Source organism: Saccostrea echinata, unplaced genomic scaffold (assembly GCF_033153115.1).
Source record: "Saccostrea echinata isolate AGI-Se365-2 ecotype Australia unplaced genomic scaffold, CSIRO_AGI_Sech_v1 ptg000014l, whole genome shotgun sequence".
Taxonomy (NCBI): domain Eukaryota; kingdom Metazoa; phylum Mollusca; class Bivalvia; order Ostreida; family Ostreidae; genus Saccostrea; species Saccostrea echinata.
The window spans coordinates 19,058,635-19,130,723 of NW_026889763.1; the positions used below are offsets into that span (position 1 = coordinate 19,058,635).

At 33.4% G+C, this 72,089-nt stretch overlaps 1 long non-coding RNA gene across 1 annotated transcript; it reads right to left on the bottom strand.

Annotated features, from left to right (window-relative positions):
• Nucleotides 1-5,714: 5,714 nt before the first annotated feature.
• Nucleotides 5,715-26,306, bottom strand: LOC133186903 (uncharacterized). The gene is made up of 3 exons (XR_009721101.1): nucleotides 26,180-26,306; nucleotides 6,143-6,274; nucleotides 5,715-5,828 (listed from the first exon to the last, which is right to left on the bottom strand). It is a non-coding gene; the product is annotated as an uncharacterized LOC133186903 (long non-coding RNA).
• Nucleotides 26,307-72,089: the final 45,783 nt, after the last annotated feature.

Sequence of the window (72,089 nt, forward strand, 5' to 3'; positions counted from 1 at the left end):
GGTTCAAGGTAAAAATGTATTTAATATAAGCGTGTCAAAAAGTGATGCTTTCAAAATTTAAGACCGGAAAGATTCTGTTAGAATACCATCGGATAAGCATTGGATATTTTATTGACGACAAGAGTCTAATAGTGTGTAAAATTCGGAGGAATTGTAATTTTTGTGAGCATTGGAAGTACATTTTTAACACGATTCTAATGGTGTGAAAAATGCGAAGTGATTGATTCCGTGTGCATTGGACATAAATTCTTATAGTGTGAAAATTTGGAGAAATTATTTTTATGTGCATTTTAAAGACTTTTATCTCTTTTGTTTATTGCCTAATTATGTTTGCATGTACAGTTTAAATATCCAACCGATAGCTAGGCAGTTAGATATTTGAATATCCAAGTCATATGCCCCCCCCCCCCCCCCCCGGAGTTTGCAGAGTTATTAAATGTATATACTAAACCAAGTAAAAGTGTAAAGTTGGTATGAAAAGTCATATTTTAGAATTTGGAATATTTATTCAACCACTTTAGGCCCACAGTGGAGCGTAAAGATGAACAATGTCCGAAATCATAGTCATAAATAACAATAAACAGAACAAAACAAACATATATTATATACAAATGTATATTGAACAGAGAGTTAACTGGCAACTTTTAGGATGCATAAAATATATACAAATAGTATATGTACAGGGTGTCCCAAAATATATGATACCATTTGAAATACCTGGCACAAACACATCCCTTGGCCAATTTCTTTGATATATTATGTCTCAAAAATATTTGAATGAGTTCAATTTTATAGCAACAAAATATTCCCAAACAAATTTCACAGTTACGAAATTGCAACCTAACAAATTTATATAAAACTTTTGCAAAAAACTGCAATTTCAATCAAAATGGATTATGAAAAGAGCTAGCTATCCTCATTTTGAAACTGTAATTATCAATCATAGTCTTAGAATACTGATGCTTAACCCAAACCAGAATCCTTAACATTTATAAAAGGTTTACCTCTGATGAAAATCCAGAAGTTACTACCGAGACAGAGACTGTTGTCTCAAGTTAAGGAATTTTGTGCAATGTCTAGACATTATCATTACACAGAGAGAACGTCATTTAGAGGGCATCATTTAAAAACCATAGCATTTTTCAAAGTGAACTCATTTTGCTGTTTTCTGTTTAATGACTGTCAAATTAGGTGAATTAAATTGGACAGTATATGCAATGTTTATAATGCATTTGTTTTTCAATATTCATTAAATTAGGCTTTACAGAATCGTGAAATTGCATCATATATTCTGGGACACCCTGTATAATGACTGTAATATGCCTATATTGTACTATGTTGTTTTCTCATATTAAAATTTGCATAATAAAACAACAAACTCAGAATCTTCATCTGACATAATCCATATATACGTTGTTTTTCTCCTTCTTATTTTTTTTAATTTGTCTTTTATTTGCTTGTCAAGAATTTTCTAGGTTGGAATTTTTTTTTGACTGGGATGGAACCCCCCATCCCCTGGAAAAAATTCCCGGATCCACGCCTGCAACTGATGGCCAGTTGGGTCTTTAAATATCCAACTAGTGATGGTTGAATCGGTAAAATATACGTTGACTAATAACAATGGTCGACGTCATTGAATTTTTTTTTAAATACGAAGTGTTTATAATACTAATGACGCTCGTAAATTATCAAATATTTTTTTTAATTTAAAAATTATTCTCAACTATGGTCTATAAATCTTATGTAATAAATATCAAAATTTATTAGCAGAATAGCATAATAAAGAAAACATAGTGTGTGTCCAGGAATATGTGATAAAAATCAAAATCCATATTATTGACGTTATCATGGAGGAATCAAAATGGGCCGTGCGCCTTTCATATACATGTACAATCTATTTACAACTGTATGTATAACTTTCGTAAAATAATGTGTATTGTTTCAATTTTTACACATGTACTAATTTATCAATCAATGTAGGATAAATCCAGAGACTTCCGAGTATTCCTTTCCGAGGTCTCTGGTTTTATCTTTCATTTATAACCCCAACCGGAAGTCTCTGAATCCAATTCAAAGTCTTATTTTGTATCGAGGTAATTTTCGAGGAAGTACGAAAGCCTATTAGGATCAAACTACGTTAAAAAAATTTAAAAGGCGTTATAACGCGAAAAAAGGCGTAATAACTCCTTTTGAAAAGGGGTTATAACGCGGAAAAAGGCGTAATAACGCAAATAAAGGCGTAATTTCGCCTTTCCAAAAGTCATTATAACGCGAAAAAAGGCGTTATTACGCCTTTCCAAAAGGCGTTATTACGTCTTTCCAAAAGGCATTAATAAGCCTTTCCAAAAGGCGTTAATACGCCTTTCCAAAAGGCGTTATTATGCCTTTTGAAGAGCCATTATTATGTCTTTGACAGGCCCGTGATTTTGAAGGGGGGGGGGGGGGGGGGCAGCCTCCCATAAAATTGACACTGCCTAAAGGGGAATCTTTTTCTTACTTTTTGGTAAAACTTTTTTTAATTGCAACTTGTCCGAGTTTAACCATACTGCAATAAAATGTTAAGGGACCAAGTAATCAATAAATGATTTTTTATATTTAAACTATAGCAAGACTATTCTCCCAAAATTCCAAAAAAGGGGGGGGGGGGGACACCCCCACTCGCATTCGTACTACCGGCCTGTTTGTTTGAAAAAGAGTTATATCCAAAAATGGGAAGGCGTTATTTTAAAATAATAGATATATGAAAGATTGAACCAAAGCCACCTTTATTTATGCAATATTTAGATTATAGTTTCAATATTAAAAATTATATTATAAATTATAGTATTTCATATATTCCTGCACATCTCGCAGACAGCTGTTTGCATGCGTATTAAGAGAAGTCAACACTCTACTTTTGAAAATCCAGGATATAGGCAGAGCCAGCTTTGGGCTTTGCTAGCCATGTATTAAAAATTCATGTCAAATTTGAAATATTTTTCTCTCCTCTTGGAAAAAAAACAGGCAAACTATTTGCATAGATATAATGAGCAATTAGCCTTCAACCAAATTTCTGAAATCCTTGCACCTTGGTAAAGGTGTCTGGCTTCAGAGAAGGACTAAGTTGGTTTAAAACTGAAAATATTTTACACATTTAAAAATCTTTTTTCCTGGAAATCTAATTATAATCATCCCCAGGGTGGGCTAAGTAAGTCATGTATTGAAAAATAAGAGGTGTAATAACGCCTTTCGGAAAGGCGTAATAACGCCTTTTGGAAAGGCGTAATATCACCTTTTGGAAAGGCGTATTAACGCCTTTTGAAAAGGCGTAATAACGCTTTTTGGAAAGGCGTAATAAGGCCTTTTTAAAAAGCGTAATAAGGCCTTTAGGAAAGGCGTAATAACGCCTTTTTAGAAAGCGTAATTACGCCTTTTAGAAAGGCGTAATAACGCCTTTTGGAAAGGCGTAATAACGCCTTTTTAAAAAGCGTAATAACGCCTTTTGGAAAGGCGTAATAACGCCTTTTTAGAAGGCGTAATTACGCCTTTTTTCGCGTTATAACGCCTTTTGTAAAGGCGTAATTACGCCTTTTGCGTTATTACGCCTTTTTCCGCGTTTTAACGCCTTTTCAAAAGGCGTTATTATGCCTTTTTTCGCGTTATAACGCCTTTAATTTTTTTTTTTTACCGTAGTTTGATCCTAATAGGCTTTCGTAAGGAAGAAATGAGTAGTTTACAATAAAGAGGCTCGACCAGAGACGTCCGAAACGATTAATTTGACAAGAAAAAAGTCTTTCGAAGCGAACGATGTCATTTTAAAGTAGGTTAAGGTCAAGATCTAGTAAATGAGTTTAGACTGTCTTTTTGGTGCTAGATCCATTATGACGTCATAATAGAATTTAACCTAATTTTTCCCGTACTTTATGGTTGTAATAGTGAAATGGGGTTCGTTTAAGGAATAATAAATACAAACACTATGTTGTTGTTGTGGATAAGTGTATTATCAGTAGTATCAGTAGTATCAGTTTTATCACAGCTCTGAAATATATATAAACAATCATAAATATTTTATAACAAAACATACATGTAGATTACTTGCCAGATAGCACGGTCAAATGAAGAGTTATTTCCCTTTAATTGTGCTCATAGATAAAACATTAAGAGTTATCTTTCTTAATCAATAATATGTACAAAGTATGAACACTCTGGAATATATAGATAAAACAATGAGATCAAATGATACTGAACTCTTCCAGAATAATATAATTATATAGAAAATATTCAAAATATATATACATCATACCTATATGTGATATAGAGCCAACTCCAAATATATACAAAGCTGAACACAGCTACATGTACTCTATTCAGTGATCTGTGTATGAATAATATAAATATAACTTTACTGTATTGCACACTTATTCTCACAGATAAAAAATATACTTAATACTCTACAAAGTCATAAAATAATCACACAAACTGAACTTTCATACTTTATATTAGAATATTATTATTTGGTAATTTAGCAGATAAACAATTATATAGAAATAATGAAATCAGTAAAAGTAAACTTACATTCTGTCCTGTCTTGGTCATTGTCATAAATAAGTCATAAAATATCAAAAAGCCAATATGTCTACTCAGACCAAGATCTCCAACAAAGGTAATTAACTAAGTAAAAACCAAAAGAGAGGGAAACTAACCAACCAATGAAATCCAAGTTGGCCTGGACACTACACAAGATATATATAGAAAAGGGACAGGGGTTAAAATGACCACTGTGATGTCATACATCTATAAATAACTCATGAAACACAGATTGATGTAAATAATTCCATGTGGATTTATTCAATAAATGAAATGCTGTAAAGAAATAAATATGACAATTTAACTGAATTAATGTAATCCTGAAATATAATTATAATTAAAATATGAAATAAATCACCCTATCACAATAGAGTTATATAGAAAATGAAGCAATTTCATGAAATTTAATTTGAAATCATGTTTAAAGTAACCCCGATACCTATGTCAAATTTAATATCATTTTAAAGCAGTGGTCAAGAAGATATGAAAAACCGTTTCCTGGAAGACTGTAGGCATTCTGGATACATTTCCTTTCTCCGAGTTGGTAAAAACTCCAAAATTTATACCTGATTTCCTTCATTTTTCATTGAAAATATGAGTTTAAAATATGGTTTTTCCTTGAGTTTGCCTACAAATTATGTCCCGATACACCTTATTTTACCATGCTATATTTGTAAAGGATCATTAAAAGTACTTGTTTCTCAAGTTTGAAAAATCTCTAGGCACCTTTGATTTTCTAGATCTTGACCTTAATGATTGATATATCAACAAAATACGAGCTTGAAGCGGGGATGCCTGAAATTGAGTTAGGTACCTTGTGGTAAAAATAAGTAGGGGTTCCCCGTATACGAAACAAGTGCCTGTGGCCCCAACCCACTTTGTACCGTATAAATTGGGTAGCTATTAAATTCATTCCTTAAGTAAAGTTGAAAGCTATGTATGCTGTATCAATTAAACCTAAGTAAATAAAGTACTTCTTACAGATTTCGATAAACTCACAGAGAAAGCAATTCTTTATTTTTTTTAATGACCTTGCATGCAACACAAAAACATGACCTTACCGTTTCCTATTTGATATCTTTGTATTCCTCGAAGCCTTCCTGAACAAGATTCTGTGCCTTCACACTGGTCCTTGTGTGTATGGTGAATAAAGGATATCTTTACGGGTAATGTCATGTTTATTACACTGTAAGCAGGATCAGAAGCACCCCATGTGTCACGTGACATAATTGGTAGGCCAGGACAGTCACCGGTGTCTTGATCTGAATATTAAGTAACATGAGGCGATTTTTTTTAATAACATTGAAAATGTCGTTAATACTTAATTTGAATTTTCCAGTATGAATTTTAATTTTTTTAACAGTTTTTGATTTGTTTATCAACTGTAAAAGTTACATTTCCTGGGCATGCATAGAAACAAATTATCATGCCCGGTGAAGTTTTTTTTTTTTTTTTTTTTTTTTTTTTTTTTTTTTTTTGAAGAACAATACATTTAAGAGACATTTTTCTTTCTTTTTTTGTCAATTCATCAGTTATTTTTGCTGTAGACTAATAAAAGAAAATTATTAACTCATACCTCGATATTTTGATAGACAGCATTTCTTTATGTGGGATTCACTGCCACAATGACCAAAAATATAAGAACCCGTTAAGCACTGCTTTCTTTTATCCTGACAAATCCCACCGGCAGCTTTGCAGGATGATTTATCTGAGAAATATTTTTGTAAAATTCTTCATAACTATCAGTATTTCCATTATAAAATGAAATTTTTATAAAAAGCGCGAAATTCGAACGTTTCTTATAAATTTCAAGAAATCAGTTCCTATGCTTAATACATGTATATCAAAATGCTCAGTATATCAAAAATCCAAATTTTACCATTCACAAATGAAGAACTCTTAAAGGATTGATGATTTTTTTCTATATCATAAAAATGGCAATAGAGTAAAAAAAAAAAGATCTTTTCTTTTATATTCCTATGCAAAAGTTTACCCCCCCCCCCCTCCTTGTGGCCTCTTACTCAATTCTCTTGATTTGCACTTCCTGAGGAACCCTGCTTTTGTTCTTGAGAAAATTTTAAAGATTTTTTTCTTTTATATTATCATTTATGAACTATATGTATCTCCGATTGTGGTCAACCCCCTACCTCAGATACCATGATTAGAACAAACTAAAATCTACGCAACCTAAGGATGCTTGGATATTCACAACATTGGTTATATATGGTTATATATATGTTTTTAAAAAAAATATTTTCCTATAAGATCAAATGTAAATCTTTAATTTTTTTTATTTTGACTACACCGAACATATAAGGTCATGATTTGAACAAACCTGAATCCGCCCTACCCGAGGATGCTTATATGTTGATATCAATAATTGTGTCCCTATGCTGTTCCTGAGAAAAATATTTTAAAAGAGAGTTTGACCAATCGACCGGCGTAATCTTCCACAGAATTCATAACTTTTATGAAATTATGACTCCAGTTGAAAGATCGGGGTTCCCTAAATTTTGGCCCTTTAAAAAATAGATATAAGGTCACTATTGTCATCTCCCTCGGGTTTGTAATCCGGAAGTGAAGTCCTAGTGTAAGCTGCCATCGGTAAGCTGGTGGTCTGGCAAATGACCTGATGATGACACGATTTCTAAATATAGAGTTCATTGAAAGTTCGGTTGCCCCCCCCCCCCACACTTTTGGTTGCAGTATTGTCAAATAAGGGTAATATAAGGGGAATGCAGTGTTTAAAGTAAAAAAAATTGGTACTTAAAGAAGTTGGAACCTACACCCCCCCCCCCTCCACACACACACATACACACACACACACACACACCCACACACACGAAATAGGATTTTCGAGTTTGCACAATTTTCCTTTTTTTTTTACTTGTTTAGTTTTTTCAGGTAAGTCTTGAAAATTTTTTCCTCGGGTTGCCCCCCCCCCTCCCCCCACTTTCAAAAACGATGCTACGTCACTGTCTCTGATTTAAGTAACTCAGTTCTGCAGGCATTGGAATAAAAATCATTAAGAATCATTATGAGTATTTTCTCGGATGTTTTTTTTTTATTATTATTCATTTAAATTTACCCCTCCCGAAAAGTTTTAGGAAAAGACACAATTTTCTATACCTGGCTCAGATTTTAAGGATTAGTAAATAAAGCAACTGTTATCATTTTCTTTATGGAATTCTAATTTGCTTTTTAGTTAATAGGAAAAAGTATAAAAAAAAATCACTCCTCATATTCTTGAAATAAAGCCAAAATTATAAAATTTGTGCCTACAAAATTGATGTTGGCAGATTGGGGTTCTTTTCAGTATGCAAATACTTAATTTTTAAATGGTAACGTTTCAATTTTATTACCTTTCTATATATGCATGCTTTTTTTTCCAGGATCGTACACTTATACATGTAGTATACATTATATAGCGTTAAAACATGAATCTGCATGGGCAGCAGAAGGATATGATGCAGGAGTGTCTCAATTTTTCCCTTGATATTCCCGTTGGCTCGATGGCCAAGTCACTTCAGAGGATACGATTAAGAAAAATAAGGAAAATCTGTGGAAATTAATTGAGGTTCGGATTAATTTAAGTTAGAGCTTTTTAAAGAACTTCTTTGATGCTGTAGTAGGCGATTAAGAACTAAAGTCAAAAGGAACACTAAGGTTTTATCCATCTTCTTGCGGAATAATTGTTAACTAATTTTTACGAATATTTCTCAGTGGTTTGGTTTTTTTTTTTTTTACATTGTACAACAAATATTTTAAATGAATAAAGTATATTTACAACAGGTAAAATAATACAGGCACGTAGCATCAGGAGGGTCGCTTCCCCCTCCACTTTTTCCCCAATCATTGATAAAGTTCATTGAAAGGCGCGCCCTCGCTCCCTCTTCCATCTTTTGTTGCAGTATGGTCCGTCAAATCATCCCATGGGAATGTATTACAATATAAAATATGTTTGTCGGAAGAGTTGTTATCCCCCCCCCCTTTCCAAGAAAAGAAAATATTGAGATTGGACAGCCCCTTTTTTCCCTTTTCAGATTGTTCAGATAAGTCGTCGATTTCTCCCCCCCCCCCCTTTTTTTTTCAAAAGAGATACTACTGTATGTAACAGCTGAGAAAATTATGCAACATTCCACTGTTTATTCTGTGACATTCATGAAGCCAAAGAGATGACATTTCAGGCTTTCTGGAAAGCCAAACTTGTTAGTATTAACTATGTTTACATCACCAGTAATGAAGTGTACAGCAGGCCTACAGTTGTAGTTAAGAAGAACATGAACATGTTGGAGGATTTTGTTTCAGATGTTCGATATCTAGGCAGGGTGGAGTTCTTTGTAATTAAAAGTTTAGAAGAAATAGTCAATGTATATATCTAAGATATACAAGGTGTGGATTTTAGTTTGAAATATGGTGGAAATAAAAAGAATGGATCCTTTTGTGATTTAGAATAATATATACTGCTTCACTCCTTTTGATGGCAAATGATAATAATATTAACTGATCAATGACCTGCTTTTCTGAGAAGAAGATTTTTATGCCCCGTTTTGAAGATTCGGAGATATATAGTTTTTGCCCTGTCCGTCCGTCTAGCTGTCTGTTTGTCCGCAAAAACTTTATACTTGTCCATAATTTTTGATTGGTCGGAGCTATGGCTTTCATATTTCACATGTGTATTCCATTCGACAAGACCTTTCTTTGGGTACCACCATATTTGACTTTTTGACCTTGACCTTGGAGTTTTACCCAGTTACCCAGCTGGTGCACATCAACAAAATTTACCCTAGATGCAGGTGATTTAATCGAAATATTTACAAATCGGGGGCACATAAAAATTGAATGGAAATATGAAAAGGAAGAAGAATGTATAACGAATTTATTGATGTATGCATATTCCAAGTTTTCTTATTCTTTCGATAAATAATCAGGCGAAGTTTAAGCGAGGTGAGGCAGACGATGAGAAAAGAGTTGCAAGCCTTCTCTCTTTTTATGTATCAATCGAAAACGAGATATTTAAAAACAGCTTATAGAGACAAAAGAGTTACATTATTGATAACATACAGTGCATATTAGAATTCAAAAATAGGAAAAAGGTGACTCGACCCTAGATTTAAAAAGAAAAAAAAATGGAAAGGGGGGGGGGGGTCCATACCCCAAGTGCCTGTGGCCGGGAGATGTCAATTATCTTCTCCCTAGCGAGATACACATTATGATTTTACTAGAAAGTGACGTTAATGATAACCTTATAACAAAGCTTTATAATAAACCTGATGCAGCAATGTACCCTTATCACCTGCGTATTGGATTTATGTCTTTCAGTTGATTTGATACGCAAAATCATGTTCTACGTATGGACAACTTTTAAAACGAGGCAAGCAAGTTGATGAAACAAGGATATCAACAGTCTCATTTGAAGTCATCATTTCGTAAGTTTTATGGTCGATACAATGACCTTTTCAGTAAATACAAACTATCATTAAGTCAAATGCTGACTGATGTTTTTTAAACTAATTGTTAGGCCATTATTTACACACTGAATTGTGCGGGGTTTTTCCCTTCCTTTTTTTATCCCACCTCTGATGTTTTTGGAGGTCCATTGACCTTGACCTTGACGTTTGACATACTTTTGAAAAAAAAGCCTTTTCCATATCTATTCAATGGTTGCTGCTTGGGATTTCATATTTCACAGGTATATACCTCGAGACCTTACTTTGGGTACCATCATATTTGATTTGCATTTGAGAAAGTTTAGTCTTTGCTATAAGTTGCCGTACGAGGTCATCAGTGTTTCACAAACACATCTTGTTCATTAAAATATCCTCATGTATAACTTCAATTTTATTTGGCGGTCTCAACTTACCCCCGGAGGCCATGATTTGAATAAATTTGAATATGTACACTACCAGAGGATGCTATTATTATCATATCAAATTATGGTCTGTTACGTTGTTCTTGAGAGGAATTATGTTCTGTTGTTCTTGAAAGGAAGTTATTTTCATGATTTGCCCTTTTCCTGTGTTAAACTTTAACTCCTATTGTCGCCTCGCCTACGTTCACTGAATTTTATATGTGCATTATAAAAGAAAACTTCCATGCAAGTTTTGTATTTTCTAGAACAGTGTTTCTTGAATCGAAGATATTTTAATTAATCATCATACTTTGTTTATTGCAGTTAAGCGTGTCTTATATAGATAAACTTGCATGGAACTTGATAACATAGGGTTCCTTACACCATGCTTAGTTAATTGCTGGTCTACATTCAGATTGAGAACTAGTTTACAAAGTGTGATAAATATTTAGGATTTCATCTTTGAGATTCGAAATGCAACGAAATCATCAACATTTATGTCCTAATTACCTCCCCTTGAAAGAAAGCTTTGCTCTTCATTTGGCTACCGGTTCCAGAGGAAGTGGAAAATGTGAAAAGTTTATAGACGTCAAATCACACACGACATACGACAAACGGACGCCGGAAATCACTTGAGCCTTTAGCTCCGTTGAGGAAAAACGGCAGCAGAACGCATTGCGGTGGTTAAGTTTTCGAGGCTCTTTCGATCACTGTATGATCGATCAAAGCGTTTAAAACGAATGAGTTTTGCTTTCCAGAAAGCCTTAAATACCATTACTTTGTGTTAGTAATGTCACAGAAGAAAAAGTAGAAAATAAGTAAACGTTTTTGGTTATTTACTTGGGTGAAAAGTTTAATTTATTATACCTGCATTTTCTAAAGAAAATTCGGGTATATTGTTGTTACCTGGTCCGTCGGTCCTTTTGTCACTCTTAAGGTGCGGTCACACGATGCGATTTTTCATTCGATTTTCATTCGACTTGCTCAGGTAAGTCGATTGGAGTCGATTGGTGGGGTGGTCACACGATGCGATTTTACATTCGATTTTGACAAGAAATGGACAGGTACTTGTTTTTTTTAGTTTGAAGTTGTTCTGATTATTGTACTAAACTAAAAAACATTATGAAAATAATTTTCCCCTTCATTCAGTTTAATATTACATCATTTGCCCCATTATGACGTTGATGTTGACGTAATCTACAGGTTATGTCTGAAGAAAACATACCGCATGTAAAGAACTTGTCCGAAGTATCTGATGTTTTCCAGGGTTTTTAAACTGACTAATGAAGGAAAATACATGTATTTTTTTTTTCATTTCGGCATAAAAAGATTTAAAAAAAGAACCTGCACTAGACTTTCGCTAACAAGAAATGTAAAATAGCTACGTCGCAAAAGTTTAATTTTTTCCGTTGTCCAGCAGTTGACGAAACAATATTATTGAAAACATTTGAAATATCGCCTTTTTATTTTCACAAATTACTGTAAGTGAAATATTTACAGCCCATTGCATGATTACTATGTGTATATTTAAAATGCGTGACTGGGTACACTGTAAATCAAATTCACCAGACGCTCCAATAATTAAGTTAATTTAGAAGCGGATTATAAAACAGCGTAAACTGACCCAAACCAGGTTATACTCGAATAATTTGGCCAAGAATTAGAGTCATTCCTTATAATTTAATTTTAAAATCATTAAATAACTATGGGTGTAAAATTTCGTTACTTTTTATTAGTTCAAAGGATGACTGCACTTAACGCCTGTTTTTGGGTCTTTTTCGGTTGCCTCTGTTGCTTTTATATCTAAACCTTATCTCACTTTTGTATGTTTATGAAAGAATATTGTCAATTTGGAACCACATTTAAATCTTAAAATGATTTTAGGCTGTAATACAATAAAATGATTCAATGTTTTTTGTCCTTACTGCTTTCCAAATATAGTGAATTTACACTTACCTGCCCTTGATTGAACATTAGATATGCATGAGAGGTGGAGCTAACATTGTAAGAATGGGTCTAAAATTAGACTTGATAAATAACAATGACATGTTTGGAAAAGCGAACGTGATCACTCATTCCAATCTCCATCTCCATTCTGTATGGCACAAATACACTTCTGACAAAGGTTTCAAAACGAAACTAACAATATGAGCACGTCAATGTAATTAAAGCAGATTTTATATCAATGCCAGATGACTTAACGTGTTCGAACACAATGTCCTAGTTAGCACAAAACATGCTATCTTACAAGTCACGTGACGGAATTAAATATTCACAAAGTTACCTGAGGTAAGAAATCACGTGGTGAATTATAATATTCAACATGTCACAGTCCTTGGTAACAACAAGGAGAGCGAATGTAAGAAGAAGCAGTTTTTTCTCTTTTTAACTATGAGCGCATGTTTGTCTATTAATCTCCTTTTGACACATTGTTATTTATGCAAATATACAACTACTGTTAAACGTAGAACAATAGACAAACATGCGCTGACTATGTATAAAGTCAGTAGAAAAGTGGGCGTCCTCATTATCGAACGGAGATCCAAGAAATTGCGATGACCCCTGCCTTTGAAAACAGATTCGAACTTCGTAAATACACACTTTTATTAAACGTAATTACATAAAGTTGTAGATTGGATGTTGACCATTCTTGCAATGAAAAGAAAAATGCTTGTTTTGAAATTTTATTTTGTCGCAAATTCCGCATGTCCTAAAGTGCAGTCATCCTTTGCCGCTCAATAATACAACCATAGTAACGGAAGTAACGGAAGTGATGGGAATCGAGGGGAGGTAAAAACTGATACATAGGCATAGCAGCCATGTTGTTTGGTTACATGTGGTAAGATCGAATTATTGTTTGAAATTAAAGGTACATTTATTAAATCTGGAATTTTCCATGAATCCCGAGGACTGGAAATGAGAGGATTGTATGGATACAGATGATTCAGCTGCTTGTCAGGGGGGTGTGTCCCCATACCAGACCAGGTTATACAGAAATAATTTGTGTTCCTTTTTTGGATATTAACCAATCAGAGGCTAGTATACAAACAAAATTAAATTATTCAAAATTCTAATAAAAGTAACTTTTGGTAGGTAATTAAAGAATGTTACCTTCCTAAAAAAAAAAATAATAATGAAATAAATAAAAAGTAGACTTAAAAACTTCCCTGATGATATGTAAACTAAACATTAATATTTTTAAATAATTCAATGTTGAATCTTTTTTTTTTTTTGGGGGGGGGGGAGTCCAAGTCCAAGTACAATTTATTCATTCAAACCAAAGTATTGGTACATGAGTTACAAAATTAATAACATACAAACATATATACAGTAGTCAGAGGTATGTACTATGCTACATCACGTCGAAGTGAAAAGAAATTTAAGGAAGATAATTCAAAGAGAAAAGACAGCAACGTAATTTCTCCTAATAAACATGAATATTTTTTTTCAGTCTTTTTTTTTCGTTAGTAGTTCCGTATATAAGGAGAGTAGGGGCGTTTACAGAGGGTCTTATTGTTACAGTAGGAGTAAAAATTAAAAACCTAATCTAGTTAACCACTTTATTTAGTACTTTTATGTGTGAGTTCTAGAAAATTAAAATCTACCATTTTAAATTATTCTACACGTTTACATATATATACATGAAACAAGTTGAATCTATTGACGAACGCTTATAATTAGAATCCGTGCAAATACTTAAAAACTACTTGTTCATATCATTAATTGGATTAGGGTGTTTACGCGGCGTCAAGTCAAAAGTATCTCGCCGTGAACCCCTAGCATACTGAAGTACTGATATGGTGTGTACCGCAGATCTTAATTTACAGCAACATAAGCATATGAAAGATCTAATTTTAATTAGATTTATAAACATCCGTGCTGTTTTTAAAAGTAATAGCTAAAACTCCTTTTTCAAGATAAATGCGATGATTTGAATCAAGCTAAATCTATGATATTAAAAAAAATCTTTAATCGTAAGTTGGCATTCTATAAACACATGAATCTCCGTCCTCGCAAACTTCGATAATAAAATAATAGTTTATGACTTGTATGCTTTTATACAGTTATGGAGGGTATGAGGGAAATAGTTTTCTGCCGAGGGGAACCATAAATTTTGCTATTTCCCGAGTACCCATTCCATAACTGTTTTATTATGCCGAAACAATCATGGGAAACTCAGACATTTTTAAAACAATATAGAGGCATTTAAATAATCACAAATGCATGTGATTAAAAATATTGTAAGATAACTAATGCATCAATACCGAGGAAAATAACATTATTAAAAAATATAAAATATTTTCACTGACACTTCGAAGGATTATCGTTGTCTTCATTTTGCTAGAATTCCAGTAAGATTTTGACATCGCATATCGAAATGTTTTGACGTCATAGTTACATTGCTAATAACATTACGTCACAGACTCGAGATTCCTTGAGCGCTCCGCCCACTGTTCATTTTTAAAATTGGTTAAAATTATTAATAAATATTCATGAGGGAGTAGTTTCAGGGAGTAGCTCCGATTTTTCAGGGAGTAGTCCTCAGATGAAGGAAATAGTATCTTCTCACGGAAATAGACAGTTTTATATAGAGTAATAACAGTACAGGTATAATAAATATAATTAGCCATTTGTACCCAATAATTGCCCTTTACTGGATATCCTTATATTTTGTCATTTAATGATTTATACATTCATTATAGATGACAAAAATAACGACTATTCATTTCGCGTCGCGTGAAATGTCATTGATTGAAAATCTGACGCCATCCAATTTCCAATCGACTTTCAGATTTTGCTTTCGACTTTCGACTTGGGTGGTCACACGGTACGATTTTAGTCGAAAGCAAATCGAATGGAAAAATCGGATGGAAAATTGAATGAAAAATCGCATCGTGTGACCGCACCTTTACAGTTTACGCAGTACCAAACTAATCTTTTGTAATATTATAGGTGGTGTCCTGGAGATGTGCAATAAGGTTTTAAAATTTTAAATTTTACCCATTGGGGCCAAACAGGGGTCAAGAATGAGTTTTTTAATACAAAAAAGTGGTTCTCATAACTTATTTTACATTTTAGACATCATCATAGCATTATCATCTTTTGGAAGTTGATTGATGGTGTCCTGTAGATATGCAATAAGGTTTTAGAATTTTCTTTTTCGCCTTTGGGGACAAATGGGGTCGAAAATGACTTTTGCCTACAAAACTTTCAGAACTCCCCTTACATTCTGATTGGTGGATCTTATAGACGTGTAATAAATAGAATTTTCATGTTCACCTTAGGGCCCAATAGGGGTTAAAAAATACGAAGTTTTTCTACAGAAAATCGTGGTTCCCAGATCTCTTATAAGAATTATAGGCAGTAGCCAAATAATCTTTTGGACAATGATTGGTGGTGTCCTGTAGATGTTCAATAAGGTTTCGGAATTTTATTTTCACCTTTAGGGTCAAATGGGGGTCGAAAAATGACACTTTCCTACAAAAACTCTGGTTCACAGAACTCCACTTGCATTTTACGCAGTATCCAAATCAATTCTGGAAGATGACTGCCGTACATGTGCAATAAGGTTTCGGATTTAATTTTCACCCTTGGGGTTAAATTTGGGACCAAAAAAAAAAAAAACATTTATGACAATAACATGTTTGGCGCTGATTTCTAAATGTAAAACGCTAGCTGTGTTGGCTGCACATGCGCAAAGGGATAGCGTCAGTCGCCATTTTTCCATTGTAAAGAGAAGGTCTGGGGAAGTCTTAATTGTGTGTTTTTGTGTTTTATGCGACTGCGATCCGGGTATTCCTTAGATTCCCATGCATCGGACATGAGACGCAATTCAGTGATCAAAACGAATACTCCTATATAGATAATGTTGCAAGTGACTTTTCGCTAAAAAAAAATTTCTGTGTGCTCTCATCTGCATAGAAACAGCGCTGTGTATAGTACGCGTAAATAAATTCGAAACTTCACTGACATGCAACAGTAATTCATTTTACATTTATATATGACCTATTTTGGTCGAACATATTTTTATATCGGTTTCCTAAATCTAATGTGTTGTAACAAATTGTAAACATTGAACGATTTGATCACGTGACCCCCGCAATACCAGCTCCGAATATAATGACTACTCTTTGCATTGGTAGCTCACATGTAAGGCGTTTTAACCAATTTATCGGTTCTCAATGACCATCTCAGGACATTCTCAACATTGAACACCTCCCCCCTGTCACTTTTTTCAGTATCGGTGGAGCCAGAGTGGGAAATCCCAGTCATCTACAGGAATTCAGTAACGCAATTCATAGCCTGGTTCCCTGTCCCTGTTATGTTTCGTATACTCCGCGACACTAAGCCTTGGCAAGGATGAGCCAGGGAACCAGGCTACGCAATTCAGCACCATATGCCATGCAATGTCATTGTTCATTATAAAAAACGACACGTTACACGCAGGGTTGGCCGGGAAATACCAGTGGCAATTATAACCACCGGTATTTACTGTCCAGGGAAATACAAAATTCTCTAAACTGGTAAATATTGGGAAATACAAAGTTAAAGTATTTACTTCTTTAATTCATGCAGTCTTATACAAAATTCAGATATAAAATAAACATAAAACAGAGGATGAATAATACTGAATATGTCTCACACTGCAATTTAACATATTCAGAGTGTATCACTACTCCAGGTCCCCTACCCTTAAGCATTCTGAAACAGTACACATTTCCCTAACTGTATAATAATTAAAACATTAAAACTGAAGTTTTCCAATGCAAGTTTCTTTTCTGTTAGTTTATCAATTATAAATCCAAGAACAAAACAAACTTCTTTTTAATCCTTCTGTAAACACTGTACAATCAATCATGTTGTTCTAACAAATTGCTAGATGAACAGTTTTGTGCTTCTGTTTGAGATGTTATTACCTTTAGTAGAACTGAAAAGCCTCTTCTAGGTTTGATATTTACACCATACTCTACATTTAACAATTTTCTAAGATCCTTCTTCAGTTACACAAAAAACCCGATTGGGATCTTTGGGTTTATTTCATTGACCTTTATAGACTACACCTGACTCAAGCATGAAACAAATGACACTCGTGACTAGTATATGAATATACTGTGTTATGATTTTATAAAATTAATTATTTGGAAACCAGAAATTTTTAAATGAGGGACAGTGATACCAGGTAGATATATTGGCCAATAAGACGTATTTCATGTCTATACCCTGACAAATATGATTAAAATTGTGAAATATGTAGCTATTTTTTATTTTCCAGTAATTTCCGGGAAATACCAGTAATTCCCGGTAATTAACAGTATTTCCCACCGTCCTGGGAAATATGAGTATTTCTCGGTTTTTTGCCAACCCTGTGCACACGTGGGAACAACAATGCTGCACCACAGCAACACAGCCAGTCTTTGGCGATGCGCGAACTGGTGGAGAAGTGTACGGTTACCACAATACCTCTAGTTCAGGAAACAGTCATAAAATGCATTGAAAACTTTAGACAAACTGCCACATCATCTAATATTATGGACTCAACAGTCACCCAAACTTCAGTGTCCTTGACACCTGATCAACAACTAACAGTTCAACTTTGAACCAAGAAGCAGGGTCTTTCACAACAAGATCGTCAATCTTCTGACAACAACCCCCTCCCCAACATCCTCACAATCCCTACCCGCCCCAGGAATTGCTAAACCAGTGGGTCTCAGGGTTGATCCACAAATGAAAGCAAAAATATCTCCCAACGAATATGTTAAGTTAAGCATTCTGATTCCCAAAACCAATTTTGACCAGGAATCCAAATTTAAGACGATGGAACAAGATGGCAACTTAATTTCTGTTAAAACAACTGACACTGCTAAGATCAAAACCCTTGTTTATTGCATTTCATGTGTTTGTCGTGATCTATTGTCAAAAATACCCAGAGAAGGTTACTCATCTAATGACATATGTCCAGATTACAAGCGTATTGCCAAGTTTTATGGAGAGGATGTTGCGATTAACTATGATGAAAAAAATTCGTCAGTGGCGTCAACTCACACCAACCGCCTGTCCCTGGAATCAAAAAAATGCTGAGCTTTTTCAGGAAGCAATTATGGCTGGGGTAGATGTCAAAGCCAAATTTTGGAAACAACCCTTTCGTGCAAGCCCATGGAAGTATAAATACTGCTTCTCGTACAATAACAGAGGTTCCTGCACCAAGCCAAACTGCACATATGCACATATCTGCCAAAAATGTGCATGATGACACTCTAAAATGTAGTGCACAAATGCTCGCCCTACCTCGTCAAGCACCAGCCAATCTAAATCTCCGAAGAAAACAGGCTGCACAGCCAAAAAAAGATTGATTGCTCAATATTTACACCAATTAATGCGAATATCTTAGCAAATTATTTACAAGGATATGAACAAGAAACCACACAATTCCTAGTGGAGGGTTTTTACTGTGGTTTTAAAATTCCTTATGTAGGTCAGTGTAGGGCACTTTCGTTTGTCTAAGAACATTCCTTCTTTTAACAAAAACAAAGCTTTAGGCCAACAAAAATTCGAACAAGAGCTTCAGGCCGGCAGAATAGCAGGTCCCTAACCATTGCCTTCCTTTCAAAATTTACAAGTCTCACCTCTGGGCATAGTTCCTAAAAGGACTCCGGGGGAGTTCCGAATGATTCATCACCTTTCATACCCCAATGGGTCCTCCATCAATGATAATATACCACAAAAATTTTGTGCGGTTCATTATCAATCGATTGATGTTAAAGCAATAAGAATAATAAGACATATAGGGGTAGGAGCACTATTGCCTAAATCTGTCCTTGAAAATGCATACAAGCAGGTCCCAATTCACCCGGATTACTTCGAACTGTTAGGTTTTCAAATGGAGGGGTTGTGTTACTTTAATAAAACCTTGCCCGTCGGGCTCAGCTATTCATGCCATCTTTTTGAAAAAAAATTAGTTCCGCTCCTCAGTGGATACCACACACAAAAGTTTTGGTTTCCCAGTGTTTTATGGTTTGGATGATTTTTTTGTTTATTGGGGCCCCTAATTCTACAGAGTGTTATGATGCATTACTGTCCTTCTACACACTTGCTACTGAGATTGACCTTCCCATTAAATCTAAAAAAAAAAAAAAAAACATTTCTACCAATAAGTACAATAACTTTTTTGGGTTTTGAACTGGACTCTGTCAAATTTGAAATAAGATTACCTGAAGATAAACGATTAGATCTACAAATCAAATTAAACATTTTCAGAAAGAAATGTTCTGCTACTTTGCGTTAGTTGCAGTCATTAATTGGTCTGTTGAACTTTGCGTGTGCAGTTGTGCGCCCCCCCACCTCCCCCGTTAGAGCTTTCATGAGAAGAATAATTGATTTATAACTCTTGGGTTAACAAAACCCTACCATCATCGAAAGCTTAGTAGGGAAGCACGAGCAGACTTGCAAGCATGGACGACTTTTATTGAGTATTTCAATGGGAGAACCCTTTTTCACTCAAGAATAACTCATACATCTGAGTCCCCTCACCTCTATGCTGACGCTAGTAACTCTGGGTATGGTCGGGTCTTTGGTCTTAGGTGCTTTTATGGACCTTTTGCAGAAAAGTGGGTTGAATTTCACATTTCTGTAAGGGACTCCTTTCCAATTGTTTTAGCCATGAAAATATATGTAGCTAATACTTCCATTGTCATGCGCGGATCTAGAGGGGGTCGGGGGGTCAGGACCCCCCCCCCCCCCTTGGAATATACAGTTATAAAAAGGTTATACTGAAGCAAATCAAAAATGACTTTGGATCCCCCCCTAGAAAACGTTGACTCCCCCATCACCACCACGAAAAAGGTGTTTTTCACGTTTGGAAAATGGATATTACTTTCTTTTTTCTCTTCATTTTGCTTGTCAATAAATTTTTTTGGTTTATTACGTTGGGGATGGGAAGTTTTGTTTTTTTTTAATTTGCTTGTCAAGAAATGTTTTGACTGGGATGGACCCGCCATGGAAAAAAAATCCTGGATCCGCGCCTGATTGTGTTTCATTCTGATAACATTGCTGTGGTCCATGTCATCAACAAAAATACCTCAAAGGACCCTAATCTTGTGAAGCTAATGAGGCGTCTAATGGTCGCATCTCTGAAATATCAATTTCATTTTCATGCTGAACACATTCCTGGCCTCCTGAACACTGCTGTAGATTTTTTTTTCTCGATTTCAGCAGTTCATAGCACATTGCCCACATAGGGAAGACAAATCAACACCAGTTCCACTGGATCTGCTTCATCTCTGTATTCTACAGCAGATTTTTTAATTGCTGGATCGCTTTCCGAAGAATCCCGGTTTTTTGTACAAGAAAATTTTCAAAAGTTACCAGCAGTTTCTGTATGACAAAGTAGACAAAGGGGCAAAACCTTTTCCACCGTCTGGTTCTTTATATTGCACATTGTTTCACTACAGGTTTGGCCGCAACTACAGCCCGGACACACATATCAGTTTTAGGTGAAGTTAATAAAACTGGGAAGACGAACCAACATTACTTGCTAGTACAACACATATCCTTCCTTGCATCTCCTACAGGAAAATCAATGGAGTTGGCAGTCCCCCGCTCAAAGCATTCCATTAGGCCTACAACCCTTCATATCTTAGCAAACTTAGAAAATTTGCTTCTTTGTCCAGTTAGTGCTAAGCAAAAATTCATGCAGTTAAGACAATATAAATCTAAGGATGAACCTTTATTTTCTTTCACGGAAGGTTCACCAGTAACTCGCAAATTCTTTACAGATCTATTTCTTTTTGTGGGTTAGGTGCAAACTTATATCAATCACACAGTTTTCATATTGGGCTATAGCCGTTGCAAATTCAAGTGCAACCGATATCCATATTCAAAACATGGGAAGATGGAAGTCTACAGCCTTCAAGAAATATATTCGAGTTCCAGTGTTAACTTTATAAATAAATCACATCAAACGATACAAGCACCTGGCAATTATTGTATGACAGCAGTTATTCATGCCTTAGGCCAGGAAACAGGATTTCTCGTCGTTTTCATTTTTCAACAGATTATTGAGTATCGGACATGTATGTGTTTTGTATGTGTTATCGTGAGCATTTGTGAGTGACGGTACCTTTGTGGTACTGTGGAACCTTGGAGTCAGGGGCTCCTGGTTCATACTAAGTTTTGCTACGTCATTTGATGTTTTGTAAATATGTTTTAAAATTAATTAACTAGTAGAAACATTGTTAGCTAATTCTTCAAAGTTTTATGATCTGTATATTTTTCTGATTGTACAGTACAGTTGAATCTTGGAGTCAATGGCTCCTGGTTCAGGCATGATTTTGTTACATTGTTTTTATCAGTCGGTTGCATATACATATTTTATCTATTTTCTCAATTGATGAAAGGGTGATGGATGGAGCATATAACCACCGCTTCTTGTCTTGATATGTGGCGGGAACTTCCCCATCTTTGACATGTTGAAGAACTTAACATTAAAGAGTTTTGTATAATGTACTGTCAAACCATTTTAGTCATCATTATTGTACTATCTTTGTTGTTTTCGATAATATAGGCATTGTTCACAACTCTTTTGTATGATTTGAGTAATATTGTTACTTAGCTACATTGTTCTTTCTGTCATTTATTTTCTCAATAAATGACCATTCTAATTCCTACTGAATGTGTTGTGTTAATGCTTGGGTTGTGATAATGTAATATAAAGTCACATAACGCACCAAACAGAGCATCATCCTATCAGTTATCCATAAAGGAAGTTTTTAATTAAAAAATATGGCTCTCTGAACTCCTCATACAATTTTGGCAGTATTCTAGTCATATTTTGGAAGGATATTGGTGTTGACCTGTAGATGTGCAATAAGGTTTTGAGATTTTCATTTTCAACCTGGGGTTCAATTAGAATCAAAAAACGGCATTTATTCAACAGAACTCTAGTTTCTAGAACTCCTCTTACAATTTACGTACTAGCCAAATCATCTTTCGGATGATGATTGCTGGTGATTGTGCAATAAATTTTCAGAATTTTCATTTTCGCCTTAGGGACCAAACAGGAGACAAACAATAATATTTTTTCTACAAAAACCAGGTTTCCAAAACTTCTCTTACATTTTACACAATAGCGAAATTGTCTTTTGAAAGAGGTTGCTTTAGTACTGTAGATGTGCAAAAGGTTTCGGAATTTTTTTATCCTAGTGTTTATATGACCAAGGAGATACTTGCCCAATAGAACACTTAAAATATAATTAACAGAAGTCTCTGATGAGACTGTAGCAGTACTGGTGTGTTCTTTAAATAAGAACATATCCTTGCGAGTAATGTCTAGAAAGTATTTTTAGCAATTGTCTATTTTTTAGTACCCATGGCAACCATCATGTGTTGAAATCAAAAAACGATATACAAAATAATATATCTATTTGTACACCAAGACTTAAAATCAGACCATAGCTGTTTAAGGAGAAGCATATGAAAGAATTTCAAAGAAATTTCTATAGTAAGTAACCATGGAAACACAGTTTGTCAAAATCAAAATCTGCTGTACAAAATAACCTATATTAGTTTAGTTTACTTTTATTCCAAGTCTTACTGAAATCAGACCAAAGCTATTGGAGGAGTTTTTAAGTAAACTGCAATCCCCTTGCTATGGGCAATCTATGGGTGAATTTAGAGACTGACTGGTCCAAGTTGAGAGAAAATATGCTACAGACTAATGATATCGGACTGACATACTAATCACTGTAGGATACCCGCAGAGCAAGGCCCTAATTACACAGTGTAAAATCCTTTTAAATACAATTTAAGAAATTGTAATTCCCTTCTAATTTTTGGCCAAAGTAGATGTAAGACATGGAGAAAGAGGAGAGAGGGAGATTACCCCTGGTATATAGCCTTATGCAAAATTTTAAAAAATATTATGGCAAATGTTCGAAAGGAGACAAAATTTTTTAAAATCATTTTGAAAAGCAATTTTTTCATGCAATGTTATATATCATAGTGTGACTTTTATCCATGCTGAAAAAAACTGTCCATTTAAAAAAAATGGTTAAATAGCTAAATCACTAGTACTTTGGATAGGTAAATAAAGCAATACAGGTAAAGTTAACCATAGAACTTAGTCAACAGATTATGCAAAACGTTTTAACTGTAAACCATTCTTAAAACCTCTTCTGATTCAAGTTGGCTAAGAATATGACCAAGAAGTCCAAAACCTATAGACTAATATGTATTTTGTAAGTAAGTAATGATAACAAGTAGGATGTTGCATTAATATTCACAAATTTTAGTAGTTTTCAACATTTAAGAGGTGTAGAGATAATCCCCCTTTCTAGCTCCCCCCCCCCACCCCCGGTTCAAGTAAACCAATCAAAGCTTTGTTTTGACGAAAACAAATTGTATTGTGAATGTATATAGTTAGTAATGTACTTATTTCCAATTTTGGGCCCAGAAGGCATACAAAGACATAAGTAACAAAATAGAGAGTGAAATATGTAAAGGATAGTCGAACAATTAATAAACATTAATTATGATGATAAGAATACACATAATTTTCATACTAATTAACATGAAAAAGAAAGAAAAATACAATAATAATACATGTACTACAGACGAGTTTATTGTATACATGTATACGAAAATTTGCATAAAGTTATTGGGGGTGTTTCTGTGGACAATCAGTGACAAACGTAATAAGTAAAGTATATGTTAGCTTCATAAAATAATAATCCTATTAAAACATGTTATGAATTCCTACTGATGTTTACTATACACAACGTGCAATCCAAAAATAACACTGTAAGACCTATACTGGAAAGGTGACGCAAATTCAATGCAAGGAGCGGGCATTAAAAATTTTCCAAAGACGTTTGTATGTATTGCTACATAAGGAAGGGAAGTTGACACTTGAAAAGTTGAAGTCATCAGGTTTATCATAAAGCTTTGTTATAAGGTAATCATTAACGTCATTTTCTATTAAAATCATAATGTGTATCTCCCTAGGGAGAAGATAATTGACATCTCCTGGCCTCGGGAGATTGCACATTAAATTTGTAATCCCGAAGTGAAGTTCTAGTGTTAGTTGCCATTCGTAAGCTGATGGTCTGGTTTAAATCAAGAAATGCTATCAGAACTGCTAAAAAAAAGCGACCTGTCTTATTTTTTAAAGTTAAGAGAGGTAAGATCGTTTGGGTGGTATCGTGTCTTCAAAATACTAAGTAGTCTACTGCGAACGATGGTGGTCAATGCGCTGTTATCAAAATACACTATGATGGCATAAAGAATACATATCAGCCATGGCTTGGAACCAAGAATTTACAGAATAATTACATTTTACACAAATTCATCCTTAGCCATAAATTTTGAATGGTTGGTGCTAGGGCTTTCATATTTAAATGTCTATTCCTTGTGACAAGACCTTCCTTTGGATACCAGCAACTTTGACCCTTTGATCTTGACCTTGGAGTTTGACCCAGTTTTGCAAAATTTTAACCTTGGCCATGACTTTTGAATTGTTGGTGCTAGGGCTTTCATACTTCACATATTTAATCCTTGTGACAAGACCTTCCTTTGGATACCAACAACTTTGACCTTGACTAGGAGTTTGACCTACTTTAAAACAACTTTAACTTTGGCCTTAACTTTTGAATGGTTGGTGCTAGCGATTTCATTCTTCACATGTGTATTTCTTGTGACAAAACCTTCCTTTTGATACCAGCAACTTTGACCCTTTGACCTTGACCTAGGAGTTTGAACTACTTTTGAAAAAATTTGACCTTAGCCATAACTTTTGAATGTTTGGTGCTAGGCCTTTCATATTTCACAGGTATATTTCTCGAAACAAGACCTTTCTTTGGGTACCGTCAATTCTAATCTCCTGACGTGGAGTTTGACTTGCATTTGAGAAACTTTAACCTTCGCCATGAGTTGCTCTGCGGGAGCATCAGTGTTTCACAGAGAACAGAGATCGTTCTCAAACACATATTGAATAAAATGAATAAAGTATATTTTACACAGTTTAATAAAACAGGCACGTAACATCAGGAGGGCCCCCCTCCCCTCCAACTTTTTTCCAAACATAACATTTTACAGTTGGAAATGTTCGTTTAATGGTTGCCCCCCCCCCCTCCCCGTTCCATCCCAAATGTTTGTTACAGTCAAATCGTCCCATGGGAATGTATTAAACAATGTACTTGTCGTAAAAATACTACCCCTCCCTGTCCACGAAATTGTAATTTCGAGTATGGACACCCCCTTTCCCCTATCAAAGATTGTTCAGGTAAGTTGTCATTTTTTTTTCTGGCTGTCCCTTTTTTCAAAAACGATACTTTTACTACTGCATGTAGTAGCTGGGGGAAAAGAGTTATCTTCCGCTGTTTATTCTGTAACATAAATGAAGCCAAAGTGGTGACATTTCAGGCTTTCTGGACAGCTAAACTTACGATTATCGCATATGTTCCGTAAAACCAGCACTCAACTAACGGCTTTGATCGTCTCAGAAATGTGCAGATGTGCAAGAATGACCAAAAGGTCTTCGAACGTTAAACTAACGTTGTGCTGATTTTCGATACTATGTACAGTTTAACGATCGGGGATAATCGTATACAAACGAAAGCAGAAAGGTCAAGTACGTAATTGACACGCACAATTGTACATTACAAAACTGTTTCTCCACGTTAGGAAGAATAACACAATTAAAAGATATTTTGATTAATTAATTCCCTTTCATTTATTCTGTGAATCAATATGAAAAATGCATAAACTTACCAAGGAATTTCACACAGCATTTGTGTTTGGAATCCTCGTAACAATGATCTCGGGTGTAATGACCCCTCTGGCACGGTGTATTCTCATTTTGACAGTTCCCGCCTTTAGATTTGCAGGATGGGTCATCTGAAAATATTTCAGCAGAAAATCCTCATCTGGGTATTCTTCCACTACTGGAATCGGAATTAATGTAGCTATATTGAGGCCTCCGCGGCTGTAAAATTTATCTTTAACATTATATTATAAAGATCACGGTTTCTGTTCTTTTTCAAAGCTATTTGCAAAAGTACCAAGCACTCACAGCTAAAATATAATGGGACATTTGTTGGGATATTAGATGAGTTGGTTGTTAACTAAAAAGAGCTATAGCGCATTTGATAGGCATTTTCGCCTACTCTACTAGTGATTTCTTAAATACATTTTTTAACCAAAATTTTGTCCTACAGTCTTAGTTTATACATGCGTAAAACCAAATCACACAATAATGATATTTAAATGTTAATAGTTCCCTCATATGATAAATTTAAAAATTATCCAGTTTGAATAGAATATATATAAAATATTGAAGTATCCACCGAACGATGACAAACTGTTGCCAAAGACCACCCTTAACCAAAAAAAAACAACTTTTGAATAATTTTATTTGGATATGGATATGTCTGTACTTCATTCCCTTTAGATAATTTTGGTTAAAGGTGGTCTTCATATTGAAAATGATGAAAATACATATTAAATTTTTCTTCTCATATAATCTTAAGATTTAGCAATCTGTCTTAAATTTATTCACTTGACATCATTGACTCCGTTGGCGCAGCGGTATGATTGCTGGAATGTAAATATGGTGATTGTGAGTTCGAGCCCCACATTTTTCTATTTATGTTTTTTTTCTTTGTGTATCTTTTCTACGTTTTTCTTCATTATGTTTTATAATATACACAATTTCAGAAAGTTATAATATACACATTACACTTTGAAAGTTTCTCGGGAAAAGACAGTCCTTAACTATTTTATTAAAGTTTGCAAATTGTTTTATTTTTATTGATTTTCTGCGTAAATCTTTTGTCTCAGAATTAGAGTATTGAACAAGTAAAATGATTGTCATTTGACATACTTGCAACTATGAAAATATAACACTCGTCCTCAAATCATAGTACATAGTTTGCTCATGAATTGAAAAGGTACAGTATATCTATAAATAGAAACAGGTGATTTCCTTTTAAATTCTTGAGTCGGCCATGTCGTCGGTATGGCAGCTATGGCTCTTTGATTTTTTCTAGTTTTACAATAATCACTTGGTCCACATGTGAGGGTTGAACTGTTGAAATATGTTTTTATTTATGTAAAACACAATAAAAAGAAGAACTATCAGTAATTTCGTGAAAAAAGTAAATATTTATCATGGAACAGTTGTTTAACATAAATTAATAAATTTCAAATGTTCTAACATATAAGAAACCTGAATTCTAGTACATGTATTTGAACACATGTTTGTTATAATTTTTAATCATGTGGATTCATGCTATAAGAGCTAAATCTTAATGTTATATATTCACTAACACCACATATAGCGCATTATGTACAAGATTAAAAAGATATATTTGTCGTGTTAAATTCTGTGGTATGAAAGGTTTAACAAGAATATATATATATATATATATATATATATATATATATATATATATATATATATATATATATATATATATATATATGATATGGTTATAAAATCTAAGCACAATTAATGCACAAGTAGTTATGCAGCGGCGTGACTTTGACGCTGTATGATAGCTATTACCTTTACTTAGGGGGCCTCAAAAAGGAACTATCTAATGTCGGATTGAGTTCAAATTGGCGGCTTTCCAATACTTTCACTTTATTGCTTGAACTTTGTAAATGTGTAATATAAATAAAATGGTATGTATGTACGTAAAAACATCAAAATAAACTAAAAATCCCAACATTTTTAGAAACTATTATTAAACATCAAAAAGTGCTTAGTTAAGAGGTTTTTGAAAATGTCATTATTTATGACATTTGAATGAATATTGAACTTTAAATGCTGCAATTGAAGACATTTTATACATTACACATAACTGATATGAACGAGATACAAATCGGTACGTATGTTAATTCCTCCCAACAAATTAACAATTTCTCCGTTTATACTTGATCAAGACAAGAGGCAAACGGTGGGTGTGATCTGTCGACAGGGATTGCTTACTCCTCAGAGGCAGCTGATCCCCACATCTGATGTTTTCAGAGGTCTGTGTTGACTCTGCTCACAAATGTCTTGTTTCAATGGACTTTCTTCAGCATAAAACTGTTCGTTTTCTTCACATGTCATTCCGTTTCTGCAGAGAAATAGCATAGATTTGAATAAAACGGTATCAACAAAATCATGGCCCTAATTCCGGGGTTTTTTTAATACTGATTTGACGGATATGTACACTATTATTTTTCTAGACGAATTTGTGTTTTACTAACAAAATACTTGAGGAATGTGAACGTACCTAGCGATGAGAGACTTGAAGGCCGAGAAAATAGAAATGGCCTAAACATTTACCTGCTTTGGGGACCTCTGACAATCAAACAAATAAAGATTCAGGATAGGGTGCTAGAAGTTGATTGATATTTAGTAACAAGACCCCCAAAATTGTAAGCATAGCACTACTGCCAAACAGGGCAGACAAAATCTTACTTTATTCCCATGAAAGGACAACAATACTGAATTTAATTGGGGGGGGGGGGGTGTAGCAAGGAATGTGGGCTAATACTGCTATTCAATTCTTGTCCCTATTGTACAAAATCAACCAGCCTACATTTAAGACACTACGGACTGTATCACCAAAATTAAAAACCTCACTATGCCAACAAATATTGTGTGCCAAGCATGTGCATATAAACACGATATTAATCCTGTGCATGAAGCTTATACACAGGCAAATAAAACTAAATCAGAAATTTCATATCGCAACCTGATGATCTAAATGAATGTACTTACTGAAATGCGTCTATGAATTTGACAGCAAATATTACAAGCAAATTATAGAAGCAGGCTTGGGTGCCGTCCTAAGTCCACATCAGAATGTCTAAAATTACACAACATATTGTTACACAATTCATATGAAAATAACGAAACAGTATTCAATCTCGAAAGTCCAATGAAACGATACAAAATTGAAGCAGAGTAAACACGGACCTCAAAATAAGCAAAATTCTCTTTAGTGGCAGACACCGTGATGAGGATTTTGATAAAATCAAAGGAACCGAAATGGAAATAAAGGACGTCTTCAATATTTGCAATCAATTCACAAACAACTCAAATTTACATTTGAAATATTGTAATCTTCTATGGACTTTCTTGAATTAATTTCAGAACCTTAAAAAACCGGTCTGGAGATATTGCCGATTTAATGGTTTTCGAAGGGTCGGGTTGTCCCCAGATTTTCTCTTATACCGCTTTAGTTAGAAACATGAAACTTTCAGGTATGGTAGACCTATGCCTGTAGATATGCATTACGCATTTCATTTTTACCGGAAGTGCCGCATGTCGGCGCTCGCTATGGCCCGAAAAAAGTCCTATGGGGAATTTAAAATTTTCTAACACTTTTCTATAAAATCTTTTTACCTATAAATATTTTGTGAAAAAATATAGAACAAAAGTTGTGTAGAATGTTACGATCTTTCAAAGGATACCAACAATAAGGGCCTGGTCCCTAACATTAGGGAGCTAGAGGGGCCAAAAGTGTTTTCCTAATATCTTAGAAAGTATTGAGAATTTGTATAGCTTCATAGAAGCAAATTTGTTCAAAATGACAAGTAGCAGCTAAGGAGACCATTAAAAGTCGTCAAAATGACCTCACTTCCGGTCACACCGAGAGTAATGGTAAATGGCTCATTTTTGCACATATGACCGTAGAAGTCTCTCGATCTCAATCTATTCTCCTTGAGATTTAGACGGAAGACATTTGTTGCTTTGCAACAAGCTCGTCAACTTATTCTTTTTTTTTCGTAGACGCCAACTTTGAGACCTCATATCTTGCCCATTTCTCAACGGATTTTGCACAATTTTGCAGGGTTTATAGACGTTACAAAACTCTATCAGAATGCTGTCAAACATTTCAAAAATCCATTTCTGCTTTTGGGTTATCTCCCTTTAAATGAAAATTTAGGAGGCTTCATTTCCAGACAAAGCTCCGAGACTACAAAAGCTGGAGTAGAAATTCTACCGAGTTTAAATAATAGAAGCACTGAAGTTGTGCACATTCGTATCCAACATCACTTGAAAAAAATAGCAAAGTTTTGTCCGACCCATTTATTTGTACTAGAGAGTCACTGGAAGCTCATACTTGATACAGAAATTGCTTATGTCAAAAGGGTTTGCCACGACCTTCATCCAAGGTTATTCCTGTAAGTTCAAGGTCACTGACAGAAAAGTGTAAGATTACTGTATGTGCTATAATTTTGGAAGCTCATACTTGGAACAAAGATTGCTTATGATCCACTGGTTTGAGATAACATAGCACTAGACTGGCAGAAGAAGTGGCAAAATTCCAAGGTCTTTCTGGCAAGTTCAAGGTCACTGACAGAAAAGTGCAATTTTCTTTTTCAGGAATATCTTTGTCATTGAGTATCACTGGAGGCTCATAATTTGTTCAAAGGTTATTTTTTACCTTAACATAGGTCATATAGGCAAGTTCAAGGTCACTGATATAATAAGTGTAAAATTCAAAAAGGTCTAGTCGCCCACGTGCCGCAGTGGTAAGAGTATCTGCTCTAGAGTCATGGATTAAGGAGTTGATCCTTACGTCGCAGGTTCGAATCCCACTGTGGGACGCAGAAACCGATCCTTCGGATGAGACCGTATTAACTAAGGTCCCGTCTGGCAGGAGGTGCTGGCATGAGAAAGATCCCTCACTGTTCATTGGCCATGAGTGCCGAGTATAGGTCAAAATTTGCAGATCTCCAAATGGTGTCGTCTCCATATATATATGAAAAATTCTTTAAACAACATACAGAGAAACAAACAAAAAGGTCTATAATTTTGAAATAGAAAAAATTGCATGCATTTGCATTTCACTGAAAAGATGATAAATATATCATCCAGAGTGTGTAATGGCCTTGACTTAAATTCGACGTCACTTAGAATATGATGTTTTTGTTGAATAGTCTGAAAGAATACGTGACTGTGAATTTTTTATGTCGGTGACATACAGATGGTGTTTGCTCTTAACCAGCTGCAGAATGTGTCATGGCTAAACGCAAGGTTATTTGGACAAGTTCAAGTTCACTGACAGGGGAATTTTACATTCTTTTACATTTTTTCTACTGTTGAAACATTGCAAGTTGATGCCTCTTACAGGATTGTTTATAACCTTAAAATGTTGAAAAATGTTAAAAATGATTATGTCAACTAGATATATCTTAGTTAACTCAAACCTTAAAGACTACATTGCCTGCAACTTTTGTATAATATTTGAATGTTTAACGGACTATGGACAAAAATAATCAACTATTAATTAAACTGTCTATTACACTGGTAGACTTCAGCTTTTCCATCTTAATCTTCCTTAATTTAAGGACTAACTAGATGAAATTCCAAGCAAGCACTAGACATTGAATTTTTACAAATGCTGATGAAACAACCCCAATACTATATCAAAGTTTATATATGTATAATTATATATATTGAAATATAAATATAAATCCACAGTGCTCGGTAACTTTTAGGAACAATTTTAAAAAAGAAACACGAAAACTTCTAGTAAAGCTTTAGCGCTTTCATTTTCAATCTTCAGAAGCTTTACAATAAGTGACATAACATAACATTATATATATATATATATATATATATATATATATATATATATATATATATATATATATATATATATATATACATATATATCACGAATTCTACTGTAATGTCCTGTAAAATCGATGAAAATTTGCATAAGAATGAGAAAATTCGGAAACTGACATATTTTCTGACCTTCCTGTGACCTCTGTGTATCCCATATTTAGAACCAATACTCATTTTGTGGAAGGGGTGACAACAGGTTTTTAATTGATAAGCCATTGCATCATTCTAAAAGACCCCCCAAACCAGGGGCCAAATAGGGGTCTTAGCCTATCTTGTCCTTTAGAGGTGGGATCAGGTGCCATGGAGGACTAAGCATCCCCTGCCAACCGGTCACACCTGCCGCGTGCTCCTTGTCATGATCGGGAAACAAAAACGGGAATAACCCGTAGACAATTTGTATAAATTATACCCTAACAATTAGAATGAAAAACGCCAGTCATCATTTGACTCAATGATAGGTAGTATGTGCTGACAAGGACATTGTATCGACCGAAAAACTTGCAAAAAAGATGACTTCAAACGAGACTGTTGATATCCTTGTTTCCTTGTCTAAATACGAAACAGATGTGTCAGAATCTGTGGTATCTTCTATTTCAAGCTCACTGGGATATCACTGGGATATATCGAGTCGACATATGAATGAAAGTAGCTATTGTTAAGTAATAATACGTCATCGAAATGTCGAGTTGAAGGTCACAGCAAGTGTTTTCTTCTCATGTAGAAGTTTTTGAATAAATTCTGCTTCATATGAATACAAAAATAGGTCCGACGCAATTGGTACCCATGGAAATTCCAACAGACCCCCTGGGGTCATGATTTGAGCAAAATTGATTTTGTTTTTGTTTGATTGTTGTTTTAACGTCTCTCTCTAGATATTTCCCTCAAATAGAGATGCCCCCACTTTCCGGTGGAGGGCTGCAAAATTAGAACTATGCTAGGTACTCAGCAGTGAGGGATCTTTTTTCGTGCCAGCACCTACTGCAACACGGGACCTACAAAATTGAACGTTCACCATGCAATGAAACTTTCACATATGTATCATCTCTTCTGACCCAGTAGATCCTGAGAAGATTTTGAAAGATTTTTTTTTATTTAAAAAAAAATTTGATTTCCTATAGTAGCCCCACACGTACCCCGAGGGACATGTTCTGAATAAAACTGAATTTACACTTTTAATGAGGCTTTCACATAACTTTCAACATTTCTGAAACATTAGTTATTGAGAAGATTTTTGAAGGATGTCACTAAATTTTCACAAACTATTAACTACTTCCCTTAAAAGAGGGCATAACCCTTCATTTGTACAAACTTGAATTCCCTTTATCCACAGACGGTTCGACGCAAGTTTGGTTGAAATCAGCCCAGTAGTTCTTAAGAAGAATCTGAAAATGTCAAAAATTTACAAACGGACGGACGGACAGATGGACGACAGGCAAAATGCGATAGAAAATGTCAACCCCAACACCAATTATACGAATAGCGCAAAAAATAATTTTAAGATAATCATTACCATTAAATAAAACAACAGGCTTAGGGGGTCTTAATGGTTACCTGAGTATAAAACATCAATTTAGAGGATCTATAGAATGTATAGAATAAACTATCACCATGCAGACTATTAACAAAGTTAATAACAAAGTTATTTTAACAAAGTTAATAAAGTTATTTTTGTCTCATTTCTATTTATTTACCTGATCATAAAAACTATGAACGTATTTTATGTATTATACAATAGAAATTCTTGCACAATTCTCTTATTCATTAACCTTTCAAATACATTACCTACAGTGATTAATTATCAAAGGTGAATGACAAAGGGGAATAACTTCTGTCAGTAGAATACAAATTCCAGCACCAGAACACTTGACCAAATGGTCCAGAATTTAAAAAATCTGGTAAAAATACCTAAGCTTATTAAAAGTTTATCTCTGTATATATAATCTGCCAAGGGTTTGAGGGGGGAGTAAGGCGGACAGAAAACCCTTATCTTGCGAAGATGATACGATGAAACCGTAAAAAAAAAAACTATAGTCTATATGCACATATTAATGCTTGAACTTTGACCTACTTTTCAATATACACCATAGAGCCGATATAGAGATATTCTTTCACCTTTGAAAGTTAAATTTTTGTTATTTGACAAAAGCTTGTCATAAGACATATTGCAAAAAATATAAACGTTACGGTCCATTTGACCTTGACCTTTAACTTATTTTTCAAGAATACCTTGAACCGCTGTGTTAACTTATCATACAGGTATTTGATAACTAGAATTATATACATGTACCCCACGACACTTTCTTTTTGTTTATCATTAACCACACATGCATATCTTCAGTTAGCAATTGGAAAATTAGTCGACTTTTTTCGTCAGCTGAAATGAAACCTCGTTTTTCACGACTTGATGGAAAAGTCTAAGTAATGTACTCGACTTGACGGAAAAGTCCGATCAATGTACTGGACTTTACGGAAAATTTCGTCGTGATGTTCTATTAGTTGTCTGAAAATAAAACGGGATTGACTAACATGTACCAGATTAGCATCTTGAATCATAGGGATTGATTGAATAAACAAGAATAGTTTTTCCAGAAAGCTTTGCTGTTTTAAACAGTCAACTGACAGTCACCTATCAGGCCGTATTATTCTCGATAAGAAATCACTAATGACGAATAGCTAATAAGGAATAACACAAAAATGTTGCATGCAATTAAATAGCAAAGATGTAATTATTCAATACATAAAGTACACTTTTCACTTCTTTCAGAAATGTTATTGGAAAGCGCACAAGTGAAAAAAAAATCTACACTTATAGGAAAGTATATGCTTGTGATTAAGAAAATGAAAGAAAAAAATGTCACTAAAAGGTTTTCAAATAGAAAATATCTACTGGAAGGAGAAAGGGTAAAACGATGTGTTTTCAAAATATGTTTTGGTAACAAATATAAAGGTGAGATTGATGACCGTAATGACTTTGTGTATAAGTACTTGAAGCTATTACATACCAGTTTTGAAAGGAAACAATTCGTATGTCAGACACTGAGGATCACTGCAACTCATTACACTGATTACTCCAATGCGAGTATCATCACTCAAAAATAGTTCTAACTTTTCTCGATTTGCCAGGTACGTTTTTAAACCAAAAACGATTCTTTCAATCTGTTCGGAATTCTCTGCTTCCGAGTAAAGGTAAACACGAATGGGAATGGATGTACTTTTTTTATTAAAGATATCAGGAGCGACTGCTTTATGAGTCACTTTAGCTTCATTCCATTTAAAAGATAGGGATAGTGCTTTAGCAGTTTCAGTAGCCAGAATGTCTTTGTCTATGTCTTTTCCAGTTTTATTTTCCAAATAAAAGACAAGTAATTTTGCCCATGGAGGAATAACTGGGGTCCATGCGCATTTTACGATCTTCGCATGGAAAGTTTTGTAATGGCGTGGTAAAAACGAATAGTCGTTAAAAGTCTGGTACATATCATGCCATGATAAGTCACAAAATCGATGCTCATTATTTGGTTTCATATAACATGCTTCCGTTGCCGACTCTATTTTTGACTCAATTCTTTCACAATCATTGAACACTTGTGGATATAGTATGTGGACCAAACTTTCTTGTATGCATAATTTCACAGCTTTTATCCATAACCTGCCATAATCATACATTTCTCCAGCAATTAAGTCCCATTTTAAAAATTTTTTTTTCATTTCCTCAATCGATGGGCATTTTTTTAATTTTGCTAAGCATGCCGAAACCCAGAAGTAGTTTCCAGATGGGAAATAGCAATTTATGTCATCAGACATTCCCTGCCATGTAGACTTCGGATCACATTCGCATGTTGACAAACCCCCATGAGAGGGAGTGGTAGAACATAGATGCCAACAATATTTTGCATCTTTCCACTTGCATGTTAAATGCCTGGGTGTCGACACTCTGATCTTATACTTTGGTAAACAAATTGCGGCCTGAGGATTTGGATATGAGGATGATTGGACACAATACGTTAACCCGGAGGGTCCGTTCGTTCCGTCACAGTCTGGAGCTGGAATTTCTGATAAATAAACTTCATTAAAAACAAGCTGCATGCCTAGAATCGACAAAAACACGTTTGCATACATATTGACGAATTTTCTCTTCTAGCTATAAACTTGATTTGAAACTATTTTTTCACTTCCTCGTCAACCCTTTTAATATCTACGAACTCCTGTTGTTGTTGTTTTTTTTTTTTTATCAAGGAGTGATTATTAAAAAACTACTTTAGTTAGAGCAGGAAGATTTACACATTTTAAATGCACTACAAGAAGGTTAACGTTTCTTTTATGATTCAAGATACAAGATTTATTAGTCCAATTGGGCCCCCGGAGGAGCAAAAAAAGGTTTACAAACATGAAACAAAGAAGGAGGAAGATCCAAATGATAGAACAAACATGATCTTAAATATAATGAGCTGTGCTTAATTGTATAATCATTGATAAATGCATCTACAAGAGATGTAGACGAGTATACATATTGTAATATAATAATAACATATAGTCAAGTAGCTGGAAAGATACATATATGCATATCAAAGAACAGAAGAGATGATATATAGCCATTCCTACATGTATATACATCCCCAAATATATTTAAATTTTTCAGTTAAGGTAGATTATCAAGGAATCTAGCAAGAGATCTTAGGATCTCAGGGTCTTCATTAGTCATGAGCCAAAGAAATTGATTATCATATAATAGGGACTGAAAATTTTTACATTTATTATTACAAATATTTATAAGTTCAAGTCTTTGTACACTAAAATGAGGACATACAAGGAGGAAATTAATTTCATCCTGAATCTCCTTGTGATCACAAAGGGAACAAAATCGTTCATCTTTAGGTATTTTTTGATATCGTCCAATTTCAATTTTAAGCCTGTGAGCTGATATTCGTAACCTAGTTATGACTGATCTATGTTGATTGTTTGTTAAAATATCTAGATAGGGTTCAAAACAAAATTTAGTCTTTAGGCATGTGAAGGTAGATAATTTACCATCTTTATGCAAATTCTTGTCTTTTTCCCATGTAATTTTATAGAAGTTAAGTAATATTCTTTTCAAGTTTATTTTAAATCGTGGGAGTGACATACCTAAAACATCACTGAGTTTAATATCAATATGGTTAAGTAAGAAGTTAATACAGGAATACCATGAAGTAACTCCATTTTGGTGTAGTGTTTTGGAACATTTATAAGCCTCACTAAGTAAGGGAAATTCCCCATCTAGATTCTCTAATCGACGCCAATATAACAACATATTTTTAATGACATCAAAGTGTACATTCAATCGTCCTAGCTCAGATCTTACAGCAAAGTTGCTGCTTTTACTATGAACCACTAAAAAATGTTTGTAAAATTTAAGATGCAAACTTTCGCCTTCTAAAGTTTGGTATATTTTATCTAATGTTATATTTGGATTTCTCTTAAATTTGGAAGTTCATGGGTAAAAAAAAACCCATAACTCTGAACCGTACAGGATAAACAAAGTGTTAAACTTCAATTAAAATTGCTGAAAACACGATAGTATATTATATAAAAGTAGAAAAACAATGTAGACTGTTGTCGCTTTCAAGTATTTTTTTTAAAGTTGAACCTTTTGCAAGCCTTGATATTCCTTTTTACAAGGTAAAGGGTATCGTTCTACTGATATATATGTAGATATGTAATTACCAAAGATATGGTCTAATTACCAAAGATATGGTCAATTAAATTTGTATTACCCAGTAGAATGCACTTTATGTGGGATGACTGTTTTAATCCCCCATGTTTGCTAAAAACGGAAGATATTAATTTAGATCCGTCCATCTTTCTGTCTAGCTGTCCGTAAGATTCGTCATTATTTCTGCCTGAAACACTTGTTTCAGATGATATCACAAAATGTCTTTACTCTGTTTCTATGACATTTTATGTCATAACTCCCTATGATTTAAATAACCTTGATTTGATGTGTCAATCAAAGGCGTCCCGAAATTCGTTGTTTCAATAATTTCAGGTAAAACAAAGTGTTTTGTTATATTTTTATGTGAAACGCTATAGCAACACATAAGTCATGGTATTATACAGAAAATTTGTAGAAAATATTAACTTCAAATCTGTGTCTAAGCCCCTTTAATCTTGTCTTCCTTTAATATTATTTTGATAATCGTTGATTATTTAAAAGAATGGGTTGATAAAAATTAGCGGAATATAGTGTTAGTAATGTGATATTGCTGTATACACGAATGAACACTTGAATAACAAATCCTCCATTTCGAAACATTCAAAACTATATACATTCTTTCGATAAATTGCATTTCCTTTCATGGTTGACATCTTTTATGAATAACATTACTAATGGAAATAAGTAAAATTTCTCAACCATTTCTCATTCATGTCTATAATAACAGTTTTATCCGCATGTTCAAGTAATCGATTTGGGAATCTGGGTTTGGAGTCATATCATGTTTCTTAAAACTTTAGAATGATAATGAAAATATATAGGGAAAATAATTTTTATTTCTCAACTTTTAATACCTTTTAATATTGCATGCATATATCAATCACGTACTGTTTTTCATGGTTATGAAGCAAAGGTTCTACATTAACAGTGGGTCATGTAGATTCTCATCGGTCAACATTTGCAAAACTTTTGTCAGTTTTAACCATAACAGTAAAATTCGGGTTATACCCGTAAAACTTCATCGCATCTCGTGTTACCTCTAAACTATATGTATTTTTTGTGTCTTTATTTGGTTTTTAATTACGAAGACGTGGCCTATGTTTTGATTACAAAAAGAGGGGTAAGCCAGCGGAGGGGAAGGCGATGAAAACTATTTATTTAGTTATAGTATCTGTGAGGTATATATATATATATATGTAACCTAGTTTTTCTACCATATGTTTTTCAGGAGTCATATTACAATTCTAATGAGCGACGAAAATGATATGCTGCAAAATGCAGGGGAGACAATCAAGCCATTTGTTCCATTGAAACATTTAACACACCTTGTCAAATCTCTGTACGGACTGACAGTAGAGTCATGCCTGTAAACAATACAAATCGGAAATAGGACAAAGCAAAGCAATTTGTTAAGTTGTTGCTTATTCATTCAAATATTTAAAGTAATCGATACATATTCATAACATAGTCCAGTTAATCAAACAGATTAATTATACCCTCCGCTCCGAAGGAGAGGAGGGGGTAAACTGCTATACCCTTATGTATCTGTCTGTTTTTCAGTCTGTCTAGCTGTGTGTCTTTCCGTAACAAATTTTGTGGCAGTTTTCTCGGCAATTTATAATAGATGCTTGATGCTTTCAGCACACTCTTTGTTCAGGCATGCCATATGGTGGGATTCATTTTTGTATGAATACATTGTCAACTTCCTGTTCATCTGTGCGTCTGTCTGTACCAAATTTCCGTTGCAGTTTTTTTTCAAATACTCATTGCAGATGCTTAAAATTTTAGCACAATCTTTGTTTAGGCATGTCATGTAGTGGGATTCATGAAAGCCTATCAAAGCGGGGGTATTACTAGTGAGCATTGGCTTACAGACTTCTAGTTATATAAGTATACTATGCGTTATGATGTCAAACATGAAAAAAAAAATATCATTTTTATTATAACATGCCTGTGTCTGTCTGTGGGGAAAACCACATCTTTCATTAGAGACGGTAGTTGAAATATGTAAAGATCAAGATCAGACTTATTGTTTTACGTAAACAAAATAATTGTTTATTGAAAATCTAGGTCAGTTTTTTTATTTGGGTATGTTGCCGCCTCATAGATTTAACGTATGTTTTTTTTTCTGTTACCAAAACCAAATGCAATCAGAAGCCGGCTCTTTTCAACTTAATGTGAATTTGAATTTTACAAGATGTTGTTGATGATGTAGTTTGTACCTCAATCAGTCTAAAAGCTATTGCTCATATGATCAGTTATCTAATCAATGCTTGAGTCAGTTGCAGTTTTGAAAAAAAAAATAATTGCTGAAAGTCTCTACCATAACCTGTTTATCTCTCCTTGGTGGTGAATTTGCGAGAAAGAAATATTTTCTGTACATCTACACCTGGATATGGAAGATAAATGTGCAATCCAATGCGTATCTTTAGTGTTGGAAAGACTTTTGTAATCTGCGATTGTAGGAGCACCTCAGATGTCAGGGGTGATTTTGTGAATGGTCATCCTTGAGACACAGAAGTAACGTACTGCATTGTATAATTTTCCATTTGTATTCTATAATTTTTTCATTTGTTTTGTATAATTTTATTCTATAATCTTCCATTTGTTTTGTATAATTTTCAATTTGTATTGTATAATTTTCAATTTGTATTGTAAAATTAAACAATACAAATGGAAATTTATTCGACTTTTTTGAATTGTTTTAGGTCAAAAGTAAAATTAATTCTTACAAAGAACTCTAAATGATAAAATCAATTGTTGTCAAACTGAAAAACTGGGGTTTTACAACTATTACCCCCTATTACCAACACTCTTCCTGATAGTCGTTGACTGGGTATTCACAAATTGCAAGGGGAATTCAGTCCCCATTCGATAAGATGATATACGGCCAAGACTTTGCAAAAGACCTTTCACTTCTATCTCACACTCTAACTGACATGAGAGATAAGATAAAACATCCGAGGCTGAAGATATAAAGTTGATAAGAGATATGACTTAGAAAGAAGGAAAGGTAACATTTGATTTTTTTGTTATTTAACGTCCCTCTCGAGAATTTTCCACTCATATGGAAACGCCACTATTTGCCCCTGGAGGGCTATAAATTTTGACCTATACTCGGCATTTAGGGCTATTGAGCAGTGAGGGATCTTTTTCGTGCCAGCACCTACTGAGACACGGGACCTCGGTTTATACAATCTCATCCGAAGGACCGGTCTCCACGTCCCGCAGTGGGATTCGAACCTGCGACGTAAAGATCAACTCCTTACTCCGCGACTCTAGAGCAGACGCTTTAACCACTGCACCACGCTGGCGACGGTAACATTTGAAGAAGACGACATAAAAGAAGTAAAAAAAGTCGAATAAATTTCCATTTGTATTGTATAATTTTACAATACAAATGGAAAAACATACAATACAAATTAGAAACTATACAATACAAATGGAAAATTATACAATACTAATTGAAAATTATACAAAACAAATGGAAAATTATAGAATAAAAATTATACAATACAAATGAAAAATTAGAGAATACAGATGGAAAATTATATAATACAAATAAAACTTATAAAATACAAATAAAACATTGTACAAAAAATTATACAAATAAAAAAAATTTACAATGCAAAAGAAAAACAAATGGAAAGTTTTACAATATAAATGGAAAATTATACAATACAAATGGGAAGGATCGAATATTGCAACATTTGACATGCCATAGTCATGCTTTGCGATTCATTCAATTGATTGGAGAAGGGGTTTGACAAAAACATCGTCATGAGTTGAAAGTGCCTTCCATAAAGGTGTTCCCGGCCTGACCTGTAAACGGATCGTGCCTTTTCACGCGATAAAAAGAGTCAGTTATCTAGTAGAATTTTGTTAAATACAGGTAAACTTCGTTATCTCGACATCGACGGGACCATCAGAAAATGTCGAGATATCCGAGGTGTCGAGATATCAGAGTTGAGATTTGACGTCCAAGATTTCATAGCATAGCAAAACAGACAAGCTTATTATATGAACATGACTTCAATATAGACTGTAGATCAACATATTTCAGAATTCCCTCTATCTTTACTAAAAATCTAAGAAGTTATTTTTAAAATCTTGTTTATAAAACGTGTTCTTTATCAAAATCTTTCTAAATTCACAAAGTTTCAGCACAAAGTTACAGCATTCGCGTGTAACTTCCCTTTTTGTCAGAACAGGATACGAAATGCGCTCTATAAACTTTGAACCGTATAAAGTCAACATCCGATATTCGTAAAAAAAAAGACAAAATAAATGCGGATTATTTTTTTTCTTATTTCATTCAGGAAGAGTGTACATTAAAATTAATTTTTAAGAGATTTCTGTATCTAAACTAACGTAGTGATGTTACAGATGCGTGAATTACGGCTGATATGGTCAATCGTGTCGTTAATTGGATTGTTTCCTGTTAAATATATTTTAAATACAACTTGAAATATCATTAAAACATCTTTTCAATTTAATTCCTTAGTTTGAATTATTCAGTGTGTTTGTTATCCATTGTAATTTTGTTACCTTTTTCTCAAATTTAAAAGTTATGTTAGGTTTCGATATAAATAAACATCTGGGGCCCGTTTCTCAAAAAGGCCTACGACCAGGCTTAAGCTTAGTCCGGACTAAATCAGTGACTAAACCCGGAAATCGGACTAAGTTGCGTTTCACAAAAAGGCGGAGACTTAGTCGAGACTAAACTCTAGCTTAAATCTACGCCTCCTCATGAGTAGGCGTAAGTTCTTAGTCTGTACACAACTTGAAAAAAGTGGCAAGTGTTTTGATCATAAATAGTTAACAGAATAATTATTTTTTACGCGTATTAACACCTATTCATATTTATATATGATATGTAAAAAATCGTGAAATATACAATTATTATGTAGGTAGATAGAAAGGTAGAGTAAAAACCAGCGAGGATGCAGACTTTTTTCCGTAAAAGGTGGGATGAACTAGAAATTTGTAACTATGAATTTTGAATTGTGAAACTAGGTAAGAAATTAAGAACTGTCAGAGTTTAAAAAAAAAAAAAACAGACACGTGTAGTATGGGGAGGGACTGCAACCCTACCGCTTTTTGCAGTGACAGTGTTTTCTGTTTAAAATTAAGTTGTAATTTAGGTTGTCCTGCACTTTCAGTATTTCTTTTCTTGTACTGTCAAAGTTTGCTGAATATTTTGGTACCCCCCCCCCTTTTCCCCTCCCCCACACACTTTTTAGAAACGCTGCTGGGTCCTTGATGTTTTTTTTTGTTTTGAAATGGTAATGTTTTAATAAAACTCCTCAAACAATATACATTCAATATATTTTCGATAATGAAAAATATTCGATAATTATGCCATCAACTAATTAAGGCAATTCACCTTTTACCTTAATTTCCCCTTTAATTAAATATAAATATCATAAAAAGAAAAAAGTAAAATGTTCCAGTAATTAAAATATCGTTTGTATAATACTGTTTTTTTTCCTATTTCAAAGGAGTAACTGTCATGGCGTAAGATGTTCTATCATTTTTTTTTAAATGGGTACTTGTTTTTATTCATTTATAATCTATCGTACTTTTCTCAGACAAATTTTGTTTGAATGTGCTTTTTTGATCGATTTGTGAACAAATACTTTATATTACATCTGAAAAGAAAGTGGTCAATAAAGTGTTAAAAATGTTTTTGTTGTAAATGAGAAACAGAGTTTTGAATTTGCTGTCATTAAATGCATTATAATTATAAAACATATCAAGATGAAGAAATTTTGCTTATTTAAAAATATTTTTGAATATGAAAATCATGACTTGTTAATATCTTTAAATCTAGATAAAATTTTCAAGAAACATTCTGCATCCATAAAAGAAATAAATATTGCATGATCATATTCTTAATTAAGGAATGGATTTAATAGCTACCCATTTTTTACGGTATAAACTGGGTTGGGGCAGTTTACGCTTTATAAACCGCGAAGCGGTTTATAAAAAAGCGTAAACTGTTCCAACCCACTTTATACCGTATAAATTGGGTAGCAATTAATTTCATTCCTCATAATTTAATTTTCATTCATTTGGTGTAAAAAAATAAAAAAGATGATTTTCCTTAAAAATGACTTCAATTTGTACAAAATTTGAATGTAACGTCAGGCGGATCGATATGTTTTTGATGAAAGTCATTGTGACGTAGGCAACCCATTTTATACGATATAAAGTAAAAAAAAATTATCCAATCAAATACAGCGTTACAACCAGAATTAAATTATTAAAAAATTAAACGGAATTGCAAGATTTAAGGAAAAGATGGTGATGTTGAAAGTTGTAATTTGTCCGATCTAAATAAATTTGATCCCGACTGAAATATATCAATTGGAAATATTTTAGAACTTCATAAAAATTCTAGATTGCTTACCTAGCTGTCATATGGTTTACAAGAAATTGTTTTAAAACTAAATTAGCTTTTGCAAACCTTTAATCTGTTAATAAGAATGCGTGTGCTAATGGCTATGCTGTATATGCGTATTTCTGCATGAACTGTAAATTATCATATCGATATCAATGTAATACTGTATGTCCAAAAGTGTAATATTATAATACATTTATTAATTGAATGCCAATAAGTCTAATTTAGTTAGAATTAATTATTCTGTTATGAAATTATAAATTCAATACATCTGATAATTTTTCAAAACTCTTATCCATATTATAATAATACTAGTGTATGATTTCATAATTATTCAATTTATTACAGGCCCGTAGAACGCGGTGGGGCCATGGAGCCCCGGCCCTCCACTTTTTCTGCTATAATAATAAATTTTCCTTCAGATGTCCCCCCCCCCATACTTTTTGTCGCTGTTAGGTCGAGCACCGTCCAATTCCATGACTTCAGTCTTGGACAGTTATAATAATGAGATTTTTGACTTGGACAATTAATGAAGTTTTTTTTTTTGGTTACATTAATTTGGTAAGTTGCCACTTACTGTTTGGTAGTTTGGGTGTTTTTTTTTTGGCTTGTCAGAATTTTTTGGGAAGTTGCCCCCTCCACCTTTGAAACTTTGCTACGAGCCTGTTCCAGCCCTTTGCTACTACCTTATGTGTATTTGTTTTAATGTATTTAACATAAGTGAAAAACACTATGACATATTCAAATAAAAATTACTTAAAATACCCCGTGCTTAATCTATTTGAATTATTCGCAAGTACTTATCATGCTTACACTATGTACATCGTTTGGTTTTAATGTACGATTGTATATCAAAATAACATTATTGTGTACACGTTAATGTTTTTCTAATGTAATTTGTACCTATATAGATTTTTTTTTTATTTGAGCATACATAAATAGTTATTTAATTTTAATGCTTTGACCTTGAAAATACAGGTGAGTTTTCGTAATATATCTGTTTGAAAGATTGTGCAGAGAGAAAACATGCACGCGCACTCATGCTTTCAGTGCTTTACTTCTGTATTTAGGTTTAAGTTTGATATTAATTTGATCCGCCACATGTAATTGTACTATGCAGTCTCTAAACCAAATAAAATACGATCTGCGCATGCTTAGTACTTAGTGGAGAGGTCTAAGTCTTAGGCCCAGTCTTACGCCGCTTTCTGAAACGCGATTTACGCCCTGTAAATTTTGGCGTAACTTACTTAGTCGGACTAACTTAGGCCCAAATCTACGACTTTTTGAGAAACGAGCCCCTGGGGCTCGTTTCTCAGAAAAGCCTACGACCAGGTGTAAGCTTAGTCCGGACTAAATCAGTGACTAAACCCCAAAATCGGACTAAGTAGCGTTTTACAAAAAGGCGCAGACTTAGTCGAGACTAAAGTTCAGCTTAAATCTACGCCTGCTTATGAGTAGGCGTAAGTTCTTAGTCTGTACACAACTTGAAAAAAGTGGCGTTTTGTTCATAAAGAGATAAAAGAATAATTATTTTGTACGTATACAATACCTAGTCGTGTACATATATATATGATATGGGAAAAATTGCGAAATATACAGTTATTATGTATAAGGTAAATAGAAAGGTAGTAAAAATCCATCGAGGATGCAGACTTTTTTCCGTAAAAAGGTTTGATGGGCTAAAAATTTGTAAGTAAGAATTTTGAATTGTGAAAATGGGTAAGATATTAAGAGTTAAAAAAAAAGAGATAAAAAAAAAAGCAGGCACGCGTAGTATTGGGGAGGGGGCTGCAACCCTCCCGCTTTTTCTAGTAATGGTGTTTTCTATTAAAATTATGATGTAATTTAGACCTACACTTTCAGTATTTGTTTTCTTGTACTGTCAAAATTTGCTGAATATTGTGGTTTCTCAATTACCTACCCTCTTCCCCATGATGGCATCTCCCCCACACACTGGATCCCTGATAATTTTAATTTTTGAAATGGATAATGTTTTTCATTAAAAAAAACTCCTCAAACAATATACATTTAATGTATTTTCGATAATAAGAAATATTCGGTAATTATGCCATCAATTAAATTAATTCACCTTTTACCTTAATTTTCCCTTTAAAGCAATATGAGCTGCAACTTTGATGTCGGAATTTTTTGTTGCAAAATTGTAATTAACTATTTGAATGGCAGAAAAAAAGAACATTTATAATATTCTGTTGTTCATATTTGCTGGAATAAATATCTATAAGCTTTGATTGAAGCAAAATTACATTGCTGTCATCCTGTACAATATTGATCTCTTACAAAATACTATATATTTGTCTGTACAGAAGTCTTTCTTCTTAAACAATTACATACTTTATTGTAGTCTTACTGATCATAAAGGGTTGAATTATTACAAATTTATCATAATAACACATTTTAACAGCAAAATAAAATTCTCAAGAATGCAGCTCATATTGCTTTTATTAAATATAAAATTTATAGAACAGAAAAATATGGTTTTGTAAAATGTTAATTATCTTGTCCGTAATACTGTCTTTTCCTATTTCAAAGAAGTAACTGTCATAGCGTATAAGATGAGAAGATGGGTCTATCATTTTTTTTTTTAAATAGGTACTTGTTTTTAATTAATTTACAATCTATCGAACTTTTAGCAGACGAATTTTGTTTGAAAGTGTCTTTTGATCGATTTATGAACAGATAAACACGTGCATTTTATATTACATGCATTTGAAAAAAAAGTAGTCAATAACGTGTAAAAATATTTTTATTGAAAATGAGAAACAGTCATTTAATGCATTAACAATTTATTAAAAAATAAAAATTATGATTTATGGTTTATTCTGTAGATAGAAAAGATGATGCTAACTAAATGTGTAAAAATTCATTGATGTACCTAAAGCGGTTTTAATTTTATGACGCTAGTCCACGAACTTTTTGATAACCCCTCGTACTCATAAAACATATCAAGAAGAAGAAACTTTGCTTATCTAAAAATATGTAAATCATGACTTGTTAATATCTTTAAATCTAGAAAAATCTTCAAGAAATATTCTGCATCTATAAAAGAAATATTATATGATCATATTCTTAATAGAAATTGAAACGGATTTACTAGATTTGAAAGAAAAAGATGGTGATGTTGAAATTTGTTTCTTTCCCGATCTAAATAAATCTGATTCCGACTTGAAATATATTAAATGAAAATATTTCAGAAATTCAAAAAAAAATACTACATTGTTTGCCTGTAATATGGATTACAAGAAATTGATTAAAAACTAATTAAGCTTTTGCAAACCTTTAATAAGAATACGTGTGATAATGGAAATGTTGTATATGTGTATTTTTACATGGACTACGTAAATTATCATTTCGATTTCAATGTTATACTGTGTGTCCAAAGTGTAATACATGCATTATAATACATGTATCAGCTTGAATGCCAAGAAATCTAATTAAGTTAGAATTGATTATTCCGTTATGAAATTATGAATTCAAAACAACTGATAAATTTAAAAAAAAATTCTTATCCATATCTTAATGATAATTATATGACTTCATAATTGTTAAATTTTCCACGGGTCCGTAGAACGCGGTGGGGCCAGGGGGGCCCCGACCCTCCACTTTTTCAGAGTGTGTAGTATTTTGCTATATTAAATTTTCCTTCAGATGCTGGTTCCATAATTCTATGACTTGCACAGTTGATTAGCTTTTTGACTTGGCAAATTCCATGATCTGGACAGTTTATTAGGTTTTTGACTTGGACATTTAATGGCGTTTTTTTTGTCACATCACATTAATTTGGGAAGTTGCACCCCCCCCCCCCCCTCCCCCGCAACCCCCACTTTTTGGTAGTTTAGTTTAGTTTTTTAGTAGTTTAGTTTTTTTCCTGGCTTTTCAGGTTATTGGGGGGGGGGGCACTTTTGAACGTTGCTACGAATCTTTTCCAGGCCTTTGCCACTACCTTATGTGTATTTATTTTAATGTAAAACATAAGTGAAAAGACAATATGGCTTATTTTCAAAGGAAAATTACTTCATTAAAATTCTTCATGCTTAATGTATTTATGCGTTGCCTTCGTGCTAACCTTTACAAGAAACTAAAATACTCTAGTATAAAGTAACAAAGTTAATTGATGAAATTAAGTGAATACTACGGGGCTTTCATTCAATTTTTCGCAAGTACGTATGCTATGTACATCGTTTGGGTTTTAATCGATGTATCACAATCGAGTACATGCACGTTTATGTTTTTCTAATGTAATTTGTACCTATATAGATTTTTTTTAATTCATCTGAGCATACAAAATAGTTATTTGATTTTAACGCTTTGACCTTGAAAAAACAGATAGGTTTGCGTAATATATCTGTTTGAAAGATGGTGAAGAGAGAAAATATGCACACGCGCTAATGCTTTCCGTGCCTTACTTCTGTATGTAGGTTTAAGTTTGATATTAATTTGATCCGCCACATGTAACTGTAGTCTCCAAAACAAATGAAATACGATCTGCGCATGCTTAGTACTTAGCGGAGAGGTCTTAGTCTTAAGCCCAGTCTTACTCCGCTTTCTGAAACGCGATTTAGGCCCGTCTAAATTTTGGCGTAACTTACTTTGTCGGACTAACTTAGGCCCAAATCTACGACTTTTTGAGAAACGAGCCCCTCGCATGTGAGTTAAGGCTAGTTATATGCGTTTCTATGCAAATGAGCTAATAAAAATACATAAGAGGTGTTTTTATAATTCAGAAAAGTTTTGATTTATTTTCTTATGCATACTTAGTACCCACCGTATGTTATAGCCAGTATACATTATGACGTCATATTATGACGTCATTGTTCTTACCCACTGGAGGCAATAAAACACATCATCAAAACGACTTCGGCGCAAGGGATTACCCTATTTAATTTTACATAAAAATTGTATAATGCTAAGAAGAATATTCTATAGATTAATAAAACTGCTGCACAAATCCTAGGCATTTTCTCATTTGATCGGAATTTTAGGAAACTTATACCGGACTGTACATTTTTACCCTGATTCAACTTAAAACTTTACGAATAGAAATTATACAAATGAGTTGTTGATATTTGTGCAGCAAAAAGAGCAATCTTTGGAATATTTTGCTTCTAAATATACCTTGTTTCACTTAAATAAAATAGATTATGCCTCTGCGCTGAAGCATTTTTGTTGATGCCCATTATAATATTGTGTTGTAAAGAACAATGACGTCATAATATGACGTCATAATGTGTACTGACTATCTCATGTCGTGGGTACCAAGTATGTATTAGACAATAAGTTTTAACTTTCTCTGTATAATAGATATAGTCCTTAGGCATTTTAATTAGTTTATTTGCATAGAAATGTCTATATCTATCCTTAACTCACCTGCGCTGTACATTTACGCAGAATCGTGTTGATTTAGCAATGATATTAACCAAGCTGAACATTAAGCAATTAACTTCTCAAAGACGCCGAGGGGGCTTGGGATTCACCAACAAACACAAGCTACAGAATTAATTGAGCAGCGTGTGGTCAAAACATGGATGTGAAAGGTGTAAAATTTTGACGACGTCGAGATACCCGGAGTTGTCCGTGCGTGATGAGCGACCCTATCTGACAAACAGTTGGGTTCAGTAGAGCAGAAAATTGCCGATATCGACATATACCAGGTAAATTTTGCTTTCGGGACTTTGAATATACCCGGGTTGTCGACACTACCGAGGTCGACATATCAGAGTTTTTGCAAATCATTTATATAGTAAATACTGCCGGGACCGCGGAAGGACGTCGACATATCCCAGGTTGTCGACATATCTGATGTCGAGATACCGAAGTTTACCTGTATTCAAATACTTTTTCAGGAATGCTGTAAAAAATATCAGTCTTGTTGATTTACAAATTAGATAAAGGGATAGAAACTAAGAAATGGTTACACAAACCCAATTTATTAACCCGGAAGAAGCATTAAAAGTGCTTGTTATATGGAATGATAGTACCATCCTCGCACAAGTAGTTATAGAGCGGCGTGACTTCGTCGGAGTGGACTCCATAAGGAGCTACCTGATGTCGGATTGAGTTCCAACTGGCGGCTCCCCAATACTTCCTGTTTGTTTTTTGAACTCTGGTAAGCTTTAGATATAAATGAAATGATTCGTTAAAATCAAACATCAAATTCAACAGAAAAGTCAACATATTCTGTGGAAAAATATTAATAATTTAACATTAAAATATGAAGTAATTCAGTTTTTAAGATAAGTCAGATTTAATTATATTTGAGTGAAATGAAATATATGGAGATAATGAACAGCATTTAATCTAGCTCAAAAGTCCATTAAAAAATACAAATTTTGGAGCAGAGCAAACACGGACCTCTAAAACATCAGTAGTTAGGATCAGGTGCCATGGAGGACTAAGCATCCGCTGCTGACGGTTAACACCCACCGTGTACTCCTTGTCATGATCGGGAAATAACGGAAATGTCCGTCGACAATTCAGTGTGTACATATATGCCTAAATAAGTATGAAAAACGTCAGTCAGTATTTGACTTAATGATAAATTGTATTTGCTGACAAGGTCATTGTATCGACCGAAAAACTTTCGAAATGGTGAGTTTAAACGAGACTGCTGATATTCTTGTTTTATCAACTTGTCTGTCAATGTTACCTCGTTTTAGAAATTGTTCATACGTAGAGGATGCTCTTGCGTATCGAAATTGAATACTGCAGTTGAAGATAATTCACGAGTTAAATTAAACTGATACGAACGGTGACAAATTGATTATCATGGCATTATATTTTTTGAAAACCCTTACCCTGCGTCAATGAAAAACATGTTACGTAAATTAAATATTCAAAACAGTGACCAACTGTCTAATAAATCCAGAAAAGTTTATACATAAATATGAATAAAACTATTTTGCTGATTTCATTAAAAAAGGTCCAAAATATCAATTGTTTTAATTCTGCAAGCAATGTGCAGTGGATTTAAAAGATTTTTTTTTAAATTTTAATCAATCAATCTAAAAGGTCTATACAATCTCTGTTGCTTCACACCTAACAAAAACGTTAAAGCAGACTCTTTGACTAGAATGACGGATTGTGGTGACTGGTCAGTTAAACAATGTGTATTTGATTTTTTTGACAATATTTGGGGACCACATACATGCGATGGATTCGCAGATCTTCATAACAGTAGGTGTGAGAATTTTAATTCTAAGTACAGGTGTGCAGGATCAAGCGCTGTTGATGCGTAATTCTCTCAGGTATGGACTGATCATTGGAACTGGTTTGTACCGCCGCCAAAATTAATTCCTTTCTTGGTAAGGAAATTTGACAGTGACAAATGCAATTGCATTTTGGTAATTCCGGAGTAGAAATCCGCTCAGTTTTGGCAAATATTGATTGATAAGGAGAGTTATTTCAAACCTTATGTTAAAAATTTTTCGAAAATACAATTGCAAGGTGTTAATCATCCAGTTTGCAGGGGGGGGGGGGGGGATAATGGAGCATTTGGAAAAAAGGGTCTTTAATTTAACATGATTTTTCTGCAAATAAAATGTTGATATAGGTGACATATTTTTACAGAAATAGGACTGCAGGACAGCATTACAAAAAATGCAGAAAAACATGGCGTAGAACCTGGAAGTTACTAATATTTGGCTGATCTGTGTCCATAATTAAGCAGCTGGATTTCGTCAAAAGTGATATTACTAACAAATCCTACGTTTAACTCTTTTAAAAGATGAAAAATATCTTTAAAGCTCAAGGACATAGTGCATTACCGGCAAGTCCCATGCATATGGCATTATACCTGACGCATTTGTTACAGAACGGATCATCTCAATACCCTATGATTTAACGTTGCCGTGTATGGTATGCGATTAAATTGGCTCAGAATGAGCAGGTTTACCAGATCCGATGAAGAATTCCTACGTTGCATCTCTACAGAAAGATGCAAGACGGAAAGATAGTCGTGTTGTCCAAAAAAGAGAGTCTATTATCTGCATGTCATGTCAATATGTATACGATATATTTGGAACTTTTGGGTCCAATTAATGACAAACAATTTTTTTATTTACACCAATTTTCAGGTCAAAAGATGTTTGTAAATTGGTATATAAAAACAAAAAAAACTAAGATATACATCAGCTAGAAGCAATCATCTGTCGCTGTGGTAAACAGTTTTTGTGGGTGAACATGTAAGCATGGGAATTCATTCTTTAAGGGCAGGTGGGGCGACTGTGGCAGCTAATTCAGATTTGGATGTGAGACGTACGGCACGAGTCAGAGGAAAATTTTAAATGTCAATATTATTACTATATATAATGTAATGTATATATAAGCGAGTTTGAGGTCCGTTCACAAACCCGCTGTGTTGCAACCACTATTGAAATAACGACCACTATTGAAATAATTATTTCAATAGTGGTTGAGAGTGCATTTCAAAACCAAACAATGGTTGTAACCACTATTGAAATAACGTTCACTATTGAAATAATTATTTCAATAGTGGTTGAAAGTACATTTCTAAAGTGAACACAGGTTGCAACCACTATTGAAATAACGTTCACTATTGAAACAATGATTTCAATTGAGGTTTTGAATGCTTTTCAAAATCTAGACCAGGTTGCGACCACTATTGAAATACTGTTCACCTTTGAAATAGAGATTTCAATAGTGATTGAAATAATGATTTCAATATTTGTTGAAATAATGATTTTAATTATTGCTGACAATGATTTCAATACCAAAGCCACATTGCAAGCCTTATTGAAATACACTATTGAAAAAAACATAAGGTTGACTTGTTTATTGCGTTTTCCGACGTCATCAATTAATTTACTGAGTTTAAAATATAGTGTTTAAATTTATGTTTTCCTTTCTTTTCTAGAAATTACCATTCATACACGGACATCTTTGATTTAACTGACGTACCTGAAATTCATACAAAGTATGCAAATGTTATATGCAAGTTTCCGCAAGAATCTGGCCTACTCAGCGAAAACCAACAGACAACTAATCAATATATGCAAGTTTTAAGTAATCTTGTCATATAAGGTTCATCTTTGCCATTGATTTTGAAAGGAAAGGATCACAAATACAGATAGTGGTAGAAAATAGAATATATACATGTACATTCAAAAGAAGAAACAAAACTGATGTCTATGTGTACAAACTTTCTGATGAAGATATTCTTATTTTTAATTGAAAAGAACCTATAGAATGAAACTAAATTCTCGCTCAAATTCATAGGCTTACCTACACTACAAATATGGATAGTGAATCCAACGTCTGCTCGTCAAGACATTCAAAAACAAAACTTCAAGGGAAGTTAGTATTAGCATTATTTCAATAGTGGGTGTTATTTCAATAGTTGTCACACGTGTTAAACCGCTATTGAAATAATGTCTGCTATTGAAATAATTATTTCATTAGTGATCCTTATGTCAATAGTGGTTGCAATAATACTACCGCTATTGAAATAATATCTACTACTGAAATATTTTTTTCAATAGTGGGTGGAACAATGCACACACTATTGAATTTTCAACCACTAATGGAATCATTATTTCATTAACAGATATTATTTCAATAGCAGTTTTATACATGTAACCACTATTTAAATAATATCCTCTAATGTTATAATGCTTAGACTTATAGTTTTCCCAGATGGTTGATTTTAATGTATTTACGAGTAGAAACGTTGGATTTACTATCTATACATATCTGTAGGCAAATCCATGAATATAAGCGAGAATTTACTTCTATTCTATATCCTTTGATTAAAAATAACCATGTTTTCATCAGAAAGTTTGTACAAATAGATATCACATAGATGTATTCTTTATTCTTTTTGATGTAGATATTCTACTTTCTACAACTATCTCCATTCATAATCTTTTACTTTCCCCAATTAATAGCAAAGATGAAGCTTAAAAAACAAAATTACTTAAAGTTAATAGATCAGTTAAATCACAGCTGTCCGTGTATTAACAGTATTTCCAGACTGAAATTAACCAAAAATTTACATATATTACCCCCAAAAAATAATTTATTAGGCTAGAAAAGATAAAAAAGAATTCATCCTAATATTTTTTTTTCAATAGTGGGACTATTTCTATAAGGCTTGTAATGTGGTTTTGGTATTGATGTAATTTACAGCAACTATTAAAATAATTATTTCAATCAGGCCAGCTTTAAAATAATGTTTCCTTGTCCTCTCCCGACTCAGGATGAGAAAATTGAGTCGGTAGGTAAGTGAGAATTTTTTTTTCCAAGGGAAATTTCAAAAACAATGCTACATTTTTAAAATCTATTTTTCAGAATGCATAAAAAAATAATTGCTTCCTGGAGGTTAAAAAAAAAATTTGAGTCGGGCCATTTTTAGTCAGTCGGTCGGGAGAGGGCAACCAAACAATTATTTTCTAAAGATGGCCTCACTATTGAAATCATTATTTCAATCACTACTGAAATCATTATTTCTATCACTATTGAAATCGTTATTTCAAAAGTGAACATTATTTCATTAGTTCATTAGTGGTTGCAACCTGGTTTAGGTTTTGAAAAGCATTCAAAACCTCTACTGAAATCATTGTTTCAATAGTGAACGTTATTTCAATAGTGGTTGCAACCTGTGTTCACTTTTGAAATGTACTTTCAACCACTATTGAAATAATTATTTCAATAGCGAACGTTATTTCAATAGTGATTACAAGTTGTGTTATGTATTGAAATGCTCTCTCAACCACTATTGAACTAATTATTTCAATAGTGAACGTTATTTCAATAGTGGTTACAAGTTGTGTTTGGTTTTGAAATGCACTCTCAACCACTATTGAAATAATTATTTCAATAGTGGTCGGTATTTCAATAGTGGTTGCAACACCGCTGCATTCAGCAGCACCATGCAACGGACACGTTTTCTAGAGTTTTTTCATCGATATTCAACGTTGTTATCTCTATTTTTTTGCATGGCCGGCCCTGATGCGTGATGCTATGTCATTGAGGATACTGTAGTTGTTTGTCATGTTTTAAAATTTTGCAGTCTTGTAAAGAAGGTTTTTCTGCTTGGGTAACTGATTAAATCATGGTTACTTTATCAAAAATTAATTTAGAAAAAATAAAAATAAATACCTAGAAGTATTCTATGAATTTTATTATATTTTATCATTATAGAATTTTATTACCTTTTCCCAACTGATTTTTTAAAAGTGGGAATAGGTGGAATAAAGTACCGTTCAGGCATGTTTTACTGTGATAAGTAAATTTTAGAAATATAAACAAGAACAGATGGACGTCATAGAACTGAAAAGAAACGGAAATCATCAAGACAATTATTTATCATATTGTATGATAGGTTGTGAATTATTTCCGCACCTTATTAATACTTCATGCACTAACAACAGTTACAGGAAATGCAAGCTCATGCATTGGCTCGATACATCGGTAATTAAGTAACTTCATAGCTGAAATAGAAAATATTACCATTGACATCATGTACTTTCAAAGTCCAAAAATTGACATTATCACTGATTATATATTATATTTTAGATAAATTGAATGACAACAAACTTAGAAAAATAATTTCTGCTGTAAATACAATCTGTCATGCAAGTGAAAAAGAACGTCAGCTCCAGATAGTTCATTCATAAAAAAGATTGTTTTAACTCTAATGATTTTACCAAAAAAATCGAAAAAAAGCAAAATATATGAAGCCTGATATTTCAATCCATTTATCGCTAATACATTTGTTTATCCTGAAATGTGAAGATAACGAATAGTAATCAATCTCAATAGGCCATTGAGACAATACACATTTGGAGCAGAACGAACAAGGACCTCCAAAAATATGAGACATGAGATCATGCCGACCGGTCATACCCGGCATGTGCTCCTTGTCATGATCGGGAAATAACGGAAATATCTGTCGACAATTTTGTGTGTAAATAATGGCCTATCAATTTGTATGAAAAACGTCAGTCAACTTCAAGACTTCAAGACAGATTGTATTTGCTTATAAAGTCATTGTATCGACCATAGAATTTGCAAAATGCTGACTTTAAACGAGGCTGTTGATATTCTTGTTTCATCGAATTCTATCACTAGTATTGTCATCTGAATTGTACTACTGCCCGACTGCACAGACAAAAACTTTGTGATAATTTTAATAAAGAAAATTATTTCTTAAGATCTTACCACACATGATACCTCTTCTTTCGTTTTAAATTTGTAGATATCGGGGATATATGCCGAATGACAATTAGGTAATATGCCAGAAGATGTCTCCTTAATGACGGGTTATATATTTTAATTAATTCTTATTGACATGTTAAATTTTGCTTAAGAATTAAATATTTTTTTCAAGAATATAGTAAAATAATCAGTCTTTGATAAATTTGCAAAATATGCGAACAAAGAAACTATATAAAAAAAAAGTTGCCAAAACAAACCCAATTAACAAACCCGGAAGTCCAGCATCATAAGTACCTGTCATATGACATGTCAGTACACTATACATGAACAAGTAGTTGCCGTGGTTTTATGATGATTATAACACTTACTGAGGGGGTTTCGTAAGGAGCACCCTAATGTCGGATTGAGTTCGAATTGACACACATTGATGTATCTCTTAACCCAGAAATACAGCACTATAAGGACTTAAGAGGGCCGACTGGGGTTTTCATTGTGCAATACTTCGCGCAGCATAGTAAAATAAAATGTATTCACTCTTTTAAAGCAGCTATTTTTACATAATTCATAAAAATTGACAAATTTAGGAAATCTCAGGTTAAAAATTCTAATAACGTTTGTAAATAACTGATTTTTTAAACGATTTTTCAAATGATGGGTAGATACACGTCGTAATAGTGCGTTTTAGATGTTATGAATAACCGAAGTTCTTTAGGAGAGGTCATTAATTATGTCATAAAATAAAAACTATAAAATAGATGCTCTTGAAATTTTCAACATAGGAAATTGAGAATTTCACAATCACTTTTAATATTTTTTATGTAAATCTGTGGTATCTGACATGTTTTGTAGTACTCCATAAAACAGGAAAATATCATGAATTTTGAAATTTTGAGATGCCCCCTCTAGAAACCAGACGGTAGAATTTTGTGTTTTTTGCATAAAATGTACAATCAGTATTACTCATCAAATAATATAATTTGAGCAAAAAGTCTATAGTAGTATTTGTATAATTTGCTCCGAAGTGCGAAAAGATGGTATTTTCCTAAATAATCCTATAGTAAATGAACCTGTATTTTGAGATGGTCCCTAAAAATAACCAGACGGTAGATTTTCACTAAAGTTGGCATGTATACTGAAGTCAATGTAAGGTATATATGGTATAAAATTAAAGAGTTTCTCTATAGTAGTTCTCACACATTAACACCCCAGTCGGCTCCCTTAAATGAAATGGTTGATAAATTTTCTAATGTTAAAGTATCAAAATCAAAGAAAAACCCACATTTTGCTAGATAGAATATAAAATTAATTGAATCTTTCTACATGGAAAAAAAAACCTCAAACTGTGGCCTTCAACTCGCTATTGAGATATGTCGACGACATTTTTTCAATATTGCAATAGATAGTTTCATTTATATGTCGATTCGACATATCCCAGTGAACTCGAAATAAAAATAACCACACTATGTCATATCTGTTTCATATTTGGATAATTTACTGACTAGAGACGATAATGGCCAATTACAACTTAACTGTATGACAAACAGGTTTTCTATCTTCATCTTCTCTTATTTATGTAGTAACTTCCACTTTAACCTACATATGGTATTTATGATCCCCAGCTGATTCGATATACAGGAGCCTGCTCTGACTACGGTTATTTTTCTAAAACAAGGCATACAATGACAAATAAGTTGATGTTACAGGGATTCAATAACTTGGTTCAAAGTCAGTATTTTGCAAATTTTCTGTTCGTTCTGAAGACTGTTTGCAAAAACAACCTTTTTGGGTGTTTTTGTCCAACCTGTCCATTGTTACGTCATTTTTTAATACTAAATTTGACTACGGGTTACTCGACAGAGAAGAGCTGACGGCGGCGTGACCTGTGGACATGGGACGGTGACCTCTTTCAGGCACCTGACCCCATCTCTGAGGTTTCCAGCGGTCCGTGTTTTTGCTCTGGACACGTGTTCTTCACTCAATTTATGAGATTGATCACTGTTCTTTAGTTAACATCACCTTTTATCGATCACTGTTCATTAGTTTACATCACCTTTTATCGATCACTGTTCGTTAGTTAACATCACCTTTTACATTTATACCTGTTCCTTATTATGTTCCCCAAACGAAGTTTGGGAACATATTGTTTTTACTCTGTTTCTTATTATTATTATTATTATTATTATTTTTCTTCCCGGGTACTTTTTTGTCCGTGAGTGATCTCCGAAACTACACATCCGATTGAGGTGAAACCTTTTTAGGGTTACTAGGCATGTTATGTAGATTTGCGGAACGAAGGTCATTTTGCGCGCACGCGCATGCACGTGCGTGCGCGTGCAATGCGTAAAATGACAAATATACTTGATATAGCTGTAACTTTTATATTTTTTGATAAAATGCTTTGATACTCAGAATATAAGGATATATTAAAAGTGTGAACAAGATGACATGGTCAACATGCACATGCATGCACGTGCGCGCACGCGAAAAGCGTAAAATGACCAATTTACTTGATATAGTTGTAATTTTGAAACTTTTTGATGAAATGCTTTGATACTCAAAACATTTATATGTATTTAAAGTGTAGACAAGACGACATGACCATCATGCACATGCATGCATATGCATGCACGTGCGCGCGCGTGCAATGTGTTAAATGACCAATTTACTTAATATAGCCGTACTTTTTATATTTTTTGATGAAAAGCTTTGATATTAAGAATATACAGATATATTAAAAGTGTAGACAAGATGATGTGGCCATCATGCACATGCATGCACATGCGCGCGCGTGCAATGTGTTTAATGACCAATATACTTAATATAGCCATAACTTTTATATTTTTTTATGAAAAGCTTTGATACTAAGAATGAACAGACATATTATAAGTGTAGACAAAATGGCATGGTCATTATGAACATGCATACAGGTGCGCGTGCGCGCAATGCTAAGATGACCAATATACTTGATATAGCCGGAACTTATATATTTTTTGATGAAATGTTTTGATACTGAGAATATAAAGATGCATTTATAGTATAGACGGAATGACATGGTCAACCTGCACATGCATGCATGCACGTGCGCGCGCGTGAAATGCGTTAAATGACCAATATACTTAATTGCCTTATTTAATGAAGCTTACAGGAAATGACACCAAAAGGGAGTTGGGGAGCGTTTGGGGAACATCTGTAACGGTCCCCGTTACAATTAATACTAGTTTTGTTTGAAATATAAGTATCAAACGATATAAATGTTTTAAAAGAAAGTGCATTATAAAGTTCTCTTTCCTGTGTGTAATTACCTACTATTGTAGTTAATATTGCTAAAATTAACATGCAAAAAAAAAATTATATATATAAAACTGTATCCGGATTATCGTTCTTTTCCCTCACATAATGATAAATTCTGGATAAAGAATGTAACATGTGGACTTTTATTTACACTGTAGATTTTTTTAATGATGTACAACTTCATTTAAAAAAAATAACGTTTGTTAAAATAATAATAATTTGGTGTCCATGAACCCCTGATTGAACAGTGATATCTTTTTAACCGTAAACAAGCGCATATCTCGTCTGTCATAGCATCATTAAAGACATAAATAAAACTAATGTATGCTCATTTTGTTAAATATCATACTAAAATTATACGTCAAGCGAATAAAATTTTTAAAAATCATGTATAGTAATACAGCGATGCATAATATTTTTAAATAAAGATACAATTAATAGAGTACTAGTAAAGAATAAAACGAATAATTGATTAGAATTGAATTTATCAAAACATTTATTTCTGTCTTTGATAATTCAGAAGTGAAAAAGGAATTAGATAAATTACACGATCAGTATGTACTGGTCCCAGCTGAAAAAGCTGGTAACAACCTAGTCTTATTTGTTTGTTAGGCTCATTAATTGAATTGTGTTTTAGAGGAACTAAGATTTAATTCATCAGGTGAAAATTCAACTTATACACATAGCTCCCTTTCTAAGGATGAAATTCTTCAAAATCATACGTCCGTTTTAGATACTTTTAATATTCCCAACAATCAGAAATGAATTTGAAATGCCATACCTATACTGGATTCCTAAACTTCATAAAAATCCTTACAAACAAAGATACATAGCGGGTTCCAGTAAATGTTATATTAAACCTCTTTCTTTACTCCTCACTAAAATATTTTCTGTAATGAAGGAGAAACTTCAGGAGTATTGTACAACAGTATATTTGAGAAGTGGAGTAAATTACATGTGGATACATAAAAACTCCAAGGAACTTTAAGAAAAATTTGAAATCACAAAATTTTACTATAATCAATGACATCAAATCGCACGACTTTTCAACACTTTATACAACCATTCCCCAAAATGAAGTCCAGAATTTTTTCATTATAGACAGTTGCTTTTTCAATAAAAATGTGACTCGTAAATATACTTACCTTGTGACTGGTCATTTGAAAAATTATTTCGTTAAAACATTCTGATTATACACACAAGTACTCTGAAGTTGATATTAAAAAGATGCTCGAGTTTCTGATTGACAATATCCATGTAGGTTTTGGAGATCAGGTCTTCAAACAGTCTGTTGGAGTTCCCATGGGTAACAAGTGCGCCCCGTTACATGTATGAGCAGAACTATTTTTTTTATTTACATGAAGAAGAATTTATTCAAAAACTTCTACATGAGAAGAAGTAAATACTTGCTACGGCCTTCAACTCGACCTTTCGATATCGACGACGTATTATCAATTAACAATAGTTACTTTCATTCATAAGTCGACTTATATCCCAGTGAGCTTGAAATAAAAGCTACCACAGAGTCTGACACATCTGTTTCATATTTGGATATTTTATTAGAAAAAGACTTTAATGGTAATTAAACAACAAAGCTTTATGATAAACGTGATGACTTTAACTTTTCAATTGTCAACGTCAACTTCCCTTCCTTTTGTAGCAATATACCCTCATCACCTGCATATGGGGTTTGTATCTTTCAGTTGATTCGATACGCAAGAGCATACTCTACGTATGAACAATTTCTAAAACGAGACAAGCTATTGATAAAAAAGGATATCATCAGTCTCGTTTGAAGTCATCATTTCGCAAGTTTTATGGTCGATGCAATGACTTTGTCAGCACATACAACCTATCATTGAGTCAAATGCTTACTGACATTTTTCATACTAACTTTCATTATGTCTTTATTTAAACATTTGTTACTATAAAGAGAAATGGAAACCTCAACTGAATGTACTGCATTTCAGTTTATACTCTCTTGCTCTCGTCAGTCGCAGTTAATAGCAGTTAGTCTGCATATTGCTCACCTTTTATGTGAGAAATAGTGAAAAATTCTACATTTCCTTGATAAATTTTGCAGAATATCGATTTTTAAACATTGGTTACTATTAATAGAAATGTAAATCTCTGCTGATTTTTCTCCATTTCAATTTTAGCTCTCTTGTACTTGTCGCTCACCTCAGTCAATAACAGTTAATTAATAGCAGTTATTCAGCAAATTGTCCATCTCTAATGTGTGAAATAGTACAAAAATCTTCATTTCCTTGATAATTTCCTATGTGTCTAATTTAAGACAGTTGTACTATTTATAGAAATGAGAGCCTATCCTCAATATTGTGTGAATTGTTGTATTATCCCTTGTTCTAATTGATGATATATTGGTGAAAGCAGTATGTTTATCACTTATGTCTTAGTTGAGCTTCCAAATGATAGAAAGAAGTCATTTTCCAAATATTCTGAGACATGTCTATATTTAAGCATTTGAAGCTATAAGTAAAAAAACAGAACTCCATTCAAATAGTATGCATAGTAGTTATTGGTGTCCAGTTTCTGTAATTAGCATATTGATTTTTACAGTATTTTTCCTAAATACCTGGCAATAGCACCTTAAACTCTGCCCATTTTTTTTTTTTTTTTTTTTAATTTTTCTGAAATGTTTCTATATATAGAAACATGTTACTAAAATAGTATTGAGATCCCCCCCCCTTTTTTTATGATATAACACTACTAGCATTGAGGTATGAAAACACACTTAAGATTTGAAAAATGTCCGTAGAGAAAGTTTTTTATTTAACCTTGAATTTCTCCAAAAAACACCCATTTTCCCACATTTTCAAAAATTGTGTCACTTTGCAGGATCCTTTTCTTAGAATGGGAATATTACTGGAATAACAGATTACATGCCCTGTTTACCTTAAAAGTTGATGTTTTCTTATGATATAATGATTTATTTTTGATTTGGAAACATAAAGATAAAAATGCATTTACATTTCCTCGATTATCATGTTATTCATTTAGTTTAAAAGTATAAAAAAAAAATGGCTAAATTCAATGAATCCAGCTGCATGGCACGGGTGCACGTGTGAAACTTCTGACACTATATTTGGTAGTTTCTATCCAAGGTGATCACCTTTGGTGCAAATTTCATCAAAATCGGGGAGGTGTCGTTTCCAAGCCATATAGTAAATCTTTTGGTGCTTACAGAGAATGCATGTTAATTTGTTGTTTGTCCTGAATTTCACTAAAACCAAGATCATTTAAGCATTTTTTTCACCTTAAAGGGTTTTTATCACGTCTCAAAATTTTTTGATAAGACAAAGTTTACATGCTAATAAAATCATATATTTAAAAATTTTTGCTAGAAAATTAATATTTTTGATGTTTCAGCGATTCAAAGTTTGAATTTCTCAATATGCATATTTTGATCGCTGATGTTACGCGCCATTGCTCTGACGTCATAGGTGTCAATCCTGGTCAAGCGAAGTACTTATTGTGTATACAAAAGGGCTCATTTGTTGTGTCTATTAAACCTGTTAGAAAATAATTAAGAGATAATTGGATAATTGACAGCTACTAAGGTATAATTCATGGCTTTAGGATGCACAAATGTGCACAAGAAAGGTTTTAAGAAGATATTTTTTCCACATTTCCTGGACTTGGTTGAGAGATGAAAGAGGGGCCTTTTTCTGCAAATGCGATGGCGTTTGTCTCTATTCAGAACAATCGTTTATGCCCGATCGATCACGAATTTTTTTCTATCCTATAAAATATTTTAAGGAAAGATACCTTAAAAAAAATAATAAATGACAAACACGCATTTTTTTAAAAGTCGCACAGAATCTAGTAGGAATGTTGTGAACTTCGTAATGGCGTACGGCGCCATTGAAGAAGTATCATTTCTAGTACATGATATTGACTGCTAAAACAGATAGAAGATATACAGGATTTATTTATATATAATTAATTAAAATAAAAATGAAGGAGAATTTAAAATTCCCATATTTGTAAATGTTTACGAAGTTACACTTAATTCGTTCTATTTAGTCGAAGTCCCGAGTTGTCAACGGCTTCGTCTTCGGTGTCCTCTCCTATTGTCGGCATATTTTCTGGTTATTTCTCTCTGCTGGACGTTCACACATAAAAGATTGACCGTCCATAACCAAAGGAATATAGTCGATGTCAAAATTTCAACCTGCCGTATTTTGTTTTCTATTTGTTTAGCGTAAAAATCTATTCAATATATTTTTTCTTACGATAAGCCTTACGAGTTCTATTGACCATTGACACCTATGACGTTTCAGTACCACGTGACCCCTATCTAATTAGTGGAGATTATTACTTCGAGGACCCTATATTATGGACATTTTATCGTCTAATTACGGCCGTTTTCAACATTATTTCATAATTAAACGATAATTATATGTTTCAGGAATATAATAGTGTTTCATTTTTAAGAAATTTGGATACGTGATAAAAACCCTTTAAAATCCCAGTTTTTTGTGCATAAGATTCACGGTTAATGTACATTTCCTCATAGCAATTTCTTATAATACAGTTATATTGGTAAATATATTAATCCAAAATTTTAGCATTGAAAAAATCCTTTTGTACAACAGAGAAAGTCTACCTAACTCAGCATAAACAGCTGAATTACATGTAGATTTTTTAACTCCTAGTATTTGCTTACAGAAATCAAGATTTAGTTTTTCAACATTGTCACCTTTTTGAATTCCCCGATTTTCTGATGCATAATTAACAATGCCTCCAACATAACAATCAAAAAGTGATTATAAAGTTTCATGATTAAGAGACAAACACCTTAGGTTTTTTTTCAACACAAACAATGCTTTTCTACCCTAATGAGACAGCTTTTTTTCTTTTCTACCCTGATCAGACAGCTGTTTTTCTGCCATTGCAAATTTATTATTATAATGGAAAATAATTCCGAAATATGTAAATTGTTCAACAATTTCTAAAACATGGTTACCAATAAACTATTTTTCGCTAGATTTGATTTTGCCCTTATTTCTAAAAATCGAAACTTTAGATTTATCTACATTATTGCATAAATTCCAGGTTTTGCAATATTGAGACAGTTCATTAAAAATTGATTGCAGACGTTCAATGTTTTCAGAAAGAAAGGACCATATCATCAGCATACATTAACAAAAACAAGTTCAATGACATAAGGTCATAGAGGATACAGACGGATTTTAAGAAACTCATTTCAAAATCATTGACATAGAGATTGAATAAGATTGGAGATTTACACTTCTCCTTGCATTAAGCCGATATTGTTACAGAAAAAAATCACTCAATTGGCCATTTACCACAATGCAAAATTTCACATTATAATACAGAGCTTTTATGACATTTAACAATTTACCTTGGATACCCACTTTAGATATCTTGATCCACAATTTAGATCTGTCAATAGAATCAAACGCCTTTTTGAAATTAATGAATGTACTATATAGTCTTTCACTTTTAGACAAGTATTTGTAACCAAAAAATGAAAAACAAATATTGCTTCACGTATACCACAATTAGGTTTAAATACAATCTGTGCATCTGTAATAATATCGTTACTTTTTGACCATTCTAACAATATATTGTTCAATATTGAAGTAAATAATTTAGCCATGTTACTAACAAGGCATACCTCTGCAATTGTCTGGGTTCTTTATATCACCTTTTTTGAAAATAGGCACGATTACAGATGATGACAATTTTTTGGAAAAAAAACCCAGTACCTAATATACAGTCGAAAAGTTTATATACAAGGGGAGCAGATATTCCTGGAATTCAATAAAGTAATCATTCAAAATACCATCTTCACCATGCGATTTCCCCACCTTTAAATTACTAATATCGCTTTAAATTTCATCTACACAAATTTCTTTATCCAGTTCATCAGAAACACATTCGCCACTTACATGTGAAACATTTGAGTCATCAATTTCATCTACTTGAGTGATGCCTTTGAAGTGCTCATAAAAATCTTCTAATGATACTTTGGGAGTTGATTTTGTTCTTTTATTAAATTTGGGGAAAATTGTCTGGGGTTATTTTTCTTCAAAATTACCTTCTGCTTGCTTGTACAATCTTTTTAGCTTTGCCTCTGCTTTCTTGTAAATGCGCTTTTTCTTAACCAAATCCGAATGATTTTTGTATATTTTTACAACTATTGAATGTACATAAAGCTATAATATAATCTTTATAAAGTCATTTTAAGTTTCTATCAAAACAGGGCTTATCGTTTGAAGATAAGCAATGGGATGCTAAACTTAATAAATATCCTTACAAACAAAGATACATACCGGGTATCAGTAAATGTTCTACCAAGTCCCTTTCTTTACTCCTCACTAAAATATTTACTGTAATGAAGGAGCAACTTCAGAAGTACTGTACAACAGTATATTCGAGAAGAGGTGTAAATCAGATGTGGACACGTAAAAACTCCAAAGAACTTTTGGAAAATTTGAAATAACAAATTTTTACTAAAATCAATAGCATCAAAACGTAGGACTTTTCAACACTTTATACAACCATTCCCCACTATGAATTGAAGTCCGGGCTTTTTGACATCATAGACAGCTGCTTTTTCAATAAAAATGGAACCTTGTCATTGGTTATTTACAGAATTATTTTGTTAAAAAGCACTCTGATTGTACACACAAGTACACTGAAGTTGATATTAAAAAGATGCTTGAGTTTCTGATTGACAATATATATGTAATTTTTGGAGATCAGGTCTTCCAACAATCTGTTGGAATTCCATGAGAACCAACTGCGCCCCCTTATAAGTAGACCTATTTTTGCATTCATATGAAGCAGAATTTATTCAAAAACTTCTGAATGAGAAGAAGAAAACACTTGCTGTAGCTTTCAACTCGACATTTCGATATATCGACGACGTATTATCAATTATCAATAGTTACTTTCATTCATATGTCGACTCGAAATATCCCAGTGAGCTTGAAATAAAAAAATGCCACAGAGTCTAACACATCTGTTTTATATTTAGATATTTTACTAGAAAAAGACGTTAATGGTAACCTAACAACAAAGCTTTATGATAAACGTGATGACTTCAACTTTGCAATCGTCAACTTCCCTTACTTACGTAGAAATGTATCCCTATCACCTGTGTATGGGGTCTATGTCTCTCAGTTGATTCGATAAGAAAGAGCATGCTCTACGTATGAACAATTTTTAAAACGAGGCAAGCTACTGACAAACAAGTTGATGAAACAAGGATATCAACAGTCTCGTTTGAAGTCATTTTTTCGGAAGTTTTACGGTCGATACTATGACCTTGTCAGCACATAAAACCTATCATTGCGTCAAATGCTGACGGACGTTTTTCATACTAATTGTTAGGCCATTATTTATACACTGAACTGTCTACGGATTTCTCCGTTATTTCCCGATCATGACAAGGAGCACAAGGCGGGTGGGACCTGTCGGCAGGGGATGCTCACTCTTCCATGGCACCTGATCCCACCTTTAAATTTTGATGTCCTTGTTTGCTCTGCTTCAAATTTGTATCGTTTCATTGGACATCCTAGATCGAATACTGTTCGTTATCTTCATATTTCATGGAAAAGCTGGAGCTCCAAGCAGTCACCCTCTTAAATTTTTTTCATAATTCTCTTACCCTTGACACAGTAATGTTGAAGATTTTTTGTGACAAAATTAATTATGTCAGAGAGGACATCATTTTTATCGCCAAAATCAGGAAGCGTTTCATATTTATGCCTAAACACTTCTAAATCTGCCACTGCAGACCCACCTTACATTAACTTATATGTGTCGAGTTATTGTCGGTTTGCAGCTGGGAATGGAAAAGTTCGTTACATTTCAATCATACATTCTTTCCCATTTGAAGACATTTTAAAAATACTTTTAATCAAATAAATATTTAGTATACTAATCAGAATATCGCCAAGTAAAAAATTTATTTACAATTTTCATTTACAATTTAAGGAATTTTAGACAAGGAAAATTATGTTGAAAAACCAAGTTTTGTAAGGCTTATAAACGTATACAGTGGTGCACACTAAAGATCATTAAAACTACGTTTTCGGCATTTTCTACGAAAATTTAATTGAAATATAATGCATTCAACCTTCTTTTATCGTCTGAATAAAGATTATCTGTTCCCAATTAACTTTCTTTCTGTTGTAGACAATTGACAGTAAATATAACATACATGAATCCAGTACTGTAAGAAATACAAATACGATCATGCATTACTTGTGGACAAAACACCCTCCCATTTTCCGCTCCATTATCGATGCATTTAAATGTATAAAAACCGAATGTACATATATTGTTACGAAGTAAGTGAGTATTTTTAAAAGGATTTTATCCAGATTATCTTTGAAATAATACATTGTGTTGAAGAAAATAAATATTGATGAAATGTTCAGTATTCCCATGGATGTTAATTGGGGTGGAGAAAGGGAGGGGGCGTCCTGTCCAATATCACCTTTGTGCAAACGATGCACATTATCTCTGAATTTAAAGATTTCAACGTCCGTCTATCCGTTTCAGAAAAAAAATTAAAGTATTTTATCGTCACTACAGGGACGAATGTACAAAATTGCGAAGGGAATGCACCGGAAAGTTGATGTATCCAAAGGAGGTGATAAAGGTCAGATATTGAACCTATCATTGTCAGTGAAATATATCAAATATCTTACCTTCGATTGTGTACAGATAAGCCTACCAGTACATATCAGGAGGAATTGCAATGCTTAATCAATGTCTAATTTAAATCAGTTTTAGCTCTATTGGTCAGAGACTAGACCTTGGTCTAATAATAATGGTCTAACAATTAGTATGAAAAACGTCAGTCAGCATTTGACTCAATGATAAATTGTATTTGCTGACAAGGTCATTGTATCAACCATAGAACTTACGAAATGATGACTTTAAACGAGAGTGCTTAAATTCTTGTTTCATCAACTTGTTTGTCAATAATTTACCTCGTTTTAAAAATTGTACATACGTAGAGCATGCCCTAGCTAGAACAAAGGAATTGACGCGGTCAATATAAGTAATACTCTTAATCACAAAAGGGTCCAGTCTTTTATTCCACCATATTTCAAGTTAATGACTTCACCTTGTATTTCTTCAAATATACATCGACTATTGCTTCCAAACTTTTTAATTACACGAAAACTTTACAAGGCCTAGATATCGAATATCTGAAACATAATCCTCCATCGTGTTCATGTACTTCTTCACCCTATAACTATAGTCCTGTTGGACACGATATTACTGGTGACGTAAATATAGTTATTAATGAGGACCTTAGATGATTAATTTTAAAAGGTCCTAAATATAGGGAACCCGATTCTTCACCTGGCGTCGGAATTTCATAAATATTATGGATTCTGTAGAGAATTACGCTAGGCGATGGGCCAGACATGAAATAGAAGACCTTCGCACTTTTTCAGAATGGATTAAATGTATCAGATGTATGTTAAAATCGCACATTAAAAGATTGAGGGGCAATACGAGAACCATCTATCCTTCTGTATTCAATAATCCAGAAGTGAAAAAAGAATTAGATTTATTACATGATCAGTACGTACTGGTCCCTGCTGACAAAGCAGTTAACAACATTGTCTTTGTTTCTAAGGCTCATAATATTAAATTTATTTTAGAGGAACTTGGATTTGATTTTAATTTGTTTGTTATCTCCAAATATTTCATTCTACAAGTGGTAATCCAACTTATACTCATAGTGCCCTTTCTAAGGAAGAAGTTCTTCAAAATTATATGTCAGTTTTGAATATTTTTAATATTCTTAACAACCAAAATGAATTTGAATTACCATATCTATATTGGATTCCGAAACTTCATAAAAATCCTTACAAGCAAAGATACATAGCGGCTTCCAGTAAATGTTCAACCAAGCCTCTTTCTTTACTCCTTACTAATATATTAACAGTGGTGAAGGAGAAACTTCAAGAGTACTGTGCAACAATATATGGTGTAAATCAGATGTGGTGTAAATCAGATGTGGATACTTAAAAATTCCAAGGAACTTTTGTTAAATTTGATATCACAAGAATTTACCAAAATCAACGGCTTAAAAACTTACGATTTCCAACTTTATACACAACCATTCCCCACGATAAATTAAAGTCCAGGCTTTTTGATACCACTGAGAGCTGCTTTTTCAATAAAAATGGAACTCGTAAATTTACTTACCTTGTCACTGGTCATTTGCAAAATTATTTTGTTAGAAAACATTCTGATTGTACACACGAGTACTCTGAAGTTGAGATTGAAAAGATGCTTGAATTTCTGATTGACAATATCTTTATGGTTTTGGAGACCAGGTCTTCCAACAATCTATTGGAATTCCCATGGGTACCAATTGCTCCCCGTTATTAGCAGACCTTTTTTGTATTCATATGAAGCAGAATTTGTCCAAAATCTTTTACATGAAAAGAAGAAAAGACTTGCTGTGACCTTCAACTCGACATTTAGATACATCGACGACGTACTGTCAATTAACAATGGTTAATTCCATTCTTATGTCGATACGATATATCCCGGTGAACTTGAGATAAAAGATACCACAGAGTCTGACACATCTGTTTCATATTTGGATATTTTACTTGAAAAAGACGTTAATGGTAATCTAACAACCAAGCTTTATGATAAACGTGATGACTTTAACTTTTCAATCGTCAACTTCCCTTACTTATGCAGCAATATACCTTCATCACCTGCATATGGGGTATATATATCTCTCAGTTGATTCGATACGCAAGAGCATGCTCTACGTATGTGCAATTTCTAAAACGAGGTGAATTATTGACAAACAAATTAATGAAACAAGAATATCAGCTGTCTCGTTTAAAGTCATCATTTCGTAAGTTCTATGGTCGATACAATGACCTTATCAGCAAATACAATTTATCATTGAGTCAAATGCTGACTGACGTTTTTCATACTAATTATTAGGCCATTATTTACACACTGAATTGTCGACGGATTTTTCCGTTATTTCCCGATCATGACAAGGAGCACACGGCGGGTGTGACCAGTCCGCAGAGGATGCTCACTACTCCATGGCACCTGATCCCACCTCTGATGTTTGGAGGTTCGTGTTTTCTCTGCTCTTATTTTGCATGTTTTATGGACTTTTTAGCTTGAATATTGTTCGTTATCTCCATATATTTCATTTCAAGGTATTTTGGCTCTATGTACTATTGTGGAGTGCTAACATTAATGCAAATTTATTTTAATTGATAATGATAAAGCATACAATGTGTACTGCATGAAGGCAATAAATAAGCAACAAATAAATTAATATCGCAAGGGAATACCCTAGTTCAAATTAAAAATCTGATAAATTGTTATTGCATACCTTTTAGTTTCTGGAAAGTGCTGAAACCCTTTAACTACTAGAGATTTTGCAATTTTTCTGCAAAACTGATTTAAAAATTTCAAATAAAAATTTAGGCATTTTCTAGCCACTTTTACGTAAAGCATCCTGCATATTTTCTGAAAGGTAAATTCTTTAAGTAGTTAATTATACAGGGTAAAATGACGTCGCGGTTGCCATGGCAACGAATGAGACCCATAATTGCCAAAATTTGTGGTTTTTCCTCTTTTTCTTTTCAGAAATACAAACAAAATTACAAATAATACTTCCATAACAGAGGATTTAGTGATACCATTAAAACAATGCATGCAGTCACGGTTATACTTTATTCCACACCATGGTACACATTAAAATAACAAATATCAACGTTACAAAATTGACATCTATAAAACTTTGGTCGAAGGGATATACACATAGTTGTAATCCCATAGTTGTAATCCCATTTAATCTGTAAAGGCAGTGAGAGAGAATTTTTTAGTTGATCCCAAATTTTCTGTTTTTATCCAGATTGAAGTAGACATGTTCCTACTCGGTGAGGACTACCTGAAAGATTGAAGTAACTAAACGAAATTAAAGAAACATGAGTTTCCTGTGTGTTTATTCAGAAGTTATTTCTATCAATACCGTTACCTGGTAACTTGTAAGAGATAAAGATGTAACGTCATTTAGACTGACATCCCCCCAATGAAAAAAAAATAGACTATCCCATACCGTGAAATTTAAAAAACCGTTGCCATTGGTAACATACATGTATAACAAATTGTGAAATTATTGCTTGCAAATGTCTTTCCTGGTACATGTATAAATATATTTATAATAGATAGCACTGTGATATATTTGAACCTGCTATATGAAGGGAATGGTTATTGGAGGGGGTGTCCTGTCCATCTCATTATGGTTTACACAGACAAACGAGTTGTCGGCATCTCTGTATCTGACAAAACACCATTTTCAAAGTCGCAGTCGAAATGTCGGAATCTGAATCTCTACCCGAACTTACTTCCATGCTATGTTAGCCCCTGTGTACATATCAACCAGTGTAACAGAAAGGGAAAT